Source organism: Channa argus, chromosome 13 (assembly GCF_033026475.1).
Source record: "Channa argus isolate prfri chromosome 13, Channa argus male v1.0, whole genome shotgun sequence".
NCBI lineage: Eukaryota > Metazoa > Chordata > Actinopteri > Anabantiformes > Channidae > Channa > Channa argus.
The window spans coordinates 23285065-23356222 of NC_090209.1; the positions used below are offsets into that span (position 1 = coordinate 23285065).

At 40.9% G+C, this 71158-nt stretch overlaps 5 protein-coding genes across 11 annotated transcripts; 2 read left to right on the forward strand and 3 right to left on the reverse strand.

Annotated features, from left to right (window-relative positions):
- Nucleotides 1–9761: 9761 nt before the first annotated feature.
- LOC137139887 (kelch-like protein 10) lies at nucleotides 9762–17548 on the reverse strand. The gene is made up of 5 exons (XM_067527748.1): nucleotides 16316–17548; nucleotides 15325–15811; nucleotides 14470–15087; nucleotides 13958–14107; nucleotides 9762–12667 (listed from the first exon to the last, which is right to left on the reverse strand). Exons 1-5 carry the CDS (start codon nucleotides 16444–16446, stop codon nucleotides 12320–12322), a joined length of 1734 nt encoding a protein of 577 aa, XP_067383849.1. The 5' UTR covers nucleotides 16447–17548; the 3' UTR covers nucleotides 9762–12319.
- On the reverse strand, nucleotides 14002–55502 carry slco4a1 (solute carrier organic anion transporter family, member 4A1). Of its 7 annotated transcripts, none has more exons than XM_067527744.1 (13): nucleotides 43606–43758; nucleotides 38812–39947; nucleotides 37239–37329; nucleotides 36621–36742; nucleotides 36311–36422; nucleotides 34999–35153; nucleotides 34132–34402; nucleotides 33646–33808; nucleotides 32019–32194; nucleotides 25158–25222; nucleotides 24909–25057; nucleotides 24553–24757; nucleotides 14002–14107 (listed from the first exon to the last, which is right to left on the reverse strand). In XM_067527744.1, the coding sequence occupies exons 2-12, from the start codon at nucleotides 39665–39667 to the stop codon at nucleotides 24587–24589; spliced, it is 2331 nt and encodes a 776-aa protein (XP_067383845.1). In that variant the 5' UTR covers nucleotides 39668–39947; nucleotides 43606–43758; the 3' UTR covers nucleotides 14002–14107; nucleotides 24553–24586. The 7 variants fall into 7 exon arrangements, 6 of the variants coding, with proteins under 6 accessions (XP_067383845.1, XP_067383844.1, XP_067383843.1 ...); XM_067527743.1 differs by lacking the exon at nucleotides 14002–14107 and adding an exon at nucleotides 18174–18302; XM_067527742.1 differs by lacking the exon at nucleotides 14002–14107 and adding an exon at nucleotides 42445–42529 and having other exon boundaries at nucleotides 22431–24757; nucleotides 43606–43753.
- On the reverse strand, nucleotides 17702–18937 carry LOC137139284 (kelch-like protein 10). Its single transcript, XM_067526309.1, has 2 exons — nucleotides 18807–18937; nucleotides 17702–18302 (listed from the first exon to the last, which is right to left on the reverse strand). The coding sequence occupies exons 1-2, from the start codon at nucleotides 18935–18937 to the stop codon at nucleotides 17741–17743; spliced, it is 693 nt and encodes a 230-aa protein (XP_067382410.1). The 3' UTR covers nucleotides 17702–17740.
- A 1906-nt stretch (nucleotides 55503–57408) lies between the features above and the next one.
- Nucleotides 57409–60228, forward strand: LOC137139847 (nuclear factor 7, ovary-like). The gene is made up of 2 exons (XM_067527664.1): nucleotides 57409–57714; nucleotides 57871–60228. The coding sequence occupies exons 1-2, from the start codon at nucleotides 57457–57459 to the stop codon at nucleotides 58984–58986; spliced, it is 1374 nt and encodes a 457-aa protein (XP_067383765.1). The 5' UTR covers nucleotides 57409–57456; the 3' UTR covers nucleotides 58987–60228.
- Nucleotides 60229–61241: 1013 nt separating this feature from the next.
- Nucleotides 61242–66951, forward strand: LOC137139846 (nuclear factor 7, ovary-like). The gene is made up of 2 exons (XM_067527663.1): nucleotides 61242–61567; nucleotides 63810–66951. Exons 1-2 carry the CDS (start codon nucleotides 61301–61303, stop codon nucleotides 65085–65087), a joined length of 1545 nt encoding a protein of 514 aa, XP_067383764.1. The 5' UTR covers nucleotides 61242–61300; the 3' UTR covers nucleotides 65088–66951.
- Nucleotides 66952–71158: the final 4207 nt, after the last annotated feature.

Below are 71158 nucleotides of genomic sequence, written 5' to 3' on the forward strand. Positions count from 1 at the left end.
CCTGAGAATCAGGAGCAACCTCTGTGCACGTGGCTGAATCTCAAAACTTGATGCCCGTGATCTTCTGGCCCTCAGGCGGCACTGCTACATATGAGGGATTCTCTACTGGACATCACTGCATGGCCTCAGAAACTCTTCCAGAAGTCGCTGTCTGTGAACACGATTCACTGTACGATCAACAAATGTAAGTTAAAGCTGTATCATGCAAAGAAGAAGCCACATGTGAACACGATCCAGAAACGCTGCCGTGTTCTTTGGGCCAAAGCTCATTTAAAATGGTCTGAGGCAAAATGGAAAACTGTTCTGTGATCAGATGAATCGAGATTTTAAATTGTTTCTGGAAACCATGGACACGAGCAGGACGATGATAAACCACATCCTGCATCCTTTACAAGAGCCTGGCTTTGCAGGAGAAGAGTCCAGACCTTTCACCAATAGAAAAAATTTGGCACATCATTAAACAAAAACTCTAACAACAGAGGCCCAGGACTGTTGAGCAGCTAGAATCCTGCATCGGACACGAACAGGACAACATTCCTTTTTCCTTTTTGTTTTACACATCTTCCCATTTTTGTAGATTTAGATTTAGATGTGTTATTTAGTCTCTGTATATTGGCCTACATACATACCTAACACACCGTTGTCTTTGGTAAACAGGTACTGATTACTAAAAATATATTTGAGAGTTTGCTTGCAGCAGGACCCGTTATCTTCACCCAGAAACACTGGTGCATCTATTTTCGTCCCAGCTGCATAGTTTTGACAATGACAAAGGGACAAAGGGGTTTATTTGATTTTCTAAAAGGTGCAATTGGCGGTACCCCAGCCCCCCCCCCCCGACAACACAGCACACAACATGACAAAGCCGCTGTTTCTCAGCAAGTGGGTGATTCAAGGCCAAATTGTTGTAGTTCAGTCCGAACGCTTAGCAAGATTTTTACCATTTGTTGCTGTGTGTGTGGATTCAGAGCAATGTAGATATGTGACACACTCTCATAAACCTCAGCGCTTTTTCTCAGCTCTAATGGACTAACATGATAAGTGGGAAGAGGCAGTTAGTGGTGCACTGACTGACCAGCGTGAGCAGTAGAACCTGGTTAAGTATATGAGTGTTAAGGGTTGTCTGTCTGTGTACAGTATGCGTCTCAGTTCTCTGAGCTAGACTGGAGACCTGTCCAGGATGGACCCTGCCTCTCGCCCCATGACAGCAGGGACTTGCTCGAGGCCTTCTGTCACTTTGAACAGGATTACGGATGGTTAAAAATAATGGATGGATGGATGATTAGTGGCCGTTCAGTGTGTAGAAGTAGGATTGTGCCTGTAAAATAAAATTAAAAACATATGACAGCTCTTGCCTGCAAGACCTACTGAAAGGCAAGGACTCCGACTTAAGGCAGAAAGTGGTTAAGGTACGAAGAAAAACAAAATTAAAATAACCAAATGGAGCCCAGCAGCTTTCCAGCTTTCATACACTCTGAAGGACAACGATTGGTGACAGGTGCCCAAGGAGAGACCACCGATGAGGGGGAGGGACCAGGTGCACAATCTAATACCATCAAATACTTTTCTTTTTAATATTATTTTCACAGTAGCATTGACAACGTTCAGGCTTTCTGGGTTTGAACAATATGGAAGAAAGGATAAAATATGATGCAATACGAAAAAAAAAACAAACATATATATACATTTTTTTTAAATTTATTTCATTATAGAAATGGTGTAATGTGTGTAAATTTACAAAAAAGCACAGTACAAATGCTGCAGCATACTGAGTGTCCACATTGGCCTCGTCTAGATGCTCACTGCAGGTTTTTCACGTCAAAGACAGTTGCTGCACACTGTTAGAATTAAATAAATCATTCTTAGACGATCTCTTTTTTTACAGCAATGTCAAAAAAGGATTTGGAGAGATCAGCAGGTTTGTCATCATTAGTAAAATCCCCATGAGCTATTGGGATATTGATAGATGCGTTTTGTATTTGGTTGTGGCTTGTGTAGTGACTGAAACGATGAATGCGTTTAACGTTTCAGCCTGTGCTTTAACGGTTTTGGAAGCGGGACTTCGGAGTGGACACAAGTGTCTAAGCAAATGAAAAACACTGTATTCCAGCTGATATTCACCTGTGGAGATTAATGCCAGGATCCATAGTGGAACGAACAATTACACTCTTGAGGGGAGATACATAAAGCTCGACTGGTAATATTAAAGGCCACTGTGCTTAATTGTGCACTTTTGTTACAGACATCTTCTTGCAACTGCAAATGAGACAATGACAAAATGTCCAATTCTCCTAATTTTAGGGCCATTTCGGTTTCTGCCTCTAAGCTCAAACTAAGAGTGATGAGCTTTGGCTTCGTGCTGCTCCCCCAACTGCAAACATGCTTTTATGTGTGCATTTCCCCTGAAGCAGGACTTATCAGAAAGATTTAAAATGCTTTTCCTTCCAAGCATTTGCCAACCTCCACAAGCAGAAAACTTTCCCACCCCGGCCCCTCTCACCTCTTCCCCACAGCTGACTTCAATTGGGAATAAGTGGATCTGTCAGGGCAAAATTAAGAGCATGGTGACCTAGACAATGTGAGAAACATCTCATTTACCGAGATGTTTACAGCCAATATGACCATTTGCTTGGCCAGAAACTGAAAATATGCTGCTAGACAAATTAAATCTCCCAAGAATTTAAGTCGTCCAAGGTAAGACTTTTAAATAAAAGAAAAAAACACCAGTTTCTGTGCTACCGCAATCCGCAAAATGTACCCAAACAGGTAAGAAACACTAAACAAAGAGTCCAGAATTTGCTAAGTGGTACTGGGAAGTTCGCTAGTTAAATAAGCCCCCAATCATGCTACGGCCCCAACCCTAATTGCTGTGCACAGAATAATGAGAGAGAAACCTATGGGTATCTTATAAAATACACATTCTGTCATCATATTAAACCTAAACCCTAAACTCCTCACAAGAGCAGGAATAATGTTCAATGCTAATCTGTGACGCATCAGTAGTGATAAAGTTAATATGAATAGTAAAACTATATTTCTTATGGTGCCTCTCATTTAGACCAGGTAAAGCACAGACCTGTTTTTCACACTTTTATCTCAGTTTATATAGAACTTGCTCTTGAATTCAACAAAGTGGGTTTATTTATTTTATTTTTTTCGTGAAATGCTCTGTGTTGTTGCCATGGACAAATCGAATTTTCTCTGGCAACCTTTCTGCAAATTCCACGTTTGACAGAAGTACATTATGTTTGCATAAAGAAAAAAAAAATACATAAATGTCTAAAAAAAGCCTGTTGATGAAAATTGTATGAATGCATGACAGTCACAGACGACAGCAAACTTAGCTTTTTTTTTTAATGGATTCAACTTAAGAATGGCATTAAACCCTTGACCCAAAGATGAGCTTTCATTTGCTCAGTGTGTGTGTGTGTGTGAGGGGTACTGTATGTTTTTGTGCTGGTAAGGCCCAGCATTAATGAAAGAAGCTGAAAATATGAATATTATTAGTCCTTTTAATTACGGGATGTTTCTGCACGATTGCATTAACTATTGTGTGGGAGGAGAGGAACGCCAGCAAAAAGCAGAGAATTATAAGATATAATTAAAACACAATTGAGTTGGACATGGATATTTATTATAGGTTTTCTTGGAGCAGCTGCCAAAAAAACAAGGACCTAATAGACATGAATGTAGCAGCTGAGGAGCAGACTTTCAGTTATTCTTCTGTAGATCTGTCATCATACGGGGATCTTTAACATAAATATTCCACATGATTGGATGCCAGTGTCAAAAATTGACATGGCATTGCCCTAAAATTGCAGGATTTATGTTCCAATTCAAATGACTAAATCATCTGATTAAGCTTAGAAATTAAAAGTATTAATATTAAGCAAACTTACTCAGTTAACTTCAGTTAACTCCTTGGTCCTCGGACACTATATTTACCTCTAATTTTAATACCTTTGGAAATGTAAACTGTTACTGACCATGAACAGGGAGAATTTACAGTGAACACCAAAATGAACCCACTCTAATAAATCCTAAGGATTTTGGGGAAAAAAGGTAAAAAAACATTTAAAAAAAGATTTTATAGAGATGTCCAGATACCTCTCTTTTCATCCTTACTCATCAACTCGTAACGTAAATCAGGAGCATTTGCTTTCTCTAGCTGCAGCTCTTTGATTCTTGAAAGGAGTTGAAACGGCTTTGATTCTGAGAGAGAAATAATTCACATTAAAACATGGGATGCAAATATCTCTTGCCAAAGATTAATTTTACCCTGATTAAATCAAATGACCTAACTAACACGGATACAAACCTAAAATTAAAAAAAAAAACGCTTGGTGTCGCTAAAAGATCACCACCCTCTGATTCTGCTTTCTCCTAGTACATCATCTTTCTTATGCTTCTTCCAAAGGTAGATACTTACCATATTCTTCTTTTAGGTGTACTACACAGGTGCTGTGAACAGGTGTTGGTTATTTGAACAGATTTGGAACATGAGAACATGAAACCATGGTGTGGGGGAAATAATAATCAGCTAACATGCAAACAAAATCTCATTTGTCATTGCTGCATTTTCTTTATTTCTCCGTTTTACTCTTTTACTTGTTTACATGACCTTGGTTGTGGATGCACACACTTTCAGAAAGGGCTGCAATACATCATAAACCACGTGGCGGCATCTCTCTGAGCTGATACTGCTGATCCTATACATTATAGATCCTATATATAATAGAGCTGAAATAGAGCCGTCACTCCTTCATGTTGAAAGGACCCAGATGGGGGGGCCATTTGATCAGGATGCCTCCTGGGCGTTAACCATTGGAGGTTTTCTAAAGACATCCTGCTACTAGGAAACACCCTGGACAGACCGTACTATTTATCTGGCTTTATAACACCTCGGGACTTGAGCAGACCACAGGAACCGTCCTGAACAAGATCCAGTAACCATCACAATCACAGACATCCAGGAGAGGGTCTCAAGTATGAAGGCCTGGACAGCACCAGGCCCTGAGATGATCCATGCCTACTGGTTAAAGAAGCTAACCTCACTTTATAAGCACCTGGTGGCACAAATGAACAAGCTACTAGTGGATGGAACCCCCGCTAAATAGTTCACCGAAGGCCGCAAATTCCTTTTCCTGAAGGACCGCTGGAAGGGTGCAGTCCCATCCAACTACCCTGGAGGCCAACTTAAAGCCAATTGCACAAGTCGACATCAAGTGTTGATGCTCTGCCCCCGCTGCTGTTCTGCATAGTCCTGAACCCCCTCAGCCAAATCATCACCAAGAGTGGTTACGGATTCATACTTCATTCATACTGGATAAGTGTGGTCGGATGCCAACATGGAGAGGAAAGGTAGCCAGAACTGAGGGGATTGTACCACCAGAAGGCAAGATAGCAGATGCAAAGGGTAGCTACAAGTACCTTGGGATCCAACAGGCAAATGGTAACTATAAAAAGGCCACAAGCAAAGCAGGTACTACCAAGTACCTACAAAAAGTAAGACAATTCCTGAGAAGTCAGCTAAAAGGGAACAACAAAGTCCAGGCGATTAACACCTACACCCTCCCAGTCACCAGGGACCCCACTGGCATAATAAGCAGGCCAAAAAAAGGAGATAGAAGCCACTGACATCAAGACAAGAAAGCTCCTTACAATGCCTGGAGGTTTTTCACCCCAAATCCAGCATCCTGAGACTGTACACTAACCGGAAAGGAGGAGGCCGAGGATTAGTGAGCGTCAGAGCCACTATCCAGAACGAAGCAACAAAGATCCATGAATACATCAGGAAGATGGCCCCATGTGACGACGTGCTTAGTGAATACCTCAGGCAGCAGAAACCAGAGGAGCAAGGAAGGACAAATGGAAGGACAAACCCCCTCATGGCATGTACCACCGTCACATAGAAGAAGTGTCTGATATCGAACAATCCTATCAGTAGCTGGACAAGGCTGGACTGAAAGACTGCACAGGGGCACTAATTTCAACAGCACAGGAGCTCGAAGTACAAGATCCACAGAGGCTGGGGTCTACCATACCAGGCAGGACTAAAGGTCCGGAGTGTGCAGAGACGCCCCTCAGGCAATCCAGCACACAGTAGTGGGGTGCGAGGTGCTAGCAGGTGGGGCACACATGGAACCCATAACCAAGATACTGTGCAAGACCCTCAAGCTCTCAGGTCTCTGATAGCCTGAGATAATACATAGGTATTTTATGAGAAAAAGAAGCGACTATAGACCAGGACTCAGTTCCCCTAATTGTTCGTTATTAACTGACTGTTGAACTTGGGTGTGAATAAAATGATATGAGTGCAGGAGATATGCATATATGAGTTTTATTACTACACAGCTCTTTCACATCCAGCCTGTGGTGGTCAGACAGAAATGTTAATAATACCCTTTTCCCATTAACTACAAACTGTGATTAACCCAAAAACCTCAGGGAAGACATTCATTTTGTCAGCCGCTGCAGTAATGGTGGTATAACTGGAGCAAATCGCACATAAATTGGCTGACAAAATGGAACCTGCCTGTATAGCTGGATATACTGTAGCTTGAGCCACGATTCACAAAAATAAGGACATTGAAAAAAAAATTAATAAATAAACCTTTAGAGGATGGAACAGGAAACAACCATGGAATGAGTGCTTTCATGGTCCATTAGTAATTCAAAGTCTACACATCTACATCTCTAATGCATGTGATTTTATATGTTCTCACAGGTGCTTCCCCTGTCCAGGATTAATATTACAGTAAAGCTGTAAAGACGAGTGAGACAGAGGAGAGACAGAGCTTCCACAATGGAAAGGCCCTATAAGCTGCTTAGGAATGCAATAAAGAGGTAAATAGAGATATTGGGCAAATGATTTATGCTAAAACGCTCACATGCAGCCACTTTAAAGTCCTGCTACAGATGTTCCCATGCTGATTTACATTTTTTATTAATATCCTAGTTTAATTTACCATAAGGTTAAATTACCACGGTAAGAGCAGTAACCAGCACACTGCATATAAATGTTATTCCGTGTTGCACAGGTCACTTTAATTGAGGCAGTTGGAAGGTGGAGTGGAAAAAAAAAAAAAAACAACTGTACATAAATTTAAAAGTGATGTTTTCCTGGATTTAAACAGTTTCCCGTGCGATATTTATTATTTTTTTCTCCAAAGTAAAAGAAAACCCATTTGGTAACATGAGGTCTGAGCAAATGCCGCAGTGGATGCTGAAACGGGAACTTGCACCACCTAGTGGTTATGAATGGTGAAAACAACTGGACTGCTGTGGACAAGGAGCAAGTTGTGTTACAACCTCAGCACTTGAAAACGTTCAGTATTGTCTTTACACTTTGAACTGGAATTTCTCACTTCGTTTTGGCCTTGTCCTTGGTTTCTAAGCCAATTCTGGCTTGTTCAGATTTTGCCTTGCATCTTCGGATCTTAACATTTATGACGAGATATCAGATGTTTTCATGTTGACCCTGTTTGGACATCATTGCTGCAGGAGGGAGTTGTGTGGCCCCTCTCTCCTGTGCAGCTCCTATACAGGGCTTTGCCTTGCATTTATTTTCTGTGTTCAATGTCTCAATGTTCCTATTTGCCTTAAAGTGACCTCTAAAATCAAAAAATCATTTCCATAGAATACATTTGAAGGAGTATTTGATTATTATTATTTGGCCCTGAGATGGGTCAATGATTAGCAGCAAAATTGTTTGGTTTTTTTCATTTTGCAGTGTCAGATTTAAATTCACACATTTGTCCCTAATGACAAAAAAGTCACCTTCCCAAAAATTGCTAAATATATTATATATTATATGTGTTTGTGTGTGTGTGTGTGTGTGTACACACGTATATGTTTTGGTGGAGGGATATCGCCATCTCCTGGACTGTTGAGTCTATCACTCAGTTCCTGGTAAACTGCATTGCTTTTGCATGATGAGTGGCTGATTTTGCATTTTATCATTTCAGAGTATCATTGGTCCTAATGACGGCCATAATTTGAAATTAATGAATAACGTGTCAGTAGACTCGGACCAACCTTTTCCGCCAGCAAGCCGTGACTCTTTATGCTGCGTGAGCCTTGTGGCTCTATTGCAGACGTGGTTGCACACAGTAGTTGTATCCTCCCTTCATTTACAAGAAGCAGATTAGAAACAACAATAGCACAGATTCAGGATACAGGATCATAACTCCACTTTATCTTCCTCCACCTCAGACACCTGAAGAGAGGGGCGAGGGGCTGCGTACTCTGCAGTGTTCAGGTCTTCATGCCAGGGACATAAGACCAGTGGTCAGCTCCGATATTGTAGCACTTGGTGCCGAAAACGGTCAAGCCGGCGCTGAAACCCCCAAACACAAAGAGCCGATCATCGAGCACAGCGATGCCAAACCTGCTGCGGCCTTTCACCATAGAGGGGATTTCACTCCGGGTGTCAGTGTCGGGGTCAGCAGTCCGCAGAAGAGTGGTTCCATCGAAACCGCCAACCTCCCCAAAAACAGATGAAATATGAAAGACAAAACGGTTTCCTGTCTAAACGTTTCTTTAGTGTTTCATTTTATACTTTTTTGAAGAGCTCCTGGCCTTATGGCACAGAATGAGTTAAATCGAAGGGATTATAGGAAAAGGTGCAGATACAGTGAGTAAAACTGCTGATTAGTGACTTGCTCCATATATATTTCCTGCCAAAGTAAAGTACAAAACATCTATTCATTAAGAATTGTATGCATCTTCTAGATGTAATCATCTAGATAAGATTTGTGTTTCTCAGTTCTTCACAGTTATATCTACTTATTTCAGTTATACAAAAACGAAATTACTTTAAATTAATAGATTAGTGCCGTCAGTGTAAATGAGTCTTAGCCCTATTTGGGATTTCAGCTAACAACATCTCTTCAAATGTCTGTGTTTCTGAGTGTCTCCGTCAGGGTCTACTCACTGCAAAGACATAACCTGCATACGCCACGACCCCACTGAACTCCGCCAGCTGTCCATGGGGGGGATCATCGTCCACTGGTTGGTCGCTGGGGTGTAACATTCGGCCGTTGCCAGGAACTCATTACCATTGAATCCCCCGCAAATGTAAATCCGGGGGAAAAGAATCATTTAAGTAATTTTCTGGAAGGTTACTATCGAAGACATGAGCTTATTTCCACATGTGACTAGTTACAGCTGAGACAATAGAATTAACTTAAGGTCAAAAAGTAAACAAGAAAAGTTCAGTGTGTGTGTTTTCTCCTGCCTTGACACAGAGCGGCTGATTGTCAGTTTCTCAGTCTATCGTTAATGCTGGAGGATTCACAGTAATGATGTCCAAATCGTTATCCTAATCTTTATTATTATTATTGTATTATCCCATTGGAGCCCGTTATAATGGAGGTCCCGGAAATTCTCCTCAAATCCCAAACGGGGGCCATTTTGAAATTGTCGCCATGTGAAGCCTTCTGCTTCACAGTTTCTACAGTTTTATAAATAGGACTAATACCTGTTTGATGCTTTTTTCAATTTTTTTGGCATTTAAACGGTAAAATTACTTTGTGGCGAAGTCTAACTACAGAGGACACACACCCACAACCCCACACACAGACAGGAAACACACTTTCAAAAATAAAGGCCTTTTTTCAAGTTTCAGCTTTTTTCGGCTTTGCTTCGAAAACACTTTCTGCACTGAAGCATTTTCTTTTGGAAAATGTTTTTTCTAGTTAATTTTCTGACTTCCATCTTCCGTACATTTTTCTACTTCGGCACACTTTCAGCTAGAAACACTGTTCAAACTTCAACATGCACAGCTTAGAAAGGACCTTATTGCTGGTATACAGCTTTTTGTTATCTTTTCTTCTTTTCCTTTGGGCTGTTCCCTTTCAGGCGTCTCTACAGCGAATCATGTGTCTCCATCTAACCCTGTCCTCTGCATCCTCTTCTCTCACACCAACTAACTTCATGTCCTCCCTCACTACATCCATAAATCTCCTCTTTGATCTTCCTCTAGACCTCCTGCCTGGCAGCTCCAACCTCAGCATCCTTCTACCGATATATTCACAGTTTCTCCTCTGAACTTGTCCAAACCACCTCAATCTGGCCTCTCTGACTTTATCTCCAAAACATCTAACATGAGCTGTCCCTCTGATGTCCTCATTCCTGATCCTGTCCATCCTCGTCACTCCCAAAGAGAACCTCAACATCTTAAGCTCTGCTACCTCCAGCTCTGCCTCCTGTCTTTTCTTCAGTGCCACTGTCTCTAAGCCGAACAACATCGCTGGTCTCACCACCGTCTTGAACGCACCAAACACTTTTCTCCACCCGTTCCAATCTGCCTGCACTCACCTCTTCACCTCTTTTCCGCCCTCTCCGTTGCTCTGAACCATTGAACCTATATACTTAAAGTCCTGCACCTTCTTCACCTCTGCTCCCTGTAACCTCACCGTTCCACCTGGGTCCCTCTCATTCATACACATTGCAATCTGTCTATCGTTTATATTTTCTAAGATTTTTATGCTTTTACACATTTCATGTAATAATGCATTTAAACTTTTTGCCTTTTAAGTTTTTCAGGCTAACTGCCTTTGAAATTTGCCAAACCAAGTATATAAAGGAAGTGACGTTTTGTTTCAGCTAAATCAGCAAAAACACTTCAGCTTTTTCACCTTTGCCTGGAAAAACCTTTCAGAGGTGAAGCAATTAACAGTGCAATTTTTTTTTTTGGGGAAAGGCTTTCTCCTGCCTTGACACAGAGCGGCTGTTTGTCAGTTATTTTCAGCTGCTTTTTGGCACTACCCACCTTGCCATGGAGTGTCGTACAACCAGCACCAGTCCTGTTAGCATTCATCGATGCAATTAAAGCGCTCGGCCGTTGATAGTCGACTACGTCCATCATAACCTCCCATGGCATATATGTACCCGTCCGGCACAGTCACGCAGACATAGCAGCGTCTTGAATGCATTTGCGCCACCTCCTGCCAGGTGTGTGTGCCCAGATCCAATCTCTGCACGGTGCTGAACTGTTGAACGTTGTCAGTGCCGCCGACACAGTAAACTGACCCGTCGAGAAAAACAGTGCGATGGTAGGCCCGTGGAGTCAGCTCCGTGCTAGTTATTTTGACCCAGCAGTTGGCGCACACATCGTACGAATCGATGCCATTAGTGGGGGTGTGATCAATTTTTCCAAAAAGAAAATGCACTGCGAATGCTTCAGCGCTGCAAGGATGTTCAAAGCAGAGCTGAACCGTTTTTGCTGAAATGGTTGAAAGTTTTGCTTTTGCGGAAATAGCTGAATGAAATGTTGCTTCCTTATATACTGGGTAGGCAAACGTCAAAGCCAGTTAGACTTAAGAAATTTCAAAGGCACTGAAGATGTAATTGATTAAAAATGATTGCACTGATTACATTATTGACAAACATATAAAAGTACAAAAATCTTAACAAGTATAAAATATATTTTAAAAGGTTTATACAAGCAATAATGTCCCATCAGGTGAACGTTTTGAAATTTGAACAATGTTTCAACGCAGGCCGAAGCAGTTAGATGCCAAAATACGTACAGAAGACGGAAGTCAAAATGATAATAAGAAAGATTAGGATATTGTTACTGTGAATGCTGCAGCCTTTCTTTATGTTAGGACGCGTCTCTGCCCTGGCGTCCACAGCCTGCGCACATGAGGTTTACAGAGTGGTCATCTGAACAACTATCCACCCAACTAACCTCAGTTAAACTGGTCTGACAAAAACATGTAGTTTTAATTCTTTGGTTTTATGAACCTAAAAATACAAACCGAAGACTGAAACTTGGTGTAATCGATAACTTCTCTCGGCTCTTACAACATTTCTTAAACTACTTGGTGTAGCGAACATTAATAATTTTCCCCATAGTCGTTAATACTGTATATTCAGTTCCTCAAACGTTAGTCAATTGTCCCCCAAACCCACTTTTCTGTTGTTTGGTTTTTAATTAGCACTGTCACTTTTTGCCGACCAAAAAAATAAATAAAATAAATAAATAAAAAAGAATCCAAGTGTAAGCGCAGAGATCCAAGAGCACAAGAAAGTAACCACCCAGCAGCACCTGAGTGCGAGGACGAGGGTTTGAGTTTGGAGTGCGAGCAGAGTAAATTTGAATGTGAGCAGAGTTAAATTGAATGTGAGTAGGGACATTTTGAGTGCGAGGGCATAAAAATCTGGAAGCCTGTAAGGTCTTACAAGTTGACAGGTTAAGTGACAAATCGCTGTGGATTAATCCATAAGATTAGCATAGACAATAGCGCTGCTGTCTTTTTATGCAAAGATACATTTATTTATAGAAAAATTAATTTAATAGTCAGATGGATGATCACACCACTTTATCTTCCTCCACCTCAGACACCTGAAGTGAGGGGCGAGGGGCTGCATACTCTGCAGTGTTGGTGAGTCCATACACCACACAGCAGCTCAGGGCGTAGCGGGAGGTCTTCATGTCAGGGACATAAGACCAGTGCTCGGCTCCGATATTGTAGCACTCGACGCCAACAGAGGTGGAGAAGCTGTTGTAACCCCCAACCACAAAGAGCCGGTCATCCATCACAGCGACGCCAAAGTTGCTCCGGCATTTCACCATAGAGGGCATTTCACTCCAGGTGTCGGTGTCGGGGTTATAGGCCTCAGCAGTCCGCAGACGAGTGGTTCCATCGAAACCGCCAACCTCCCCAAAAACAGATGAAATATGAAAGACAGGTTGGCTTTAACGGTTTCCTGTCTGTTTCTGTTATACCTTTTTGAAGACCACCTGACCTTATGGCACAGTATGAGTTATGTTGAAGGGATTAAATGTAAAAGTACAGATACAATGAGTAGACCACATGTATTCATTAACAAATGTATGTATGTGTATGTAAATATATAAGCTACTGGTCTCATTGAGATTAGTTTTTTGAAAAAGTGTTACGTTTAGAATAGTAAATAACACCCATCACAGTTTCCTGAAGCACAAGTTGACAAATTCTCAGTCCTGCACACCCAGATAGAATTCACCTGTGGGCCGAATCCGGCTGAGATGCGGCACATCTGGCTCACTGCTAAATTCGGCTAAAGATCATGGGCCTAAGCCCGGGCCGAGCACGGCAATCGATTCGGTCTGGCCTATGTAATTTGGGCCAGTTCTGGATGAACACAGTGGGGCTGCATGTCGGTCTATTGTATTTATTTTCTAAATAACCTGAATAGACCCCCTTTCATCGTGTGACCCTCTGGAAATGATAATGTCTTAAATAGATCCTTTGATCTTGCTATATGTGGAAAATGAAAAACTTCTTAGTATAATTAGTGTAATAATTACAGTAGTCTAACTATATTTCTTAATGTTAAGTTATTGTTTTATTTGTAGAACATATGTAAAACAGAACAAGAATAACAACAACGTAAAAATATAGATCTCAGTGAATATTGTTGGCACGTAATGTATATATGAAATTTAGGAAATAGCTTATGATAGTGTGATAGAGGTTTTATTTGAACAGTGCCTCACTGGCTATTTCGCAGTGCGTGTGTGCGCAACTACTATCTGAACATGAGTCTATCTGTGAGGGTGAAATCTGGCTGAGTTTGGAAAGGCTGTCCTTCTAAACCAGATGTGAGCCGTGAGGCAGGTGCATCTGGGCCGGACAAGGTTTGCCATCTAGTTGCTGCATGTGGGCCAGATAAGGACCGTCCATTCCAAACCAGATGTCAGCTGTATGATAGTGGCGAGTCTAGGCCAGATCTGGTCCGCAACAAGTTTGCTATCTGGGCAGTAGTATCTACTTATTTCAGGTATAAAAGATAATATTACTTTATATTAATACATTAGTGCCGTCAGTCTAAAGGCCAAGGTCTGCAACACTGATTTTCATTTGTAATGGATTAGTTAATGAGTCTTAGCCCTATTTGGGATTTCAGCTAACAACATCTCTTCAAATGTCTGTGTTTCTGAGCGTCTCCGTCAGGGTCTACTCACTGCAAAGACATAGCCTGCATACGCCACGACCCCGACTGAACTCCGCCTGCTGCCCATGGGGGTGATCATCGTCCACTGGTTGGTCTCTGGGGTGTAACATTCGGCCGTTGAAAGGAACTCATGCCCATTGAAGCCCCCGCAAATGTAAATCTGGGGAAAACAATACAAGTAATTTTTTTGGAAGCTTACTATTGAAGACATGAGCTTATTTCCACATGTGACTAGTTACAGCTGAGAGAAAAGGGGGCAGTGCTGCATAATGTGTTGCTAGAAGCTACAGGAGGTGAATAATGCAGCTCTGGCATTTGATTTGGCCTTTTTTTCCGGCCACTTATTGGTTGCACCCACATACTGTAACTGATCTCAATAAATAACCCAGTGGGGTTAGTTTAACTTAACTTCGGCCAAATGCTCAAAAAGTAAACAAGAAAAGTTCAGTGAGTGTTTTGTCCTGCCTGGACACAGAGCGACTGTTTGTCAGTTATTTTCAGCTGCTTTTTGGCACTACCCACCTTGCCATGGAGTGTCGTACAACCGGCACCACTCCTGTTAGCATTCATGGATGCAATTAAAGTCCACTGGTTGTTCCTAGGCTTATAGCGCTCGGCCGTGGACCGCCGACTATGTCCATCATAACCTCCCATGGCATATATGTACCCGTCCAGCACAGTCACGCAGACATAGCAGCGTCTTGAATGCATTGGCGCCACCTCCTGCCAGGTGTGTGTGCCCAGATCCAATCTCTGCACGGTGCTGAACTGTTGAACGTTGTCAGTGCCGCCGACACAGTAAACGGACCCGTCGAGAAAAACAGTGCCATGGTAGGCCCGTGGAGTCAGCTCCGTGCTAGTTATTTTGACCCAGCAGTTGGCGCACACATCGTACGACTCGATGCCATTGGTGGGGGTTTTGTCACTTTTGCCTCCAATGGCCAACAGCACAGCAGCAGGCAGGCGTGGATGAGCCAAAGGATAACAGACAACGGAGTTGGAGAGGTTCTTTGTTCTCATGTCAAGCATGTTCTCCATGGCCCTGCGGAAAAGGGTTCGACACTCTGCACTTGACCTTATGACTTCATTGTTATCCACACTCTTCATGATGTATTCTGGAGGCATCAAAGCCAGCCTGACCTGGAGGGGGGATATGAAGATACAGTGATGCTGCTGAATGTATGACATCATTAATTGGCATCAGGCTGGAATGCAGAAGTCTGCAGAATCAGAACCCAGCACATGCACCCGGTTCGCCCACTGCTCCCCCCAGGCAGATGGGTTAAATGGAAAGAAAGAATTTCATTGTAACACGCATTTGCAATATGTATATGTGCTCAGTGAAGACGATAAAGATCTTGGTCTTTTCTTACTTACCTTGGACAAAAGCAGAGAGATGTGTTCTCTGCGTTCCTCAGTTGAGTAGTTGACCCAGCGAAGGATGGCCTCAAACACGATTTTCTCCGTCTTCACAATGAGTTGGTCACTTTCAATGATTTCACCAAGTTTCTGCGCTGAGAGCAGCAGAAAGTCTTCTGAGGTGGACGCAACCTCCTCAAAGTGATTCAGAAGGAACTGGAAGGCCTTGTTTTTCATTTCTGGGTGGTAACAGTTGTCAGTCATCCTCCAGACGTCAATGCAATTAAGGGGCGTCAGCTGCTCCTCCAGGAAGTCACTGCAAACTTCGATGATGCCCGTCACTTTGAAACGGTCAGCCGTTACAAAAAGTTCATGTACGTTGTCCTGTGTCACAGGGACGAAGCTGGTGTAGGCAAACTCAATAATGAGCTTCATCACCTCGGCTGACACATTGGGAATCTCAAAGAGTTGATTGTCTGGGCTTGAGCGGCTGTTAAAGAGAGCTCTGCGGGCCAGGAGAACAGAGTGTTACCACATTTTTTATTTAGATTGATAGGACCTGGAAATTTAACGCTTCTCTTGCCTATGTGAAAACTGCTATGACATTTTTACACTGAATGCCCCACAGAAAAAGCGAATTACACCTCCATCCAATTACTGCACGGATTGGTATAAAGATTTTAATACTTTAAAAAAGTAGTGCTTTGATGCATTTGGTGACATCATCAATGACGTCACATAATTGCCTTTGAAGTTTTTGCCCGTGAAGGTTTTAAGGCTATCTGGCTTTGAAGTTTGCCTGACCAGTATTAGGAGCGCGACATTTCGTTTCAGCGATTTTAAGGAAAAACTGTTCTTTTTTTCAGCTTTGTTTGGAAAATCTTTCAGCATGGAAAATAAAGATGTAACGGCTGTAGGAAGAAAACCACAGAGTTATTGGCTTGTATAGGCTGCAGTTTTTTGCTTATAGAGGAACGTTCCCCCGGTTAATACCCAGTAACTAGCTCACCTGAAAAATGTGCTGCAGTTACACAGGATGACCTTGTGCACGTGAAACTCAGTGTTGTCCACTCTGATCACCGCGTCACAAAGCTGCTTCTCCACTCGGAGCTCGTTATACACCGAGCTGCTTCTACTCATCTTTGCTCTTCACCTCAAGTCCTTTTTCTCGTTGGAACTGTCTGGTGCAGGCGTCTGTCCCTCACTTGGCGCAAGTGTTTCTAGTTGAGTGAGCGTAGAAGTGTGCCAACCCACTCAGGTCACGATGACTCTTAGAACGGATTGCTACGAGGTCACAGCACCTGGTCGTTAGCAGCAACAGTAACAAGGCTCGTGCAATGAATTATGCCTTTTCCCGTAGAGGTTTACAGTGAAGCAGTTACAGTCTAGGTGTGGTTATGTTTTCTTTAGCGGCCAATCTATATGGTTTCATAGAATAGCAACCGCTGCAGCAAGAAGACATTAAGAAAATTTGCCTTTCTTCAAATGTTAGGACACGTCCCTCCACTGGCGTCCACAGGCTGTCCTACAGAGCGGTCATCTCAACAACTATCCACACCACTAACCTCGGATCAACTGGTCTGACAAAAACATGTAGTTTTAATTCTTTTATTTTAGGAACCTAAAAATACTATCTGAAGACTGATACTTGGTGTAATGGATAACTTCTCTGGGTTCATGCAACATTTCTTAAACCACTTGATGAGTCAAATATTAGTATTTCCACCCTCTTCGTCAATACTGAATATTCAGTTCATCAAACGTTGATCATTTGTCACCAACACACACTTTTGGTGATTCTGTCCGAAGACCGATCTTTTTAAAACTTCATTTTGGCCTTGGCCCTTGTTTCTAATCCGATTCGGGCTTGTTCAGATGTTAACATCAATAATGAGGTATCTGATATGCTTTCCTACTCATGATGTAGACCTTCAGAAATCTTTCAGACGAAGTTTGTGCAGTTTACTGTTTATGTTTACTGTGTCTGTGACATTTAGATGCTTTCACAAGGAAAAATGCTCCATTTTTTTCCCCTTTTAAAGTCTGAAAAATCTCTGTAGCCCAATCTGTGGATTAAATGGTCTGCACTTATATATAGACCCTTTCTACCTAATGGCTTTACACTGCTTCTCATTCACCAATTCACACTCACAATCACACACCAATGGGGCCAACGCTCACCAGGAGCAACTAAATTGGGGTTCAGAGTCTTGCTCCAGGACACTCTGATGTGTGACCAGAGGAGCTGGGGATTGAACCAACAACTGTGGAATTGTTGGGGGGATATGAAGATACAGTGATGCTGCTGAATGTATGACATCATTAATTGGCATCAGGCTGGAATGCAGAAGTCTGCAGAATCAGAACCCAGCACATGCACCCGGTTCGCCCACTGCTCCCCCCAGGCAGATGGGTTAAATGGAAAGAAAGAATTTCATTGTAACACGCATTTGCAATATGTATATGTGCTCAGTGAAGACGATAAAGATCTTGGTCTTTTCTTACTTACCTTGGACAAAAGCAGAGAGATGTGTTCTCTGCGTTCCTCAGTTGAGTAGTTGACCCAGCGAAGGATGGCCTCAAACACGATTTTCTCCGTCTTCACAATGAGTTGGTCACTTTCAATGATTTCACCAAGTTTCTGCGCTGAGAGCAGCAGAAAGTCTTCTGAGGTGGACGCAACCTCCTCAAAGTGATTCAGAAGGAACTGGAAGGCCTTGTTTTTCATTTCTGGGTGGTAACAGTTGTCAGTCATCCTCCAGACGTCAATGCAATTAAGGGGCGTCAGCTGCTCCTCCAGGAAGTCACTGCAAACTTCGATGATGCCCGTCACTTTGAAACGGTCAGCCGTTACAAAAAGTTCATGTACGTTGTCCTGTGTCACAGGGACGAAGCTGGTGTAGGCAAACTCAATAATGAGCTTCATCACCTCGGCTGACACATTGGGAATCTCAAAGAGTTGATTGTCTGGGCTTGAGCGGCTGTTAAAGAGAGCTCTGCGGGCCAGGAGAACAGAGTGTTACCACATTTTTTATTTAGATTGATAGGACCTGGAAATTTAACGCTTCTCTTGCCTATGTGAAAACTGCTATGACATTTTTACACTGAATGCCCCACAGAAAAAGCGAATTACACCTCCATCCAATTACTGCACGGATTGGTATAAAGATTTTAATACTTTAAAAAAGTAGTGCTTTGATGCATTTGGTGACATCATCAATGACGTCACATAATTGCCTTTGAAGTTTTTGCCCGTGAAGGTTTTAAGGCTATCTGGCTTTGAAGTTTGCCTGACCAGTATTAGGAGCGCGACATTTCGTTTCAGCGATTTTAAGGAAAAACTGTTCTTTTTTTCAGCTTTGTTTGGAAAATCTTTCAGCATGGAAAATAAAGATGTAACGGCTGTAGGAAGAAAACCACAGAGTTATTGGCTTGTATAGGCTGCAGTTTTTTGCTTATAGAGGAACGTTCCCCCGGTTAATACCCAGTAACTAGCTCACCTGAAAAATGTGCTGCAGTTACACAGGATGACCTTGTGCACGTGAAACTCAGTGTTGTCCACTCTGATCACCGCGTCACAAAGCTGCTTCTCCACTCGGAGCTCGTTATACACCGAGCTGCTTCTACTCATCTTTGCTCTTCACCTCAAGTCCTTTTTCTCGTTGGAACTGTCTGGTGCAGGCGTCTGTCCCTCACTTGGCGCAAGTGTTTCTAGTTGAGTGAGCGTAGAAGTGTGCCAACCCACTCAGGTCACGATGACTCTTAGAACGGATTGCTACGAGGTCACAGCACCTGGTCGTTAGCAGCAACAGTAACAAGGCTCGTGCAATGAATTATGCCTTTTCCCGTAGAGGTTTACAGTGAAGCAGTTACAGTCTAGGTGTGGTTATGTTTTCTTTAGCGGCCAATCTATATGGTTTCATAGAATAGCAACCGCTGCAGCAAGAAGACATTAAGAAAATTTGCCTTTCTTCAAATGTTAGGACACGTCCCTCCACTGGCGTCCACAGGCTGTCCTACAGAGCGGTCATCTCAACAACTATCCACACCACTAACCTCGGATCAACTGGTCTGACAAAAACATGTAGTTTTAATTCTTTTATTTTAGGAACCTAAAAATACTATCTGAAGACTGATACTTGGTGTAATGGATAACTTCTCTGGGTTCATGCAACATTTCTTAAACCACTTGATGAGTCAAATATTAGTATTTCCACCCTCTTCGTCAATACTGAATATTCAGTTCATCAAACGTTGATCATTTGTCACCAACACACACTTTTGGTGATTCTGTCCGAAGACCGATCTTTTTAAAACTTCATTTTGGCCTTGGCCCTTGTTTCTAATCCGATTCGGGCTTGTTCAGATGTTAACATCAATAATGAGGTATCTGATATGCTTTCCTACTCATGATGTAGACCTTCAGAAATCTTTCAGACGAAGTTTGTGCAGTTTACTGTTTATGTTTACTGTGTCTGTGACATTTAGATGCTTTCACAAGGAAAAATGCTCCATTTTTTTCCCCTTTTAAAGTCTGAAAAATCTCTGTAGCCCAATCTGTGGATTAAATGGTCTGCACTTATATATAGACCCTTTCTACCTAATGGCTTTACACTGCTTCTCATTCACCAATTCACACTCACAATCACACACCAATGGGGCCAACGCTCACCAGGAGCAACTAAATTGGGGTTCAGAGTCTTGCTCCAGGACACTCTGATGTGTGACCAGAGGAGCTGGGGATTGAACCAACAACTGTGGAATTGTTGCTCTACCTTCATGCAACACAGTCGCCTTGAATAGCAATAACAATAGCACTGTTGTCTTTTTATGCAAAGAGACATTTATATATAGAACAATAAATTTCACGGTCAAATGGATGATAACACCTCTTTATCTTCCTCCACCTCAGACACATGAAGAGAGGGGCGAGGGGCTGCGTCCTCTGCAGTGTTGGTGAGTCCATACACCACACAGCAGCTCAGGGCGTAGCGGGAGGTCTTCATGTCAGGGACATAAGACCAGTGCTCGGCTCCGATATTGTAGCACTCGACGCCAACAGAGGTGGAGAAGCTGTTGTAACCCCCAACCACAAAGAGCCGGTCATCCATCACAGCGACGCCAAAGCTGCTGCAGCATTTCACCATAGAGGGCATTTCACTCCAGGTGTCAGTGTTGGGGTTATAGGCCTCAGCAGTCCGCAGACGAGTGGTTCCATCGAAACCTCCCCAAAATCCTGTCTGTTTCACTTTTTTGAAGAGCACCTGGCCTTATGGCACAGTATGAGTTATGTTGAAGAGATTAAATGTAAAAGTATTAAAAGATTATTGACTTGCTCTCTATATATAAATTTCTTGCCAAAGTAAATTACAAAACATCTAATCACTAAGAATTGTATGTATATATCAGTTACTGGTCTCATCTAGATTAGTATTTTGAAAAACTGTTACATTTAAAAATCGTAAATAACCCTAATCACAATTTCCTGAAGCACAAGTTGACAAATCCTCAGTAGTTCCCAGTAATATCTACTTATTTCAGTTATACAAAAGTGATATTACTATAAATTAATAGATTAATGCTGTCAGTGTCAAGGCTTGTGGGGACAAACCCCCATGTCCGGGGTCTGCAACACCGATTCGATTTGTAATAGATTAATATGAGTCTTAGCTGAAATCCCAAATAGTGCTAACATCTCTTCAAATGTCTGTGTTTCTGAGCGTTTCCGTCAGGGTCTACTCACTGCAAAGACATAGCCTGCATACGCCACGACCCCACTGAGCTGCGCCTGTTGCCCATGGTTGCGATCATCGTCCAGATGTTTTCTCTATTCCTCAGTTGAGTAGGGCCCCTCTCTCTGTCACCACAGTTACTGGTGGTTTGGTTTGACGTAAAGAAGTAAAAAAGGTACAATCTACACAGATGCACCCCCCCCCCCCCAATATTATAATATCAAATATTCCCAAGCAGTAAAAGGTTCTATTTCAGTAGATTTGTGGACGTGAAAATTTCCAGTTATCAAATCAATATTGTGTTTATCATTGACTATGCTGAATGAAAAGCAATGACATATATGCACTCGAGTGGCAAGGGGCTGAATAAGGAGTATATATACCTTTTACCACACGGGTACAAAGTTGTACCTGGTGTGAAAGGTTTCAAAGGGCTGTTGTACAATAAGGCCAGTTGTTTTCCGACAGTGTAAGACAGGCAGAATAAAAGTTCAACGCACACATAAAAACAGTCTAACAAGTAATTTCACAGGGTAAAATTCTGATATTGGAATTAACAAAATGAGCCAAATGTTGTGTGTGTTCAGTGTTCAAACTCTGACTCCTTTTTTTTTTTCTACTTTTACATACTAAGTGTACTTATGTCCTTGTGTGATGCTCTTTCGCACTTAACACTGTGAACTACTTGTAATCCTTGATCCATTTAGTTTGCATACACAACATAGAAGTAGCAGAATTATTTTGCATCGCAGCCCTGCAAGCAAGTAATTATGAATTCAAGTACTTTAGATAATTAGAAAATGACATTGTCCCACAGTTTATGGCAAATGTGATAAAAAGTTGATTTTATTTATTTATTTTTCATTTCCTTTCGGTGAGTTCAGGGTATTTCATAAATTTCACTGGAAGCTTTTCATCGTTCCTCTGTCTATAAAAACAAGATTTCTAACGGGTTGAATTTCCCTTGTGTAGGTCAACCAGGCCTGCGCGCTTGTTGTGCAATGGCCTCTGGGCGAGTGTGTCGCAGGTGAAATAAAACTCGTCAGCAAGCCACCGGTGACACGAGCCAAGGTTTGACAGTAGTCATGGAAACAAGGCCTCCACATCCAGGTTTGTTCTGTGTGTAATATTGTGGGCGATTTTATTAGTCAATGATCCAGGAAACAGGATGATGCTGGGAGTAAGGAAATCGCTGACTATGTAAGTACACAATATTGCAGCCTTTGATTTTCCCTTTAAATTTCCCTCAAATAACAGTTATGAAAACCTTTTCCCCCCCAATATTGTATAACAATGTATTTTTTTGTATTTGCTTGTTAGAACACTTAATCTAAGGAAGAAGGAAGGAAATAACCCAAAAACCTTAAATAACTTTTGTGGGCTTCAACAATACTTGGCTGCCTGAAAGTTTATTTTTTCCTGCATCATGTTATGTCACGCCATATTTGTCCCTTTTTGTTCTCAGGAAGATCACAAACTCACGTACACACTTGAATAAACACACACACACGATAAAGGCGCAGAAATAATCTGCTGTTCAGCTTTTGTAATTAGAAAACATTTGACATATTTGAATCATTCCATAAAAAGATCAATCGTTTAAAGTCCTCTGCTTGCGTAAAAAAAACAAACAAAAAAAAACAACAGAAATATATAAAATACCAAACAGAACATAAAAAAGTAAAAAAGTAAATCAATTTACAGAGCAGTCTTTCAAAGCTGGAGGTGAGAGCTGAGTCAAAGCTGTAGAAAAGAGACCGAAACGCACAACTAAGAGGACTGAATTTACACTTTCAAACCGAGATCAAACCCTCCACCATCAGCTGAGGGGGGTTGATAACTTCAATACTTGTATGATCAGTACATGACAAGAACACAGGCAACACACAGTAGGTTTAAACAACAGATGAGAGGAAGGACGGCAGGGGGAGAGCGAATGCAGCATTAATGAGATTTGCATAAATAAGGTCAATTTAAAAAAAAAAACAAAATAAAAAAAGAGTTTTTGGGCAAAGCCGCTCTGGCACATAGATTTACAGTACTCTGATAATTAGGTCAGAATAATAGTGCTAATTTTTGTCACTGCATGTTGGGCCAGTTGAGCGTCTCACTTGGCAACTTCCCACTGCAAAAAAGTTCACTTCTTTCCGTCTCTTTTCATTGATTTTCTCTGTGGACATTGTGCAGAACTGACTGAAATGTTTTGGCACATGCTCCTGCGCTGGTCGCAGCTGCTGCATTCACGCAACGTGAGGGAAGTTCAGGATTAGTGTTCATTCAGTTCGAAAATCGGCAGAAAATTTCCATTGGTACCCGAAGTACGCATTCATTCTGGTTCCAGCAGATCAGGGGGAACAAAGGAAGGCCAAACCGACTTTTGGGGCGTCTGTGTCTGGACTTTAACACGTATATACTCCTGTGAAAGATGCTCAGTGTCTCCAACACTGAAAGAAAAACCTCATCCTTCTTTTCAGCCTATACAACATGCACATTAGCAACCTCCTCCACTTGAGGCTCTCAGCTGGCCACAAAAATGTTCCCTAAACAGTTTCCTAAATACCAAGCACTTATTTTTTTAAGTGCTGCTAAAAGATCAACAAATTTCGATCAAAACAATGTATATTTATAGGTCTTTTCATGTAGAGCATATTACTTTTAAACTTTTCACATCTTTTCAAATATTACACATGTGCTTCTCTAATTGACAACATATTTGTGCTGCTGTGTTGTGAACAAAACAAAAAAACAAAAACACATTATATTATTTTAAGTGCCTTTAGATAATCTTAACATAAAATATGAGTTATGATACAAAAATGATTTGGCATCTTAATTTACAGGCCAGGAGAATAGTACATCTTATAAGATTATGGCTTTTATCTGTGAGCAGGAAACAAAGCAGTGTCACTATCCTCCCGTAATCAGGAGAGAACAGAAAGAGAAGATGGATATGAATTCCCTTTTTTTCCCCCCCATGTCATAAATGCTTCACACACGGCACATGTGAATACACCGCATCGGTCTCAACGCTTCCATCATCTTTTATGGGTAAATACATAAACACGAAATATACAGTAAATGCCATAAGTCTCAAATTCAAAAACGTTACATTTGAATTGATTTAATATAGTTTCCAGATACTAAGCATTTCTATAGGTTTAGTACGGAAAAGATGCGTCACCATCCTGTCAATCACTCAGGTACACAAACATGCAGTCACAACAAGATGCGAGAAGCAGCATGTTGGAACTCATATACTATAGAGACAGGTGAGTGTGTGTGTGTGGCGTTGTGCATGAAGACGTACTGAGGCTATTTGTGGTTTGTCCGTACTCGTCTTGCTCAGCAGTATGGTTGCGTGTGTTCGCATGCATATTAGTGTGTGGTGGCATTATGGCTGAGATAAGGCTGTTGGTATAAAAGAAGCACCCCCCCACCCACCCACCCCAACATCACCACACGCATTCACATAACCTGCATAAAGCAACACACAAACACACACACACACACTCACACTCGGTGTTTCAGCAGTTACAGGGTCTCCGTCGTCATAGCCTGGCGTGCAGGTTTACGATGACGCCGTCTTCAGGCAGGTCTTTGACAGGCAGGTCGCTCAGGTCACTCGCGCCGTGGTCGGTACTCTCGCAGCTACTTTGAGGCGACTCAGGGGGAGGCTGGTACAGAACACTGGCTATCAGAAAAAAGATTGTCCCTAAAAGCTGAAAAAGAGTAAAGCACGTAATGGTAGTGAGCAGTGGCTGAAATTGAACGGCAACAACTTTTCTCACAATGGTAGAAAGATCATCATTATATTTTGCATTGAATTTACCAGAGACCACGTAACATAATTGTGTATTAGTATTACTGTACCTTATAAATGATGCCAGCTACTAGTGTATACTGGCTCATGGTTGAGTTCTGATAGAGGTAGCAAGAGCCCTGCTCACCGCACTGGTCCTGCCACAGCAAGCAGGAAATGTCAATCATAGAGCCAAATGCGATGGGTCCTGGAATACCACCTGCCAGGAAGTCGGCAACAGAGAAAAGTCAAGGTAACAGCATCTTTGTGGGGACAACACCAAACGATAAATGTGAATTGAATGGATGAAGTTGGCCTACCGAGTGTGCGCACCACAATCCACTGGATGCCAAGTGCAAATGATCTCTGGCTGTCTGGCACACACCTGTACGGCACAGGAGACTGATCAGACAGGATTTTTATCTTTTTTTAAATTTTTGTCCTGAGAGTTCAGGGTCGTCACAGCTTATCATTTGTCCGCATGTTGATTTGGCACAGTTTGTACACCGGATGCCCTTCCTGAAGAGACCCTCCCCAATTTCAGGATCAGTGGAAAGCTTCATTTTGCAAGATGCATTCTGAGAAATGGAAATGTGCACATTGGTGCCCTCTGGTGGACGAGCGTAAATGGTGACACCGTTCACTTGAACTCTCCACAGATCGAATGCATTTAGCAACTCTGTTCCTGCAGCTTCTTATTAGCCAAAATATACACAGTCACCAAGTGCAGTCACTTTTTCAAAAGTCAAATTAAAAAAAATAATAATTACAAAGCAACATGCAGATTGTAAATATCACATTTTACTAGCTAGTCAGTTTTATTTACTAACTAGAAAAGGCAATTTCCAAGGAAATTACGTGGGAGAGCTGTTAAGTCGCCCGGTAGAGTCCGACCGCTCAGAAGCTGCTGAGAGCAGAGGCGTTTGTACGTTCAAAGCCGCAAACACTGAAGAGAGATAAATACAAACAAAAAGAGAAAGAAGATGACAAGAAAAGGAAAAAATCCAAAATCCCAGGAAAAGTTGAATTCAGAAAAGAAAAAAAGTAGAAAGTAACAATGGAGGAAGTAAATAAGTAAAAAGTTGATATTTAAAGTGTAAAGAAACAGAAAAAGAAGCAAAGTAAAAAGTTCCTATTGAAAGTGTAAAGAAAAAAGTAAGAAGTGAAAAAGCAACAACTTGATTAACAAAAGTGGAAAGAAGTAGTAATAAACAAAGGAAAAGGTAAATATTCCCAAAGTTAAAAGAAACAAAAAAAGAAGCAAAGTAAAAAAGTTGCTATTAAAGTGTAAAGAAAAAAGCTAGAAGTAACTACTTAGAAATGAAGGAACCATTTTAATGCTGAAAAACTGTTAAAAAGTTGAAAAGAGCTTTTAATTTGAAAGTGTGTTTCCTGTCTGTGTCTGTGTGGTAGTTTGTGTGTCCACTGTAGGGAGACTTCAAAACAAACTTATTTTAGCATTTAAATGCTAAATAATTAAAATAAGAATGATAAAAGGCTTTTATTTTGAAAGTGTGTTTCCTGTCTGTGAGGGTGTGTGTGTAGGGAAACTTCACCACAAAGTCATTTTAGCATTTAAATGCTAAAAAGTGGATAAAATATTCTGAAAGGCTTTTATTTTGAAAGGGTATTTCCTGTCTGTGAGGGTGTGTGTCTGTGTGTGTCTCCACTGTGTATGTTGAGGGAGAAAAACTCAGGTAAAGTGTGTGGACACAGCTCTGAGGCTGATTACATGACGTCATGCAGCTGTGTCCGTTACCATGACAATGACTGCTGCCCGCTGCCTGCCTGCTGAGTCATGTGAGCCAAATGCAAAGGCAGGCTGGAAAAGTGCTGAGACTATGCCTCGCAAAATGCTCAAAATATGAAAAAGTATTAGTCCTATCGAAACAATTCAAAAACTGTGAGTGACAAAAGGCTTCAATGAACACACTGATGTACTTTATTTGAAGATACTCCATAAAATGAAGGCGTGGTGGCGATTTTAAAACAGCCCCCCGTTTGTGATTTGATTAGAATTTAAGAACCTCTGTTATAATGGGCTCCAATGGGAGTTTCAGCCGGCACTCTCTCTGCTTCTGGACACTTGGAGAAAGAACCGTCAGTCCTGTCACTATGAGAGTTACATTTACTGAAAGAAGACAAAAATACCTACATTCTGATGTATAGTTTGTTTATGTAAGATTAAAGTTGACTGAAGGAAAGAAGGAAAAGAAGGAAAAATGTTGCTAAAAGTGGAAGCTGAAAAGTTAGAGTGCGTGTGATGTCACCCACTCTAGCTGCTCCAACATTCCGCAATACACACTAATGGAAAAGTTGAAAAAGCTCCAAAAGTTGCCTAAAACTAAAACTGCGATTATTCAAAAAGTATAAAAGATAGAAAGAAGCTGATCCACCCAGAAAAAGTTGAAAGGGACTAGACCCGTATAAACTTTAAATGTAGTTTCTACTCCAAAGTATGACGACACAAGAGGCAGATGAAAAGTGGCAAGTTGAAGGGAAATTTTAAGTGCCTTCCATTCATTTTCTATGGGAAAAAAGTTCATAAAAAGTGAAATATAATAAAAAGTATAAAAGTTATTAATGAGAAAAGTAATACCACCCCTGTCCTAAAAGGGACCTACGTTTAGGAAGTGGAACGAAGTTTCTACGACAAACCGTCTAGGACTAGATAGCGACCGAAAAACGAGCTATAATAATAATAATAATAATAACTAGAAAAGGCAATTTCCAAGGAAATTACGTGGGAGAGCTGTTAAGTCGCCCGGTAGAGGCCGACCGCTCAGAAGCTGCTGAGAGCAGAGGCGTTTGTACGTTCAAAGCCGCAAACGCTAAAGAGAGATAAATACAAACAAAAAGAGAAAGAAGAAGATGACAAGAATAAGAAAAAATCCAAAATCCCAGGAAAAGTTGAATTCAGAAAAGAAAAAAAGTAGAAAGTAACAATGGAGGAAGTAAATAAGTAAAAAGTTGATATTTAAAGTGTAAAGAAACAGAAAAAGAAGCAAAGTAAAAAGTTCCTATTGAAAGTGTAAAGAAAAAAGTAAGAAGTGAAAAAGCAACAACTTGATTAACAAAAGTGGAAAGAAGTAGTAAGAAACAAAGGAAAAGGTAAATATTCCCAAAGTTAAAAGAAACAAAAAAAGAAGCTAAGTAAAAAAGTTGCTATTAAAGTGTAAAGAAAAAAGCTAGAAGTAACTACTTAGAAATGAAGGAACCATTTTAATGCTGAAAAACTGTTAAAAAGTTGAAAAGAGCTTTTAATTTGAAAGTGTGTTTCCTGTCTGTGTCTGTGTGGTAGTTTGTGTGTCCACTGTAGGGAGACTTCAAAACAAACTTATTTTAGCATTTAAATGCTAAATAATTAAAATAAGAATGATAAAAGGCTTTTATTTTGAAAGTGTTTCCTGTCTGTGAGGGTGTGTGTAGGGAAACTTAACCACAAAGTCATTTTAGCATTTAAATGCTAAAAAGTGGATAAAATATTATGAAAGGCTTTTATTTTGAAAGGGTATTTCCTGTCTGTGAGGGTGTGTGTCTGTGTGTGTCTCCACTGTGTATGTTGAGGGAGAAAAACTCAGGTAAAGTGTGTGGACACAGCTCTGAGGCTGATTACATGACGTCATGCAGCTGTGTCCGTTACCATGACAATGACTGCTGCCCGCTGCCTGCCTGCTGAGTCATGTGAGCCAAATGCAAAGGCAGGCTGGAAAAGTGCTGAGACTATGCCTCGCAAAATGCTCAAAATATGAAAAAGTATTAGTCCTATCGAAACAATTCAAAAACTGTGAGTGACAAAAGGCTTCAATGAACACACTGATGTACTTTATTTGAAGATACTCCATAAAATGAAGGCGTGGTGGCGATTTTAAAACAGCCCCCCGTTTGTGATTTGATTAGAATTTAAGAACCTCTGTTATAATGGGCTCCAATGGGAGTTTCAGCCGGCACTCTCTCTGCTTCTGGACACTTGGAGAAAGAACCGTCAGTCCTGTCACTATGAGAGTTACATTTACTGAAAGAACACACAAATACCTACATTCTGATGTATAGTTTGTTTATGTAAGATTAAAGTTGACTGAAGGAAAGAAGGAAAAGAAGGAAAAATGTTGCTAAAAGTGGAAGCTGAAAAGTTAGAGTGCGTGTGATGTCACCCACTCTAGCTGCTCCAACATTCCGCAATACACACTAATGGAAAAGTTGAAAAAGCTCCAAAAGTTGCCTAAAACTAAAACTGCGATTATTCAAAAAGTATAAAAGATAGAAAGAAGCTGATCCACCCAGAAAAAGTTGAAAGGGACTAGACCCGTATAAACTTTAAATGAAGTTTCTACTCCAAAGTATGACGACACAAGAGGCAGATGAAAAGTGGCAAGTTGAAGGGAAATTTTAAGTGCCTTCCATTCATTTTCTATGGGAAAAAAAGTTCATAAAAAGTGAAATATAATAAAAAGTATAAAAGTTATTAATAAGAAAAGTAATAGCATAGATCTCCTAAAAGAGACCTACGTTTAGGAAGTGGAACGAAGTTTCTACGACAAACCGTCTAGGAGGAGATAGTGACCGAAAAACGGCGAAATAATAATAATAACTAGAAAAGGCAATTTCCAAGGAAATTACGTGGGAGAGCTGTTAAGTCGCCCGGTAGAGGCCGACCGCTCAGAAGCTGCTGAGAGCAGAGGCGTTTGCACGTTCAAAGCCGCAAACGCTGAAGAGAGATAAATACAAACAAAAAGAGAAAGAAAGAAGATGACAATAAAAGAAAAAATCCAAAATACCAAGAAAAGTTGAATTAAGAAAAGAAAAAAAGTAGAAAGTAACAATGGAAGTAAATAGCTAAAAAGGTGATATTTAAAGTGTAAAGAAACAGAAAAAGAAGCAAAGTAAAAAGTTGCTATTGAAAGTGTAAAGAAAAAAGTAAGAAGTGAAAAAGCAACAACTTGATTAACAAAAGTGGAAAGAAGTAGTAAGAAACAAAGGAAAAGGTTAATATTCCCAAAGTTAAAAGAAACAAAGAAAGAAGCAAAGTAAAAAAGTTGCTATTAAAAAAGTGTAAAGGAAGAAGTGAAAAAGCAACAACTTGATTAACAAAAGTGGAAAGAAGTAGTAAGAAACAAAGGAAAAGGTTAATATTCCCAAAGTTAAAAGAAACAAAAAAAGAAGCAAAGTAAAAAAGTTGCTATTAAAGTGTAAAGAAAAAAGCTAGAAGTAACTACTTAGAAATGAAGGAACCATTTTAATGCTGAAAAACTGTTGAAAAAAAAAAGTTGAAAAGAGCTTTTAATTTGAAAGTGTGTTTCCTGTCTGTGTCTGTGTGGTAGTTTGTGTGTCCACTGTAGGGAGACTTCAAATCAAACTCATTTTAGCATTTAAATGCTAAATAATTAAAATAAGAATGATAAAAGGCTTTTATTTTGAAAGTGTGTTTCCTGTCTGTGAGGGTGTGTGTGTAGGGAAACTTCACCACAAAGTCATTTTAGCATTTAAATGCTAAAAAGTGGATAAAATATTCTGAAAGGCTTTTATTTTGAAAGTGTTTTTCCTATCTGTGAGGGTGTGTGTGTAGGGAAACTTCACCACAAAGTCATTTTAGCATTTAAATGCTAAAAAGTGGATAAAGTATTATGAAAGGCTTTTATTTTGAAAGGGTATTTCCTGTCTGTGAGGGTGTGTGTCTGTGTGTGTCTCCACTGTGTCTGTTGAGGGAGAAAAACTCAGGTAAAGTGTGTGGACACAGCTCTGAGGCTGATTACATGACGTCATGCAGCTGTGTCCGTTACCATGACAATGACTGCTGCCCGCTGCCCGCCTGCTGAGTCATGTGAGCCAAATGCAAAGGCAGGCTGGAAAAGTGCTGAGACTATGCCTCGCAAAATGCTCAAAATATGAAAAAGTATTAGTCCTATCGAAACAATTCAAAAACTGTGAGTGACAAAAGGCTTCAATGAACACACTGATGTACTTTATTTGAAGATACTCCATAAAATGAAGGCGTGGTGGCGATTTTAAAACAGCCCCCCGTTTGTGATTTGATTAGAATTTAAGAACCTCTGTTATAATGGGCTCCAATGGGAGTTTTGACGGCACTCTCTCTGCTTCTGGACACTTGGAGAAAGAACCGTCAGTCCTGTCACTATGAGAGTTACATTTACTGAAAGAAGACAAAAATACCTACATTCTGATGTATAGTTTGTTTATGTAAGATTAAAGTTGACTGAAGGAAAGAAGGAAAAGAAGGAAAAAAGTTGCTAAAAGTGGAAGCTGAAAAGTTAGAGTGCGGGTGATGTCACCCACTCTAGCTGCTCCAACATTCCGCAATACACACTAATGGAAAAGTTGAAAAAGCTCCAAAAGTTGCCTAAAACTAAAACTGCGATTATTCAAAAAGTATAAAAGATAGAAAGAAGCTGATCCACCCAGAAAAAGTTGAAAGGGACTAGACCCGTATAAAGTTTAAATGAAGTTTCTACTCCAAAGTATGACGACACAAGAGGCAGATGAAAAGTGGCAAGTTGAAGGGAAATTTTAAGTGCCTTCCATTCATTTTCTATGGGAAAAAAAGTTCATAAAAAGTGAAATATAATAAAAAGTATAAAAGTTATTAATGAGAAAAGTAATAGCATAGATCTCCTAAAAGAGACCTACGTTTAGGAAGTGGAACGAAGTTTCTACGACAAACCGTCTAGGAGGAGATAGTGACCGAAAAACGGCGAAATAATAATAATAATAAAGAAAAGGATCTCATAAGTGTGAGAGCTGTGCTTACAGCTCTCCCACTAATTAGCAGTGGGCCACAGTAAGTAAAGTAGAATCAACTGATTGTTTCCTTTATTTTTGTGTGTTTACCTCCATAAACCTACAGCTGAATGTGACCTTTGTGAGATGGAGAACCTTTGCTTTAAACCTCTGCTGCTATGTTTTTGAACAGATTTTGCTGACAACATTGCAAACCTCCCATTTGGCCAGAACCTCCAGCACTGGGTCAGCATCATTATGTTGTTGTAAATTTTTGTGCACACCCTGTTCCCGCCCAGATTGAGAGGGGAGTATTGTGTATTGGTATAATATGGTTTAATAAACAAAGTTAATACTGGCTCCAACCACCATTATTGTTATCTTTAAAAAAAAATATATATATTATTTATTAATTTTTCATTAACGGTTTCACTTTGGCCACCCACCTGAGCGTGGCGGTGAGGGCTGGGATGCTACAGAGGAAGGTGAAGCTAATGACGATGAAGAGGAAGAAGAGGAAGGCTGGCATGTGGTGGCAGGAGCTGCCACACTTTCCTGCCACAGCAGAGCCGCCGTCACTCCAGGATACATTATCCACCACACAGCTACATCCAGAGAATATCTAAGTACACACATACACATATATTAGTCATGGTGATGAGGTCATTAGTACAGATGATCAAAACTCAATGTATTTGTAAAGTTCTCAGAAATCCAAAGGTTAATGTTGTTTTCTACATTTTTACACGTCCTAAAGAACTAAGGAAGAGAGGACAAACGTATGCAGCGAGATCCTGCAAAACTGAAACCAGATTATTCACTTGTGGCATATGTCTATATGTAACATATGTGATCTGAGGACATGGATTGATCAAACACAACACCAAGGTTTCTGAGCTTGACTGAAGAGAGGAGCCCAAAGAACCAAGGTGCTGCCTGATCTGGGGCAATGATCCAAGTTTCCATCTTTTTTGGATTCAGCTGAAGGCCGTTATTGCCCGACCACTCCTTCATACAAACATACAATGTAACTGAATATCAAAAAGGCATATAAGTGATAAGACACATGCTTAAAACGCAGAATAATCCCAACAAGAGGTGTCATATAGAATAAAAACAGCAGGGGACCTAAAACTGATCCCTGTGGTACTCCACATGACAGAGGTGTTGAGTCAGACATGATCTGGTTTATCGCGACAGAAAAAGTTCTATCAGTAAGATACGAAGCAAATCAGTGGTGGATTACGAAGTACTCAAAAACTGTACTTAAGTAAAAGTACAAATACACAAACAGAAATGTACTCTAGTTAAAGTATAAGCACCCACTGACATTTGCTTGCTACCTCTATCAGAAACTTGTACTTAAGTACCACGATGTCTGGGCCCGATTATTTAAACCTCTTTTACACATTGTGCCAGAGGGAACAAATGCTATTAGATTCCTGGGTCAGGCAGCATGTGTACACATTTGTTTTTGCCTCACACAATGTTTAGAGTGTGGGAGTTTGACGTCATGAGAAAAGCTATTAAAAGTTACATAAACACCACATAACAGGCTGCAGAAATAACATCAATAAGCACTGTCATGAAAGTGGGGGCTCCTACTTATTAAAGAAGCATTTGCCAGAAAAGCTTCTTGTTGGGAAGTGAAGTTGTTTCTGTGATGTTCGGATTATTAATATGTGCTGGTGCTTAAATTACATAAAGTGAAGGCATCCGTTGATAGTGCTGGCAAACTGCGGCTGCTGAAACATGGCTATGCCATTGCAAAAAGCAAATTGGTGATTCAAATCTGAAATTCTTTAAGTAGAGCTATGCAGCTGTCAGTCACATTTAAGCTGCTGTACAAATTTTAGGTCCGATTACTAGATGATGACAGAGTCTTGTGTTTGACAGTCGATAGAAAATTACAAAATTGTAACAGTTAAATTAAATAACAATGTAATTTGTGATATTTTTCCTAGCTGGCCTACAGTTGTCCTCAGTGCTTTTGCTCTGAATTACTTGTAAGCAGCCACACTACCTTGATAAATCGACAAGCTAAAAAGGACACAAGCACCATCTGTGCTGTACCTGTTGGCCAGTGGAGGGCTCGGTATGGTTGACGGAGGTGCACCCAGCGTGGCAGGGGGAGTAATACATGACGCCGTCCGCCCCGCACACTGGGTTATACAGCTCTCTGAGGCAGCTGCAGTCGGCGTTGCAACCGACTGTCAAGTTCAGCTCCGATGAGGAGCTGCGTGGTGAAGACAAAGAGGAAGGGGAAACAGAACAAAGCAGACAGGGTTATACTAAGGTGCGAGACGACAATGACGGAAGCCGTTAGTCACCATTACTTCTCATACTCTGTTCTTGGCCTGAGCAACCAGGACAGTAACTGTGTCAAGTTACTTCAGGGTGGACTGACATGAACACTGCGTTACTGAAATGTTGTAATGCCTTGTATTTACAGAACAATTCTAGTACATTATCATTAGAAAATGTTGTTTTTCCACCACGTTACACTAAAAAGTAAATCAAAACAGTATCAAGACAAGTGCCAGAATTAAGCCCATGTACCTGTTTGTAAGGCGTAGCTTGGCTGGCTTTTCGTACAGTTGTGTGTATTGGTCCAGTTGCCGTTGCTCCATTACCCCAGACTGGTACGGTGCTGTGACACCAGCCATGGGCACGTTAGGGCAGTGGATGAGGAAGATGAATATTGCCAGAAAACTGACCACGGCACACACCATGCAAAAACGGATGATGCCTCTGCAGCGCAGGTTCAGTCTCTTTACGATGTAGCCGCCCAGGAAGGTGCCTCCACCTCCTGCTGGCACTACCATGTATCCTGGGAGGTGGAGACGAACAGCATGAGTTCACATGCAGCCGGACTGCATTAACAACCTGTGAAAAAAAGGCTTGAAGTGGCCACCGTTCAAAGGTTAAGTCGTTTTTTGGTGACCCCTGACTTTCTCTAAACACCAGCATCAACTTCAAGAGTGTGTATGAAGATCTAACAGCTAAATACTTCTCCTGCTCTACAGGATGAACATTTTGGCACTAGGTCTCCTCTAACATACTGCAGCACATGTATAATTACCATAGCTGGGTGAGTTTACAGCTTGATTCACTGAAATGCAAATTATTAAAACAAGAAGTCATGGATGAGAGATACAGGCACAATATTCTGTGACACTACAATTTACACAAAAATATAAAACTTACAACTGAATACAACGTGTTTTTTTTAATATACATTTATTGGTGAAAAGCATTCTGGGAAGGCTTTGGTTGAGTAGTTAAATGCAGCCTCACAGAAAAGCACTTCCTTCTTCAGAGACATATGAAGTCTACAATAACCCTGTACAATTACAGCCATGAGATGGATTTGAAATCTCATTTACACAATGCATTTTGTGTTGTCTCAATACTCGGGTCACTCACCAAACAATGTGGCAGCCTCTGATGCACTAAGATTGAACTGTGACTCCAAGAACTTTGGACCAAAGGTGGACATGGCCGCAATGAGAGTGGCCTCAGTAGCTCCAGCCAAGCACAGGAAGAGGAAAGTGGGATTCTTTAACAGGAGCAGCACAGATCTGCAAAGAAAGAGAGCAAGAGGAAGAGATGTAATAATCTTTTTTTTTTTTTTTAATTTAAACAAGGCCTTTCTAACCTCCAATGTCCTCAGATGTTGCTACAACACACAAACAGTGCACTACACCCAAAGATGTATCATCACTTTATATAATGTGGCGTCATTATCGCATTACTCAGTGTAATCCCCGGTGTCACAGGGATAACGTGGAGCTGTGGTTTCTGAGTGCATAGTAAACATAGTTGTAAATTGAAGAGGCAGAGCTGTTACGCATCTGCAACACTCTACAAACACAACCCGTGTGTCTGAGTGGACCGTTTGTGGGAATGGGACATTTATTCCTTTTCTATTCAAATCTGTTAATGGAGAGATGGTTATTGTTATCAGAAAGGATCAGTGTGTGTGTCTGTGTGTGTGTGTGTGTTTGTGTGTGTGGTGTGTGGTGTCCGTCTGTAAAAAAAAAAAAAGCCTGTAAAGTCCCCCAGTCCAGAGACATGCGTGCTAGGACTATGCACGTGACTCTACACGAAGTGAGTGTGAGTGCTCCTCTGTCTGCGTATGTGTCCCTGTGTTGGCGCCGAGTTAGACTGGTGGCCTGTCGAGAGCGTGCTCCAATGACAGCTGGGACGGCCTCCATACCCCCACCCCCACCCCCACCCTCGGGTGACCCTGAACAGGGTGAGCAGTTAAGATCATGGATGGAGAGATGCTGAGGAGTCATTATGGGTTAACCACACACAGGGCAGGTTGAGGGCTCTGGCTGAGCCATTTTGTCCGTCACATGTGGCAAAGCTGTGCCGCTTTTTACTGTCAGCACATCCAACACACCTCCAAGTGTCTGATTTTACTGCAAACGTGTCTGTGATTGGTTTTCTGTGCTACTACAAGCCTAGTGTTCCTATGCACTTCATCTGATTCAGCTGTCACAAAGTCATAAGCTAGAACTAAATAACCACCAAACTCATGACCCCAACACTGGTCACACTCTGATGACAGCCAGCCATTAACAATGCAACAAAAGGGTACGTTTTGTGTAATTTCCATATCGACTATCCACCGCCTTAAAAAGTGGTACGCTGCTCTACTTCTGGCTCGTTCTCGAACCAGGATGTGGTTTCAAATCCACCGGTGCTGCTGTTATAAAGGTAAGCTCTTTACCTTGGCATGTCTTTGACTGATTTGCCAAACTGAGGGTCTGAGGCTGTAGTCTGGCTTCCGTCCTTAAGCTGGTGGGCCTCAGACACTCGCATGGACACGAACTCCTGAGAGCCTGCGGACAGAGGCAGAGGAAGAGGAATTGAGAGCGATGATCGAAACGAAACTGGACATCGCGACCAATTTCCACATCAATTTAAAATAAAGAATGAAGTGCGACGGCTTGTTGTTGTGAGAGGGAACGCGAGAGGGTGTGTGTGTGTGTGTGTGTGTGTGTGTGTGTGTGTTGATGCAGTGCAGAGTTGTACCGTACCTGGTAGCTCTCGTGGGTACCCAAGGATGGGAAATGCTACCAACAAAGCTGCTAATCCCCCCGCTAGGAAGCCAATCCACCAAGCTCCAACCCACAGAGGGTTCTCTGGAGTCATCTCTGTGCTGTAAAAAACACACACACATTTATACACTTGAACTCCATTAAAGGCTGCGTCCAAAATCTTTTCTTAGTTATATGTTGCAGTGTATGAACAATGTCATTTCCATTCTAAAATTCTAGTTGCAAGTCTCTACAGCTGCCAGGAATCATTATTATACTGCTCACTTAAAGTAAATTCAATCTCCAAATGATGGTTTGTGCAAAATCCCAATTCATCACCAACTGTACATTCATACGATGAATACAAAATTACTTCTTGCTCAAGAATTCACTGCTTCCTACAGTATAACAAAGGACAACAGTTCACTCCATAGTGAGCCTGAAATTTATTATTCAGACATCGTTTTGCACCACTACTGACAGTTGTGGAGATGTTATTTACACACACTCAGAAAGTGGATGTCAACGATGGACAATGAACTGATCTGTCCTGTCAAGTACACTAAAGCAGTCTGTTCTATGTTTCATGCCCATTCATTCCATCCAAGCCAGACTCACTTCAGGTGGATTTCAGTGTACATGTTGAGGAAGTATCCTCCCAGCAGGTAGCCTGCGGCCGGGCCCAAGACGGCTGCAGTGTAGAAGATCCCTGGAGGGAAGGGAGAGAGTCCAAAGAGCCACAGGTTAGTCAGTATGTGCCTTTCCACTTCCTGTTTTCTACTTACCTCTTCCTGTTCTGGAGGTTGAAAAGGGTCCAATTGTTCTTTGGAGGGTTGATGTTTCATGAGAAAGAAGATTGAAGTGAGAAAGTGTGCAAATTACACTGTTTACTTTTTTTTTTTTTATGCCAGAGACCTGAATAGTGCTGACACTGGAATATAACTGGTGATAGCAGCCTTAGAAATCAAAATTACACGGTAAGCACTTAATCATAAGTTTATGACAACCTAATAATAGATATCATAGATGATACATGTAATTTGACAGCTGGAGATTCAGATGACTGTATGCATGTGTTTACTAGAACACACAAGACACATTTTATTGCTTTTACCCAATAAGCTCTTCCATCTGTATCCTGGCCTCAGCATTTGAGGTAATAGCAGTTCGGTGATTTCCCTCATTATGTTGTGTTGTTAGACGGGGTCTAAATGACTTTCTGAGGCTACAGGGAAAGTAGCTGCACGCACTCAAACAAATCACACCCCAAAACACCTCAATTACCGTACAGAAGGGGGAATGAGGGGGATGCATCTGATGAGAAAAATCAGTACTGTAGCAGCTGGATTATGGAAATTTTATCAACTCGTACTTTATGTTGTGTTAAGTATGTTTGTATGCTGACATTCAAACCGAAGTTTACGTTCACATTTATACAAACGACAGACATATTGGAGCCCGTGTCAAAATTACGCAAACGCGAATTTTAAATTATTTTCTCAATTTAAAACTCAGTGCCTCCTATACACTACCCTGCTCTGCTGAACAGAACCTGCTACTCACACACTCATAAATCGACTCTCCTCGCAGTCAGCTTTTCCACTATGACCCAAGCCAGTTGTTTCCGAATCAGTCACTTACTGACGTTTGTTTCAACTCTCACGCAACAAGTCTTTGAGTCGGTTTGTTTTCCAAAGCTAATATAAGCTCAACATTTAATAGTTTTTATTGTCAATGGATCAGATGATCAACAGAAAGTGAATCAGCAATTATACTGATAGCCAAGTATTATCGGTCGGTTTGAGGGTTATCATAGATCAGCCCACATGGTTTCATAGGTCGCCTACTGTCAACTGACGTGATTATAAAGCGTGTTGCACATGGAAAACTGGTGACATCTAGTGGTCATAGTAAAGGTAACTTGTGCCAGAGTTGCATTTGCTGGTTTTATTTAAGCTGATACAGGCTTTGCAGGGTCGAGGTCAGGAGAGCTCCCCACGTGACATCACAAGAAAACTGTCTAACAAGTAAGTAACACACTGAGTAACTTTGGGTTCCGAGATTCCAGTTTACTTTAAAACTGTTCCCCGAAAATTTCTATTAAGTTCTCGTATTATAAATGAAAAAAAGGGGTGCATAATGAAATGTAACAGAGGCATGCTGTACTGAATGAAATATTAGTGAGACTCACCTATATAAACAGGTGCATAGTTGGATTTTACATTCTCATCCAGATACGTAACCCCTAACGTGTAGAGAGGTGTAGCACCCACGCCATGTAGAAACTGGCCCAGCATAAACACAAAACGATAGCTGGACATTGCTCCTGCCTCCTTGTCCTGGCACGGACTCGTACGGTTGCCGGAGCATATTTCTGTTCGTTCAGGCAGGCTAACTTGGTAGGGGGGTGTGATGAAGTGAGGCAGTGCAAACACCAGAGAACCCAATGCCATGATTAGCACCCCCCATCCTAGCCAGCGAGGTTTGTGCCCTGTCCCGCCGAAGTAACTGACGAAGAGCAGGCAGACACAGGCGGCAATGTCATAGGAGCTAGCGATAAGCCCGGCTTGGTAGCTACGCAGGTCAAAACGCCTCTCAATGGAAGTGATCACTGTGTTAATGAAGCCGTTGATTATCATCCCCTGGAGGAAAGAAGCCACACAAAGGAAGAACAGCACCCATCGAGGGGTGTTAAAAACTTGGATGGCATTGGGCGTCAGAGCCCCCCAACCACATAGCTGATCGGAGTTGGTTGAGGTCAGGTTTAACCCCATAGCAGTCTCTGCGCTGGATCTTGTTTCCATCCCATAGAGCTGGCCAGGCAGTGTGGAAGCCCCAGTGAAAATGCGGGACCCAACTTGGCCATAGCTTCCAGGGCTGCCAGGGCTGCCAGGACTTCCGGGACCCGACCCTATTGGGCTGCCTGTCTGAGAGTCCACGGGGCTGGGGGTATCCAGAGAGGGACCCCCACTGACGGGGCAATCTTGCAGGTCCAGGAGCTCCTGCTTGGAGCTGAAGGAGGCATCGGCATTAAGCAAGACTGGCATTGCCCCTCTGAGGGGCAATGTGATATGATATCCTGTGGCACGGAGTGAAGGTAGATGTATGAACAGGTGACAGGTAATGTGAATCAGCTGAGGCTCGAGGTGAATTTGCTGTAGTCAGAACGTTGTCAGTTATGTCTCTGAAATGATCAATATTTGGCTTATATGGTGAACCCCAAGTGTCCACAGTCCTGAATGTGTGATAAGGCTCTTCGGGTGCTGCTATTTACAATATGGTACAGGTTGGAAAGACTGCTTCATACTGGCGCTGGGTAATGATGTCCTGTGGAGAGCAAAGAGATCATAAGTGCATCAAGTTTTAATGAGGCACCATAGCTTCAGTTACAGTGGGGTGCAATACTTTACAAGCCCTTACTCTCAAACAGCACAAGACAAACAAAGATTTCATTTTTTTTTTCAATAAAAAAAATAAAAAACAACATAATATTTAATACACAGCAAGTAGAATTTTTGTTTCATCGGAAACAAAGTTAATTTTTGATTAGTTTATGAAGTGGGGGGGGGGCTCAAGCTGAAATGTCATATAAGGGGGATGCGAATGTAACCCCTAAACCTAACATAATAACAACGCACAGTCGGCTAGTACATATGATCTTCATCATCGTCATCAAAAGTAACAAAATGGTCAGAGTGTATTTAAAAGTTATAGTAAAATAAGTAAAATTACATCAGTAAAAAAGTTCCTCTGATAAAGTTATTTCAAATTAACTCATTCATTTCTGATTAAAAGAATACTTGTACTGGCTAATTGTGTATTAAATATAACGTTGATAAAAAAAACAAATCTCTTTTTGATATTTCAAAATAAGGGGATGAAAACTTTTCCCCCCAGACTATAAATTCCAATAGCTCATTCAAACAATGTCCTGATTTACATTGGTTAATATTACTCAGTTGACAATTTGCACGTCTTACTAGTTTCTATCAAGTTTGAGATAACTGCAAGGCAAACAAATTAATTTACTTTTTTTTTTTTTTGAGTGCAGCTAATGTAAAACAATCAAATACGGTAGCAAACAAATGAGCCAATGACACTACTCCACCAGTAGGAGGCAGCAATTCACAAAAAGGTAGGAACCTTTTTGTGAATGAAATCTTGTGGTCAAACAGTAACGAGGTGAAGGTGTCCTGGTGCAATTCATTAACCCAGTGCAGTTGACCACCCTTGAAGCATCCTGTTCTGGCACTTGGCAAGGAAGGAGGGAGGGTGACACTTTTGTAATCACTGCTGCAAGTGCAACTATCTATCACAGTCACAAAATACAGTGTGAAGTACATTACACCCCGTTATGGGACTAATGTGAGCGCTGGATGCTCACTTGTGCACAGCTGGGAAAGAGAGAGATGGGGAAGATGGGACGTGTAGTTGAGGGGGATTGGTTGCATGTTTTTTAACAAGTAAATCAGATTGTCGTTCAAGTAGGTGCAACACAGACATTCAACTGCAGGACATGTTACATAGCTAAACCAAACTTAAATAATTTTGTTATATAGAACACAGTACAGCATACGTTTACCTCGAATCTATTTTGTTTGAACTGTACTAAAAAGTTAAATGGGTTAAATGACAACTAATTTCATTGTATTGTGTACGTATAAAGCATCTTCTTCTTCTGAATTGTAAGAGTGTTACGCTTATTAAGCATTTGTAAGAACAAAATACATCGCAGTTAATTGGATTTTTCAGGGCAGCTGGTTCGCGTGCTTTTATAAGGAAGGTTAACTAATTCGACTTTACAATGCACCTGTAAAGGCTGATAGGACACTAGCTGCGTGATGGAGCGATACATAAAACTGAGTTAATGAGTCGCTTCCTAGAATGTGTTGGGACTGAACTGACGTTAGTCACTGACAAAAATTTACCAAGACATTGGACTGGACACAAAACCAATAAAACCTCAGTACTCACACACACGCACACGCGCGCGCGCACACACACAGACACAGGTAATAAGGCGTTAAAAGCACGGTTTGTTCCAGCAAACATAACAGATCCCCGCTTTCTTTAACACAGTCATATAAACACTGGGCAGATGTGGACGCTCTATAATGAGATTTCATTTGACTAATTAGGGCAGTTAGGGGCACGATGTCCACATTTCAACCTCGCTACACATAGTTATGATCCCACAAGTACCGCTTGATAAAAGCATATTTGACTCATCGTGACAGTTTTACCACTAATTTAGTGAAACTTTCACTGGTCAACGCTGATTTTAGGGACAGCGGTCCATCTACCATAAAACACTGGATAATCTAACTTTCATTACCACGTGACCTCTACACAGCAGCAAGCTCTCTATGAGTGACATAATGTGCTGCCACGCAAACTTTCATCTTTATCCACAGGTGAAAATAGAAATTCTCACCAATGTGCGCAACTATCCCGTTAAAAGGACTCTGTCAATGTTTGAACCAGAAGTAAATGATTGAATAAAGAAATAAAGTACTTTATCAGTGTCCTCGTAACATCAAGTACAAGTAAACACATTATCTTCTAAACACACTAAACAGCAGAGCAGCGTGTCCCTCGACGCTGTTTCTGATCTGCGTTGCCCTGGTAACCGTCCTGTCCTCCTGCTCTGCCTAATCAACTCTTCTCACGCGTGTCGCTCCTCTAACGGCTCAGTTTTGCCAGATATTCGATAGTTTTACGGCCTGTACGCTAAACACCATACATTTTGAAATGGCCCCATATATTACAGTTTTGGCAAAGAAACGTCGTTTGGATTTCCGTGAACACTCACACCTGCTCATACCTGGTCCGCTCCTCCTCGCTGCCCGTCACCCCAGTAGCGCTCAGCTCGTGCCTCGTTTGCGCAGCTGCACTGGCACCGCAACAAACTTAAGAAACAACAATAAAAAAAAAGAAAGAAAAAAAAAGTCGAACACCGGTAAGAGAACAAAGCCCGGCCAGACACAAAGCACGGCTTCAACCTCTCGCTGCTGCGGCTTTCAATTGGTGTCGGACATTACAGTGTCACTGAAACGGCCGAGCCTCTGTTTTTTTTTTTTTTTTTAATTCCACAGGTTATTGCAGTTTCATGCACACAAAATAGCTTTGTTTTTTTTAATACACTCTCCTGGCGTTTTTAACTTGTTTTAGTACATATGATAGTTTGGGTCAAAATTAGATCATTTTAAAGCATCGGTACAATATTTCTTCATTTCCCATTGGGCAACATATCTGCAGTCTCCTCTCACTTGCTTCTGATCTGCCAGATAGTCTTCCTGTTCTTCCGTGAGCCTTGCCATCTGTTTGAGCTCCGTGTCCTGCTTTTTATCTCCTGAGTTCTCAAGAGGTCTTACTCAATTGTCCTTTTGGCTTAACGCAGCCTAAACCCTAAAGCGTTTAGTTATTACTTTCAGTTTCTTTGTTACTATGCCTGTTAAGTTTTTCCTCTCTTACCACTTCTTCCCACCTCCTACTCATCATTCCCTCATCGGAAGATCCAAGTCATTGTTAGTTATTTTCAGTTTTTTATTTTCCAGTTTGAGATATTCTCTCATCATTCCAGTCTCCTTAGAAGTTTGTTTTTCTCTTGTTGCCCTGTCTACCTCACCACTACATACCATCATAACTCAGTGAACATCTATTCCCATGTATATGCATGAGTCATTTTCGGGGTCCTCCGCTAAAACTGATACCTTGTTTTGAGACTTCTTTTTCAAACATAACATAAATGTAAAAAATAATATGCAACCGCTGAAAGTCGCAGGCATAAGAAAGGCTACTGAACAAAAATGCCCAATTTACTTCCTTAAATATTATGGAAGTAAAATTGCTGACAGCTTTTCTCTACAAACATTCAATTTTTAATTGTGTTCAGCTATAGTTAGATCTAGAGTAGCAAACCCTTTTAGTTTTGGAAATATGAAATTAGTAACACTTAATATGTCATAATCAAAAGGCTTCCTACCTTTATTTCCACTTGCGGAAAAACCGGAACATGTTGTCTGATGACAACTTGAAACAATGTTGACGAATCAAAAGATAACACAGAGATGAAGTCGAAGCGACAGCGTAAAACAGAGACTAGGTCCTAAGCCCATCTCTCAAAGCTTCTTATAGTCCAGCACTGAGGCAGCAAATAAGCACTTTCACATGCTCTCAGCCCACATAATTCACCTGTGATATAACTGCTCACTGATGCTGGAGCTTTGCTGCCTCCCACAGGATGGACACTGTTTTTCTATGACCTGAGCTTATGTCCTTCCTCACCTCTTACACACTACAGAGATGGTAAGTTAAAAGCATTACTCTTTATTGAAACCGACATTTAAAAGGTCGAAAGACAAATAATATTAAAACTTGTGTCAGTCTGAATTGCATTTCCTGTTGCCTCATCAATATATAAGGCAACTGTTCAAAATAGATACTTATAGACAATTTGGAGATTTGAGAAAAATATTACAAAAGTAAGACTTTTTGGTAATTTTGTACAATTTTTATAAATTACTATTTTTCTCTTGTGGCCCCAAAGTTACTACTCAGACCACAAAAGACACCAGACTGGCCAACATCAGCATTAAAGAATCAACTGTTGGTGTCAGACATTTGTCAGAAAACAACTCTGGTAAACTGTTTGACATACCCAGTGCCAAAAAACAGAAAAAAACAGATGGCAACTGGACATCCAGTAGGCAACTAACCAAGAAGTCCTCTAACCTTAGTGCACTTATAGGCGATCTGTAAATACCCCCTCACACAATTAACAGGACAGTTTGTCGACTGGAAGGCAGGCGTCTGTTGAAACTTCACCCCTTTCGGTGCAACAAAAGCAGATAGCAGTTAGTGTTGGGTACTACAACAAGCTGGTTCGGCTCTTGCTTGAATTCACCCATTACAACGAAGCAACAGACAGTAGTTTCTCACTAGACTCAAACTGTGGTCTCCAGCGGGAAAGTCCTCTGCTATGAACCAAACCATCCACCCGCCCCATAAATCTACCTAGTCATATTTACAGGAGGACGGTCTCCGTTAATTGGTGATACACACAAAGTGAGGATTTATCTTTGCGGAGGGGTGGATAAAGAACTTCTAATGAATTAATGAATGATGATTCATTTGATTATATCAGCTGTAAATAACTAACCACAGCTAACATATACATTTCCTAGGTGGTCAGTTTGTTTTGATGCTTTCCTGCCCCCTGGTGGCCAAAAGGTCACCTATTCAGCTTTAAGAAAGGGACAATCATACCGTACTACATATACTGTATATTACAATTTGTTAATTTGAGCATAAAGAAATGCCGTCTCACTGCTAGCGTTCTTTTCATTTAACTTATAACTGCAGTTTTAACTGAAGCTTTCCCCGCTCATTATTGCATGTGCATGACCTCCACCGAGTACAGAATACCAGAAGGTCCTGACTACACAAAATGAATAGGACTGTCCAACCGTGCTGCTGTGAGCTGTTGTCTATTCAGCTGATCACTCATGTTAAGCAGGCACAACAAAGTTTGGCATAAAATCCAATTAAAATCTTATGTTTAATTGAAAGGTTGATGGATAGACAAATTAGGTCGGACCTCGTTTCCTGTCCGCGGTGGAGAATTCTTTAGTGTACACTTTGAGGAATTTTTGAGGGAATACATTGTGAGTAGCATTTTGTTTGTATGTAAAATGACGGGCAGAGCAGGGGACAATGAGTGGATCATGATCAGGCGATGATCACATGACCAGAGGTGGGTGTGCCTTCGAAGTTTAACCAGGCCACAATAACAATGTACTATGGTGAGGTAATACCCTCCTGTTTGTTTTTCTATCCCTAACTACTTGTGAATCAAACAAAGGCAGAAATTGAGAAGTTCTCACTGGCTTATTTGTCTCTTATTTCATTCCTGTTTAATTCTCCATCTCCCCTTTTAATTTCTGCTTTCAAGAGGGAGATCACAGCGAGGTAACTGCAATATTAATAAGCAATGGGCTCTGTTCTGTCTACCAGGTCCTTTATGTTCACAGCAGAAATATATTTGCTTTGGACTGGGGAGTCTTTCCACTCTGTGGCACACAAAGGCTTCTGAAGTATTGACAGGAAACCTCTCATGTGAGTATTACACATCTAGGAAACAACACACTTGGATTAATTTTTACCTCGGAGACAATGGTTATAAGATGCCACTACAATAAAATGTCACCCTTTTTTTTTTTTTTTTTTACTGGGAAGATAACAGTATTAACTGTCACAGATTATGCCTATGATAACACTCTAGTGCAGGACAAACCATGAGTGATATACATTACTAAATTAAGCTACAATGACATTGTGCATTTGGCCTCGTTGACCCTGTGCATGCTGGGAGTCTAATGCAACATACATCTAACCAGAACAGAGTGGGGGAAAAAAAAAAAAAAAAAAAACAGCCTTGATACCAGTCTGAGAGCTTTCAGTCCCTTTCTGCAATGACTCACCCTCAGTTCATTTCAGTCTGGTTCTGCAAAATTGGATTTGTGACTTGTTTTGTTCCATATTCTTTATTCATAAGCCTGAGGAGCACAAGCTGATGAATGAATGATGCTTGTTACCAGTTGTGGGGACACAGAGGAGATGCACTTAGAGAGAATGGAAGTTTGAGATCTTTGCAACTATGTGACAATACTGATCAACGTTAAAAAGATTTGGAGTTTGGGGGGAGCTATGGAATCAATTACTGAATCTTGACACCTCCTGGCTTTCATAAAGACGCGATCTCTGTGCACCACCGATAATGTATAACTAGATAAAACAATTGTAAATTTGCAAACAATGGGCCTAATGCAAGGTTACTGTTTCAGTTCCCTGTTAACTGGAGTAACTGTTTTGTGGTTGTACGCCTCCATTAACCAATCAAGTTCCCGTCTACATCCATCTCTGTCCAGTCTTCTAATTACATTCGTTCATCCATAGGCAACAGTTCTCCACTGATTATCGATGGATCCTCAGTGGAGATCGTCCAGAGCACCCAATTCCTTGGTGTACGTCTGGCGGACAAACCTCACCTCAGCAGTCAACACCAGCTCCATCACCAAGACAGCCCAGCAGCGTCTCTACTTCCTGAGAAGGCTGAGGAAATCGCATCTCCCTCCCCCGAGCCCACACACCCGTCACACAAACTCTTCACATTCCTGCAATCAGGAAAGAGGTTCCGAAGCATTTGGGCCGCCACATCCAGAGTGTGCAACAGTTTTTTCCCTTAAGCCATCAGGCTCCTCAATACACAGAACTGAAATGGAACTCACACACACATCACTCATCTCAATTCATTCCACCATCATTTATTCATTATTATTTTACACTTAACACTGCTGGATTTGTACAGGTTGGCCAGACAAAGAGATAGAGATAGAAAGGATGTGCAGCAGGTTAGGGTGATTAAAGATAAGGATGGAAATGTATTGACAGGTGCCAGGAGTGTGATGGGAAGATGGAAGGAGTACTTTGAAGAGTTGATGAACGAAGAAAATGAAAGGGAACGAAGAGTAGAAGAGGTGACTGGTGTGGAGCAGGAAGTAGCAAAGATTAGTAAGAGTGAAGTGAGGAGGACATTAAAGAGGATGAAGAGCGGAAAAGCAGTTGGTCCTGATGACATACCTGTGGAGGTATGGAAGTGTCTAGGAGAGGTGGCAGTAGAGTTTTTGACTAGTTTGTTTAACAAGATCTTGGAGAGTGAGAGGATGCCAGAGGACTGGAGGAAAAGTGTACTGGTACCAATTTTTAAGAACAAGGGAGATGTGCAGAGCTGTGGCAACTACAGAGGAATAAAGCTGATGAGTCACACAATGAAGTTGTGGGAAAGAGTAGTGGAAGCTCGGCTAAGGGCAGAGGTGAGCATTTGTGAGCAGCAATATGGTTTCATGCCTAGAAAGAGTACAACAGATGCAGTATTTGCTTTGAGGACGCTGATGGAGAAGTACAGAGAGGGTCATAGGGAGTTGCATTGTGTCTTCGTAGATTTAGAAAAAGCGTATGACAGGGTGCCGAGAGAGGAGCTGTGGTATTGTATGAGGACGTCTGGAGTGGCAGAGAAGTATGTTAGAGTGGTGCAGGACATGTATGAGAGCTGTAAGACAGTGGTGAGGTGCTGTAGGTGTGACAGAGGAGTTTAAGGTGGAGGTGGGTCTGCATCAAGGATCGGCTTTGAGCCCCTTCTTGTTTGCTCTGGTGATGGACAGACTGACAGATGAGGTTAGACAAGAATCTCCCTGGACTATGATGTTTGCAGATGACATTGTTATTTGTAGTGAGAGCAGGGAGCAGGTGGAGGAAAATCTAGAGAGGTGGAGGTCTGCTCTGGAAAACAGAGGAATGAAGCTTAGCCGCAGCAAGACAGAATACATGTGTGTCAATGAGAGGGACCCAGGTGGAATGGTGAGGTTACAGGGAGCAGAGGTGAAGAAGGTGCAGGACTTTAAGTACTTAGGGTCAACGGTTCAGAGCAACGGTGAATGTGGAAAAGAGGTGAAGAGGCGAGTGCAGGCAGGTTGGAACGGGTGGAGAAAAGTGTCAGGTGTGTTGTGTGATAAAAGAGTATCAGCGAGAATGAAAGGAAAGGTGTTCAAGACGGTGGTGAGACCAGCAATGTTGTTCGGCTTAGAGACAGTGGCACTGAAGAAAAGACAGGAGGCAGAGCTGGAGGTAGCAGAGCTTAAGATGTTGAGGTTCTCTTTGGGAGTGACGAGGATGGACAGGATCAGGAATGAGGACATCAGAGGGACAGCTCATGTTAGATGTTTTGGAGATAAAGTCAGAGAGGCCAGATTGAGGTGGTTTGGACATGTTCAGAGGAGAAACTGTGAATATATCGGTAGAAGGATGCTGAGGTTGGAGCTGCCAGGCAGGAGGTCTAGAGGAAGACCAAAGAGGAGATTTATGGATGTAGTGAGGGAGGACATGAAGTTAGTTGGTGTGAGTGAAGAGGATGCAGAGGATAGAGTTAGATGGAGGCACATGATTCGCTGTGGCGACCCCTGAAAGGGAGCAGCCGAAAGGAAAAGAAGAAGATTCTACACTTAACACTGCACTACACCGTTTACCTGCTGTGCACATTCCACTGCATTGCACTATAAACATGCTGCACATTTAACTGCACTATACTGTTTACATGCTGCTTTTTGCACCTTTAGCACACTTGACTATACTGTACTGTACTGTATAATCGAAGTATACAATAGGTTTACTGGTCGGCACTGTCTCAGGTTTTGTGTCCTGTCCTGTGTTATCGTGTGTCGTCTGTGTGTACTGTTTTTCGTCTGCAGTGTTTGCACTAGGTTGCACTCGATGCACTTTACATGTCTTGTTTTGTAGCACCATGGTTCTGGAGGAACTTTATCTCGTTTCCATTGTGTACTGTGTATAGTAGAAATGACAATAAAAAGCCACTTGACTTAACTTGAAGTTAATGTTTGCACCAGGTGGTTCTCATCCCTGCAAAATTGAAATTGGATGTAAGGCCACAGTGAGCATCAAAATGTAATCAGTATATTCTTGAGTCCAATTGTAGTCACGGTTTTATCGATCTTTGGCCACTAAAGGCTAATTAGATCATCATTGGAGCTATGTGTACAGCTGTGTTAATTCTGAAGCAATTCCTTGGAAGTAATTTGTTTTCACAAGAAAGGAGTGGATGGACTGCGAAAGTCAATACTTTCATTTACTTACAATGCATTTACTGTTTTTGCACTTTTTCAAACCCCTGAAAATTACACATCCAACAAACCAAACTCATGAGCAGCATTGTGAATTTACTTTTTCTGCTTCAGGACTTTCATTCCTGAAGGCACTGTGAATGCTGGAATAGGCCCGAGTGTTTCTACAAAGCAGATTTCTGCAAACCTTGAGACGGTTGCAGGAAGTACACGATACTGCCCATATTTCTGCGAGTATTCGCTCATAAACTACAGAACTGGATCATGAGCATTACATTATCATCACAAACAAAATTTATGGCTCTGTAATAGTTGGTGAGTCATTAAACGCCCAAAGTTTTCTTTTCCTTCAGTATCATCTGCATAAAAACAAACAGTTTTTGCACATAATGTGTTGGGCAACCGATGACTTTTTGTCGCAGACAAAGCGCACACACACACACACACACACACACACCATATTTTGCCTTGGAATGGATTTTATAGTAATATGGAAACTGTCTGAATTGTCCAATTATTTATCCTCCTGGCAGCCAGTGGACCTCATCCAATACTATTTTCATATATAATTCTAAATCTTTATCACATTTGTCTGTTTCTTTTGGCTGCGATCACACAAGTATTTTCAGTCAGATTAATCAAACTCTCTTACATAGACAGATTTGTCGTTAATCCCTTATTTCAAGCCAGCAATTGCCAGGTCTTCATAACGTGTTTGTGAGACCTAATCATTATCAAAAAGAATATAAACTTCATACAGACCACTAACACAAAATGCTTCATATGACAAAGATGAATGTTAAGTTTGCAGTGTTTGTTTTATTTCTACATTTTAATTAAATTCAACATAACATGTAATGTAAGGTATGTATTCAGGTTAAATTAGCTTAGTTGCAAAGTCAAATGTTTATCTCAGCAAGACAACGTTTGTTTGTGGTTAAAATTGTGGCATTGTCCTCGCATTTGAATGTTAAAACGTGGCCCTTACGTAATAAGGTCTGAAAACTTTCCATTTCCACTATCACGCATCATGTGCTAACTGAAATGTTGAAATGGCATCAAACGATCGCTCTTTCCCTGAGCTGCTCCCATGATATTCTGATGCATCAATATGCACATGAGAACTTGCCGCTCTGCAGCACCAAGGCACGTCCTCATTTCACATCAGTCAGCTCCAGTTCTCCCAGTACAGTAGTTGCCTACTGTACAGTGGGTTTTATAACCCTCTGGGGGCCCAATGTCAATGTGTGGAATTATTGGGATGGGACCAACTAGGCACTCACATAACTTGGCTACAGCATAGAGAGCAAACGCCAACTAGTCCCACGGGCACCAGACAACACATTTAACCATTAGGGATCTTCATTGTGTTCTGCTGCAAAATTACAGGAACACAAGTGGATAGGAAGGACAGAGATTCTGGTTGAACTCTGCTGTACTTCCCCTTGAACCACAGCTGAAAAGACATTTGCATAAAATGCAAATAATTCTGTTGTTTTCTGTTTATAAATACAATTTCCTGGTTTTGATAGGAAGTAAGGAGATGCCGTTCCAGATGGTATGCATGTTAAACAACTTGTCAAATAAAAAGGAACCTGATTATACATGCAAATCATCAAAAGCACTGTCACAGTTTGTATATGTGATTATGGGACGGGGTATCCCCAACCTTTCTTCCATTACAACTATGATAAAATGTCTCAACATCTGCTGGGTGCCCCTTGTGATGATATGACTTGTAATCATCCCGGTTGTAATTATCTTCTGGAGTTTTCCCTAGTGCCCCCTTCAGAGCATCATTTTAATTAAAAAATGTTGCCATGTTATCATGTTAAACTAAGAATATTTTAGGTAAGAATAAAGACTAAAGGAACAACACTAAAATATTTTATCTATAAAGTGTCCTCATACTATGCAGTGGAGTAGTACTAGGAATCAATGTTCGCAGAGTGGGAAGAAAAAGAGGCTTAGAGGCCCATCTCATTTTCGTCCCTGGACCTCTGAGCAAATCTGATTGTGTGTAGTCTCATTTTTTATTTCAGTGTATTAAATTTTGTTCAGACATAACTGTTTAATGAGTTAGCAAATCTTTTGCCACCGTTAAAACGAAATAATTAGAGCCACTATTACAATGGTGCATGGTGAATGTGTTTGCAAGAAAAAAGCCCAATGTTCACATTCAGAACAAAGTTTAAAAATAATTACAACTAACAACAGCACAGAGAGACACATCCAAAACAAAGTGTTGCAGGCGTCTGACTGCCGAAACAAGCAGACTATGTCAGACATGCATCAGCCTTCTCTGCCCTACATGTCACAGACATGCCACCACATGTGATCTTGCTGCCTCCTGTTGGCAGTGAAATCAACTGGAAGAAATGACCTAGAGGAGCAGCCAATGGGAGGCCACGAGTTGAGATGTGGTAGCACAGTGTAAAAGGCGACTTGTGCAAGAAGAAACATTGTCAGTGTCTCGGCCGTTCAAAGAATGGCTGGGAAAAGAAGAAGATGCAGAAGGGAAATGACTGAATGGAAATGTGTGATGACAAAAATACTCGTGGAACAAATCAAATATGATCACAAAAAAATGGGTGGTAACACCCTCAATGTAAGAAATAATTCTTAACTAGGCTTAATAAGTGACATTATGACGCATTATTGGAAAAAGGATGCGGCAGTTTTCTCCTTAGTCGAGAAGTGAGAACAGAATAAAAACACCGGGGAGGGTCTTGCTTTTTTAAGAAAATTCGATATAATATGGAGCCCAGCTCATCATCCTCAAACCATCCTCAACAATTTTCACTGCATTTTGTGTCAACAAACAAAATCAGCAGCCCTGAATTATGTCAATGACAGGGTGTAAAAACCCACCTACGTGTGGTTGTACTGCAAAAAGCACACACAGGTCACTTGGCAGACTGAAGTCTTACGGCTCAAAAGATGAATTAAACTCAGTTGGCAGTTTAGTGCAGAAAACGGCATGTGGGGCACGAGGCACATTGAGAGTCTTTTTATCCTGCCCTGGTCCCATCTGTTTCTTTGTGCTGGGTCAGACAATCTCTTCAAATGAAACTGCATTTATTCTGCACCAAGCTCATCACCACAGCAACACGGGTCCCCTATGAAATTACTGTATTGTCTCGTTAAAATCTCTGTTGTTCTACCTTCGCTTGACCTCGTGACTTTTACTGCCATCATCACATAGCAGGGACCATCCTGTCGCAGCTGCGTTAAGGCGCACGAGGCCGCAAAGTAACGAGAAACTTCAAACCGTTGATGAGAGGACTGACGGCTGTGTAATGAGCTGACAAATGCTGAGTCATCGTTCCGACTGCCGTCTTGTGCAGGGGCCTGGAACACAACGTGCACACAGCCAAGTGAGAACAATGCCACGGTTGGGATGGAGACCGCTGAGCTTCAAAATGAAAATGAAGAAATGCGGGTATTAAGTGAACTACGAGGACAGCGGCTGCCAGGACTCACTGGGGAGCAACTTGGGGTACGTTGCCTGAAGGGACCAGGAGCCTGTGGTCAATGGAAGACCTGCTTCACCAACTGAGCCACAGCCGTCCTTATAACTGACAGGAAGTCACGCACACATAGCCTTATGAATCATTTTCGACACGCTTACACCTACACACAGCAGCTAGATGACAGGAACCACTGGCCGCCTCTGTTACCAATAACCACCACTCGTTCCTGCCAGCTGGATTTCACTATGGTAATATCCGCAAAAGGGACAGAGTCTTTATCTCTTAATCGGAACCACACTGCCTCTGTGACCTCTTGAAAAATATACTGAGTATGATTTTGGATGGAATGGACAGATATTTGCCGGTTCTTTCTCTTTCTAGCCCAGAGGGAGATGAGAACGGTGACGCCATCATTGCTTCTGCTCATCAAACGTTAGGACGATGCCATGAAGCAGTTGTGTCTTTGCAAAAAGACTTGTAGCAGCAGAAAACTCTCTAATTAACATCTTCCCTCTTTAATCGCTTCTTCCAATCATTGGGCTACGAAACATCTCCTCATTGTAAAGCAGCTCAACCGTGGAATTCATCCCTCAAGCATCAGTCTATTGCTTTCTCTTACTTTTTGTATGGGTGCATCAGCTGTTTTATCACCTATACCACTGTACATCTGGTGGATATGCACAATTATAGAGCTGTAGTTACATATTTACTGCCCGTTAATAGTTCACCGGGCCCTTTTTAAAATGTGGCCAACATGTAACGCAGCGAAGTGTCTACACAGAGTTTCCATTTTGTGGTTTAGAGGGGTTTGAACTGCTGTGAAGTCAAGACATCTACAGAAGAGGAAACACAATGACAAAACTAAAAATATGAATGAGTGGTGGAGGATGGAAATTTGCACACACACACAAAAATAAACTATCAATATCATAAGCTGCTTACTAGTTGTATTAATACTGTAGTTGTAATATTAGCAGTATTATTATGTGGCATTGGTGACACCAGTGTGACATTGTGCAATCTGCAAGATGCATTAAGGCCATGAGTAGAATTAGTTTGCATGTATAATTATTTTGAAAATGCATGTCAGCATCAGAAGGAAATGATCAGTCGAGAATTGTTGTAAAGATAAACATAAAGATAAGTGAGTAGACTCAGAAACAGAACAAATGCTGACTGGGTGCCATTGAAAGGGGGTTTGATTTGACACCAAGTTTGCAGGAGCCCTCCCCTCAACGTGGGTCCTTCTACGAGTCTGTCTGACCTTCTGTGTAGAGAAGGTCTTCGCCTACTGTTTTTCCACTGACTTTGACAAATGTCTGCTGAAGATGCAAAGCTTGCTCAGTCTCCCAGGTGGATGTGCAAGCACAATTTGGTTTGAAGCGGACACTTGATGCCTCCAGTGCGTATTAATACGATAGCTAATTTAACAAATGACATCAGTAACACATGCATAATCATATAATCAACATCTTGAACAAAGATATAATTATCACTATGACAGCGATAATGTCACTATGACACATCATGTAAAATACCATATAGCTTACGGTCTGATATTTCGGATAAACAACCTTGAGCCCCTTGTATACACTCCGGTTATTTAACCAAGTTTGGGAAATCCCCGATGAACTCTGCGCACTGTGGAGCCCATGAAGCTGCAGCTCCCGGAGGTTTGACGTAGGTGTCGGGCCACAGCAGCGCAAATTTTTTTTAGGCTGCGTGTGCGCGTTTATGGGAAAAGAAAGCATGCGACGGTGCAGACGACACGTAGGATGCCCTGCCACAAATGTTGGGTCTTGCAGACAGCAGCAGTTTACACACAGCCTAGCTGAACACTAAAGCACACACACACACACACGGCAAACCAGTCTGACATACTGTAGAAATAGCAGACTAGACAATGCAACGGTTTACTGTATGAGCGCACAGTCGAGGCCCGGTTACATCTTGGATTTCATCAAGGTATCCCCTTCCCTTTGGGGTTCCTCCCTGTGCCGGAATCCCCCTCCCACCTGGGCTTGTCTACAGAGAGAAATGATGTTCGCTACAGTGGTTATTAAAACATTTTGGTTTGAGCGTTTCATGCTGATCCAGTGTCCAAAGCACGTGGGGGAAAAAATATATATATATGGCACTATGTTTTTTTTTTTGGAAACTATGATTAATTAGAATACGAACAAACACATTACAGGTCAGATGACAAAATCTATATTCAGCTATCGAATAATATTTAATGTGGAGCATTGTTTAGAAATACAGGCTGCTGACTGGATGCAGCTCTAAAGATATTTGCTACAGCGCAACACACCATGTCCAAGCTCCATGTGAAGGATCAATGCGCCCAGATGCTTCATGTATAAATGATAAAGAGGAGCAGTGCCTCCGGGATCCGACACCGACTCCTGATGATTCAAGATGCTGCAGATTCCACACTAAACGCATTTCAGCTCTGCACATGTGGATACGTGGTTATGCCCACGCAGCCGACGCACCAAGGAGCGCATCCTTCAAAACCAGCGCCCGTGTCACAGTAGGCATGAAAGGAATGAGCTTACCTGGAAATGTGCGTTTATTAATCCGCTTCTTCTCACATAACATTCTGTTTTTCATGTCGCATCTCCTGGGAGAGAGGCTGCAAATGCGGTGCGTTCATTGTAACAGCTGGTGGTTTGCGTCCCTGCTAGAGTCGCGCTGTTGAGCACTGGGGTATGGAGGATGAGTGGTGCCATGCCAGCAGCAATTCCTTCTCCTAAAAAAAAAAAAAAAAATTTTTTAATACAAATATATATTTTTTACTAATTAAACTGCAACTACAAAAATGAACTGTAGTAACCACTATTGCAACATGATTGTATTGTTTTTTAAATTAAATTAATAGGGTTGTTTTTCCCTTTTTCATAAATGGCTCCAATGTTGATACTGAACACATCAACAAAAATAAAGAGTCTTGCGACTTAACTTAACGTCCAGTTTTTGCAAATTCACCAACTAACTTTTGTATGGTCTTGTTCAGATATAGGTCTGTATAAATAAACTAATTTTTAAAGATTTTTTTTTTGTCCTTTCGGCTTATCCCGTGAGTTCAGCATCGCCACAGCAGATCATTGTCTGCATTTTGATTTGGCACCGTTTTTACACCGGATGGCCTTCCTGACGCAAACCTCCCCAATTTCTACCGGGCTTTGACCGGCACTGCACAGCTGGGGTGGTGAATGGGCTGTAGGGGGTTCAGTATCTTTTCCAGAGACACTTTGACATACAGCCAGGACCAGGGATCGAACCACTGACCCTGTGGTCCGTGGATGTCTGCCTTACCAACTGATTTGAATAGTGCTTATTGTAAACAAAAGCACACGTTTGTGGGCTAAAATGGTAAATGGTCAGAACTTCTATACTTCTTTTCTACCTATTGGTAGAACTAACCTTATAAGGGCCACACTCAAGCCTCTAATGTGAAATGTGTGCTTATGATCACCAACCAACCTAACCACCTCTGTGTCACATCATTTCTATTATTAATACAAACACTTTATTAATTCAGAAACTATGTTGCATGGAAACAGTGATTACAGAACCTACAGAAATGTATCGCAGCTGCAGCTTAGTGGCATAAAAACATAATTCTTAATGAGAGTTTAACATTATGACTCTGAAGGGAACCGTCACCCTGTTGGCATCTCCCTTTCATGTAGACCTAGTTCAACTATTTTATGGATTCCCGTGAAGTTTGGTACAAGTATTCAGGGTCCCAAGAGCATGAGCCCTACTGCATTTTGTGATCCTTTGACAACAGCTGATTGAACCACTTGGCCTTTGTGAACCCCCCCTCCCCTTCTTTTCTTTTCATAAAAAATGTACTATGCTGAGCACTATGGACCTACTTTAACAATCCACAGGAGGTGTAATCTCATTTAAGATACGTGTTAAATCCTTATTGTTTTTCTTCGGCTGCTGCTCGTGTTTGGCGCTAATAACCTCCCATACTGAGGATTCACTTCTCATCTTCATCCTCATCTTCTTGACCAATGGTGTTCAGCTTCTGTGGCGCTATCAGATCTGGACCAATTGCTGTGCTCTAGTGAGGAGCTAAACCAGCAGTCAACAGATATGTTTCCACAATGACTGATGGGTAGATTTATAGCTTGGCAATAACCTCAGGATTAGCATATTTATGTCATTGACTGTAGCATTTAATGGAATAAAAATCGTTAGAGGGGAAGCTTAATAACAAAACAAAACAAAAAAAAATACTGCATAAAAAAAAACAACTTTCAATTGAATTTTGCATTTCGAGTTCTCCATTACATACAGCTTTGTTAATCTGCAATATCACAGCCTCCTTCAACTGGTATTTCCGAGCTTTTACCACTAGAGTGTGACATTATACTTTTGCTTTGGTCATTTTAATGACAAAGACACTGTCGATTTTTTTTCCCCCTTATTCCCCCCCCGAGTTTCTCTCGGTGAGCAACATAATTATTCTAAGTGTCACTGAATTATGTACAGGACATTACAGTATCCACCCATAAAAACCTGTAATGAAACCTGGTAGAGATTAAAGTGACATAACATAAAGACAGATGGGGTGGGGCTTACTGGGAAACCGAAAGTGGTCTTTTGACATGTGAACTCAGTCTGACAGAACAAGGAAGAACGTTGGAAGACATGGCTGCATACTCAGAAGATTTGACCTGTTCCATCTGTCTCACTATCTTCACTGATCCTGTGATCCTCGTCTGTGGACACTCTTTCTGCAGAGAATGTATTACGCTTGCTCTGAGTTCCCAGCACCAGTGTCCACAGTGCCGAGCAACTGTACCAACAGAAGGGAAATGTCTTCTTACCAATCACATTTTGAAAAGTCTTGCGGAAAAGGCGAAAGAAGCAGACAAACTAAGGAGAGAGCGTGGAAATGACAAAGATGTAAGTTTGTGATTTAAAAAAAAAAATCATTTTAGACACTGTTGTCTGTAGCATGTTAGTGGTATTAGTAATAATCATAGTGCTGTTCGTTTCTCTATTTTCTAAGGTTTTTATTTAGCAACTGTTGATTATTTAATTGCTTTATTTGTCTTAAAGGCAGCTGAGTTATGCCCTGAACATGAAGAAAAGCTGAAACTGTTCTGTATCACAGATCAGCAGTTAGCTTGTATCATATGTCGAGATGCGGAGAAGCATGAAGGACACAAGTTTAAACCTGTCAAAGAAGCCGCTGCATCTCTGAGGAAGGAGCTGGAGACATTTGTGCAACATGTTTCTAATGATATCCAGGCCATAGAGGGAAAAGCCAACGCACAGAAGGAAGAAATAACTAAAACCAAAGGAAAGTCTGAGCAAATCAGCTCCCAGTTTGAGGAGATGCACCAGTTTCTGAGACAGAGAGAAGAGGAGATAAAGAAAGAGCTGAAAAAGAAGGAGACAGAGCCTGTTAGGAAAATGAATGAGGTGTTAAATGGGATAGAAACAGCTTTGTCTGAGAGCAAGGAGCTAAAGGAAAAGGTAACATCAGTCCTGGCAATCTCAGACTCAGAAACGTTCTTAAAGAGCTGGTCTGAGGATAAGAAAATGAAGGCTGCAAAGTGCTCATTTAAGCACAGAGGAGGAAGTCTCCAAGTGGTGAACACCTCTCTGTCTTTGGGGCCTTATGAAAGTCACCTGCAGTTCTTCGTGTGGAAGGAGATGATTCAGGTGATCCAGCCCCGAGCAGAGCTGTTGTCAATCCAAACAAACAACACATATATAACAGTATCTGCATCCCAAAACGAACCAGTCAGGTGTCAAAATTGCCAAGTCTTTAAGGGATTAAAGAGTTATGACAGGCAGACGAGCTCAGTGACGAGCTCATTCAGCAACGACTTCAGCTCAGGGCAGCATTACTGGGAGGTAGATGTTGGAAAAAGGACATATTGGGAATTAGGGGTAAGAAACAATTTCCTGAAATACAATGGCCAAAGTTATGTTGTCTGTGGACAACATACTTTTAAATTGCAATTGAACGCCACACCTCGGAAAATTGGGATTTACATAAACTGCTCCTCTAAGGAGCTCTCTTTCTATGACGCAGACACAATGAAACATATCAACACTTGCAGTAACGTGCCAGTTCCGGCCTCAGCACATTTTAACATTAAATACACCCCATCAGATCAAAACCCTATGACAGTGTGCTGGTACTGGCCGAGGGATGATGGGTAAACAGGACATTTTCCAGCCGTGTAATAATCAAAGAAAGACACACCAGCGCTAACAATTCCACCACCGTGCTGCCCAGTCTTTAACATGTTTAGTGCTACTGTGGGCAACATTACATGATTATGCATTTCATAATTATTGCATCTTAAAAGATTAAATAATTTGTTCAAAAAATAACTAATTCTAATCAAAATAGTATTTTAATCAAACATACAGATGGTGCAGAGAAATCAATTGTGTTTCATCAATTGTGTTTCATCAATTGTGTTTCATCAATTGTGTTTCATCAATTGTGTTAATTATACAGAAATCACAATTAGATATTAGAGTAGGGATGATTTAATTTTTCTTTTTTTTTTCTTAAATGATGCTGCATTGCAAATGTAGATAGGTAAAAGTCTGATGTCACTCCGCTGTACGTAAAACCTACATACACATGAAACAAGTTAATGAACATAGTTCTATTTTACTGTGACTTTGTTTCTACTCAAACAAACATCAAAAATTACAGCTGATTTGATAAAAATGATTGTTATCCGCTTATGCCTTAGTTTGGAAATTATTAGAGTCGCTGATGTAACAGGGCTGTAGCAGTGCTGCAGAGTAACGGTACTGAAACAGGCATTGGTTCAGTGTGCTAATCTGAGGTTGCAGCAGTCTGTGGAATGTGCATGATTTATTAAAAAAACAAAACAAAAAAAAAACCAACAACAAAATATTTAGTTTAGTTTTAGTGCATATTAAATTTAACAATTTAGTAAGGTAGTTTGTTGCTGGAATCATCTTCACTATTAACGTGTGTGGGTGTATAGTATTTTGTTTGCTCTGTTTAAATTTACATAATTTTGTTAATCTCCTGCATAGATATTGTATATCTTACACTAAAGGGCATCGTGAAGATGCTGGTAGGTGTAATGTAAGTGCTCTGCTTATAAAGCTCTTTTATCCAAAGCGCTTTACAATGTTGCTTCTCATTCACACATTCACACACACACACACACACACACACACACGCTCACACACTGATGGCGATGGCTGGCTTGCAAGGGGCTCACCTGACTCCCAAGGACACTTCCACACGTACCCAGGAGGGACTGGGAGTTGACAACTGCTTTACCAACGGAGCTACAGCCGCCTTCTGTACAATTAGTATAAGAATGTACAAGTGATATTTTGTTACTGCTTGTTACACATATTCATGTAATGTAAATCACAAATACTGTAAATAAAGTCACTGTCAAATGATGCAGTCAGACATGTGGTTATTACCTCCCATGATTATACACACAACACTAACAACTCAGTGTATTTTTTTCATTAGTATTGTAAAATATTAAAATACGCAGAGTGATACTTACAGTACTACTTTATTCTTTTCTGACTTTGCATTGCAGTGAATTCAACATTCAGACAAGGTAAAGTAATGATCTGCTCTGAGCTGCTGAAGTTGAAATTTTCAGTTGTAATTCAGTTTAATTTAAGGAAACAAAACATGTATTCACGAGTACTTATTTGTTCACAACTATAAATTTGATCACTTGTAAGTTAATGGCCTTTGCAGATTCTGTGAGCTTTATAGCATTATAATGATTTTATTGCAAAACACCCGGGCTGGTAGGAGGTTAAAAAAAATAAATAAAATGATGTGATGGGAACTCAGGCAGACTTGTTACAGACGGAAGCAGTCCAAGAAGAAGCAGGGCACAGTAAGCAATAGGTATAGCCCACAGAGAACAAACAAGGTGGAGCTAGAGAATCCAGGTTGGTCAACAGGTATAACAGGTGGGCGTGGCTAAAATCTATGACTGAATCAACACAACAAATTACAATAAATAACACTAATGAACCCACAGCCGGTTTCAATTAGCTGGGGTTGGGCAATAGATTGTTAACAGGTCAGTGAACAAGCAACGACCAGTGACTGAGAAATAAAGACCAGGGGGGAGGTGATGGGGACATCTAGTGGCTGGAAAGGAGATGCAGAGACCAAGGAAACGGACCAATACTGTACATAATGTACAAGGACACCTGATGGTCAAACTTCCCACATCCATGAGGGACATATTTCCTCTAAATGTATTTAAGTAATACCACTATAACTGCTACTAATATTAATTATATTAATACTTTTGAGTGTCATCCAACCGGCAGTGCTCACAGCTGACCACTAGAGTGTGATATTACACTGATCTTTGGATGTGTTTTAATGGCTCCATGAAATGAAACTTAAGTAGTCAGAAATGTACTGGACACATGGGGTGTGTCTTTTCCAGGAAAGTGAAAGTGACGCACGACAGAAAAACAAAATAATTTAGCCATGGCGTCTGCGTTTTACTCTGAAGACTTGACTTGCTCCGTTTGTCTGACCATCTTCACTGATCCAGTGACTCTTCCTTGTGGACACGCTTTCTGCAGACAGTGTATTACAGATGTTCTGAATACAGAGGCCCAGTGTCCACAGTGTCACACAGCAGTCCCAGCAGAGGGGAAATGTCTTCCAACGAGTCACATCTTGAAAAGTCTCGCTGAAAAAGCCAAAGAAGCAGAAAAGATTCAGAAAAAACACGGACATGACAATGCAGAGGTACGTGATGGTTTTTCTAAAGTAGTTAAGTGCAGTATAGTCTTTGCTGATGTTAATATTGGGACTCGTGCTCTTGTTCTGTAGCCGTGTGTAATCTGTCAGATTAGATTATAATGTCTCCCTGCTGTTTTTTTGTATTTTACTGCAAAGCAACTGCAAATAATGCAGTGCCAGAAGCTCAGTATCAACTGTCCAAAGTGAGTCATTATTTGCTCCCTGTAGTGTCCACAGCTGAGTGACACAGAGGGGGGGGCTTTAGTCCCCTTTTATATCCAGCAGACTGGACCACTAAACCAGGTACAGTTGATTCAGAACTCTGCTTCTCGAGTCCTGATCAGAACCAGAAGGAGAGAACACATTACACCAGTTGCCTGTTGATTAAAAAAAAAATATGCATTTTATTAAACTTGTACTTCGTGGTCGTGCACCAGATTCTCACATGCTTCCAGAGCTTAAAGCAGTCCGTGCTCTCAGATCCTCTGGCGTTTAGTTTTTTTTAGTTGTTCCAAAGTGCAGGACAAAAATGTTGGAACAGTCTGAGCCTGAGAACAACAGAAAGTGTGGATGTTTTAAAAGCAAACTTAAAACCCACCTTTGTAGCCTGACGTTTGATAAAATAATGTGTGTTTTATGCATTTATTTACATATTGTTTAATTAATCTTTTACCTTCTTTTATTCTCGTTTTTCTCATGTTATATTTGTCAGTTTTTATCAATTTAACTTCTTTAAATGTAATTACTTTTATTGTGTTCTTATAATTGTTTATTTATTCCAAATTTAATTTTTAACTAATCTTTTATTTGTTTGCAGTGGTCTCACTGTCCTATAGTCTTATACTTTAAGGTCTTATTGCCCTCTGGCTTGTTTTTTTTAATACTCTTGTTATACTGAATACTATTGAATACTGTGATCCAAGAGGCAGTAAATTTAATCTTTAACTGGCCTGAGTTTGTTGGGGTGGTATGAGTTTGAGATGGGGCCTAAATGTGGGAAAGGTGGTAACATACACTGACTTGAAACCAAAGATTTATTAAGGAGATCTAGAGACTACAGCACAGAGCTCGGTTTATTGAGAAGAAAGTTATTCTGGTTCATACGCAAAAATGTTTCATGCACAAAGATTGCAAATGATACTGGACTGAATGGGTTGCAATTTTGCAGGGCTTGTGATGCTCAGGATAAAAAAAATCTTAAGATTTATAGCCACATCTATATCAATAATTTCACTGTGCGTCACATAAGTTTTAAGAAGAGGTTGTGTGTTGAATAAGTACAAGAAAGCAGTATAATATGAGGCATCTAGAAGCAACAAGTGAGAACTGCTAGACATCCGTAGGGGTAGGGTTCTGCTTCAGCCTGCTCCCTTTTAGTCTCACTGAGAGGATATTAGGTATCATATAGTATAACACTGATTGTAATTTGTACAAAGATGCAATTATGTGAACGGGGAATGTTTATTTAAATGTCAACAAATGAATCCTAATGAAAACACATCGATTGACATTTTTAAATACTGTTTAAGGACACAGACTAGCTGGGGAGTCCAGAGGGAGAAAAGGACATCAATGGTATGACAAGTGGTCTAATCATGTATTTAAGTAATAGTACAAATTACAAGTAACTTTAAATTAATTGATTGGTTAATTAAAAGTATGAAAGTATAAGTTAAAAAAAAAAAAACATTAAGTAAAAATATGATTCATGCAGACTCACTTCCCATCAGTGAATATGATACTATAAGATTATAATGAATGATGTAAAAATATGTTCATCTCTTTGATAATTAAACCTAATTCAACAACCTTATGTGCCGTTTTGGTATGTATGCGTTTTATATGCAGTAATTATGATGCGACTTACTCTCTGAAGTGTTAGTTTGCTTGTGAAGTACAGAGTGGGGATAATATGAAGCTGAAAGTATTTGCTGACTGTATGGTGGAGTAAAAGTGTGGTTTTTGCCTCTAAAAGTAGGTAAATGTACTTAGTTACTTTACACTAATGGTATAAGATAACATAAGACTAAACTGGTGACAGGATCAACACTACACCTACTGTATGTGAGCATGGTGATATGGTTCCTGTATTATTTAGCACCTCTTTTAACCTCACAGAGCTGTGTCCCAACTCTCTAATATCTCTAACATTTTTCTGCTTACTGTCACTGATTTGTAGCTGAACAATGTCACATCCTGCCCCCCCCAAATCACCTTTTATTAACCAAAACACTTGTTTTATTTACAGGTGGCTGAGTTATGCCCTGAGCATGAAGAAAAGCTGAAACTGTTCTGCATCACAGATCAGCAGTTAGCTTGTATCATATGTCGAGATGGGGAGAATCATGAAGGACACAAGTTTAAACCTGTCAAAGAAGCAGCAGCATCTCTGAGGAAGGAGCTGGAGACAGGGATGGAGAACCTTGGTGATGAGATTCTTGCTGCAGAGGGTCTGGCCAACACACAGAGGGATCAAATAACAAAAACCAAAAAGAAGTCTCAGCAGCTGATGAGTCAAATCCACAGACAGTTTGAGGAGATGCACCAGTTTCTGAGAAAGAGAGAAGATGAGATAAAGGAGGAGCTAAAACACAAAGAGCAAGATGCTGTTGAGCAAATGAGCGAGGCCTTAAAAGCTATGGAAACAGCTTTGTCTGAGATCAGAGAGCTGGATGTCAAAGTGAAATCAGTCCTGGAAGTTAAAGACCCTGAGAAGTTTTTAAAAAGCTGGACTGAAGGTAACAAAATGATGACTGCAGAGCATTTGTTCAGACCCCGAGCACGGGAGCTCCAAGTCGTGGACACCCCTCTGTCTATGGAGCCCTATGAAAGTCACCTGCAGTTCTTCACATGGAAGGAGATGCTTCAGGTGATCCAGCCCCGAGCAGAACTGTTGACGCTCAAAAGCAACAGCCTTGATATAACTGTATCTGATGATGGACGTAGCTTGATTTGTACTCCTGCAACATTAAAACCTCCAACAAATCCTGGAATTGTTGGAGGTGGTTTTAGCTTCGGTTCTGCAGCAACTTTTGGCCAAGCCCCACCCCCCCCATTTTTCAGCTCCAACCAACCAGGCGTAAAAAACATATTTGGCCGACCATCGAGTGGAAGCGTTTTTGGATATGCTCAAATGCAGGAGGACACCTCTTGCTCATCTTCCTCAAACAGAAATGAAGCATTCAGTGTGAATGAGTTCTCTTCTGGGCAGCACTACTGGGAGATAGATGTTGGACACAGACAGGACTGGGAACTAGGGATCAAAGATCACGTCCTGACATATGATGGCAAGAAATACTGCACCCGTGGTCTAAAACTAACCACAGAGTTAGCACTGACAGACCCACCTCGAAAGATTGGGACTTACCTAAACTGCTTATCCCAGCAACTCTCATTCTATGAAGCAGACAACATGACACATATTCACACCATGAGCTTGGATGTTAAAAAGCTGCCGGTGACGGCTTATTTTAATGTCGGTTACTCAGCTTCAGATTCCAATCCTATGACAGTGTGTTGGTACTGAACAGATGAACCAACAAGAAATACTTAAAAGATTTTAAATAAAAGACCTTTGGATGTTATATTTTAGGTTTTTTTTTTAAGCAGCAGAATTATGCAACAGTCTGGCCACAGATTAAATGGTAATGACCGCTGAAAGTGAGCAAAACAAAAGCAAAGCATAGAGCGGGAAAGACCAGTCCAAAGGTTCTGAGGACTATGGAGCCAGATAAACTAATCAGAGGAAATAAACAACAAAGCAAAATTTAAAAAGTTGAAAAAAGGAAAAACTAAAAGTAGATCAAACAATGTAAAAACTATGAACAACTAATATTAAAACCTAATAAGACAAACAACCATCGTAATCAGTGTTTGTCACGTCTCATTTTACTCACTACTACCACCACAAAACGTAGTAGGCAAAAAAAATGCAATTTACATTCTTAAACACTAATTTTAAGTATATGGTACAGAATATGTGTGAACAATATGCCTCAAAAGTGTCTAACTGAACTAAATATGATTAGATCCAAAATGACAAAGCTCCCAAACATTTTTATGCTAAAATGTTTGAATTATATTCATTGATAACATGGCTAAAAACATGGCAGATATATCGTAGCAAAAACGTCACCAAACAGTGATTTTGAATAGATTTCCCCATTATTCAGTGCACTTATTTAAAAATCAATAAGATATTTTCACATAACAGAAAACTGAAATTGACCTTGCAGAAAGTAAAATTGTTTATGATCATTATGATAAACTTGTAGTTCTAACAAACATACCATGAATAGAACATCAAATTACAAATTGTGGAGAGTTTTACTTATTCAGATTTTTTTAGAGTTGCATTGCTTATGTGTAGTTATGGCTGTTTTTTTAATTTACTGTGTGATTTTGAATGTTGGTTGGGATTTTGTTGGTTGCTTTTTCAGTTTTACTTGCTTTTTTTTTTTTTTTTTTTTTTTTTTTTAAATGGACATGTTCCCCGTCTCCCTGTAACCACTGTTATTCTGAGTGAGTTGTCATGTGTCACTTGCTGCGTGGGGTTGATATAAAGCACTCAATCATAGGCTTGAGTCCAGTCTGCAGGAAAAAAAAAGAAAAAAAAATATGGCTGCTCGCTCAATAAAACTTTACTGGCTCTATTAAACTGTCAAATGATTTGTCATAGATTTTTGAATTACATAAAATTCACTTAATGCTGATAGAAAAATCTCTAATGCTCAATAGTTAAGTAGGATTTTTAAGACCCGTCTAACGTATACTTAACATAATCAAACATTATCTTTTCCTGACTCAGTTATTCTGTAGATCTACTCATTTTTGACTTAATAAACTATGGGGCTTCTTGCTTTTAATACAGTTCTTCATAATTCTTGTGTTTATGATTGATGGCTGTCGAATATTTATTCAGTGACACACTGACTGTTTTATTCCTCCGCTTCTGGTAGATGGGTAAGAACAACTCAGTTTTGTGCAGTTCACTCGTAAGTCACCAGGGGGCAGTAGGTTACAGTGTCTGCACAACACTCAATCGGAGCAGGAATGGAAAAGTCAAACTGTGTGCACCTCCTGAGCTGTTCAGTGTATTATAAACTTATTAAGATGTGGTGCTTCCTCTATCTTCTTAAATGTGAGAATTAGATTTTTGAGTCTTCTCAAAATCCTATTTCATTTTGCACCATCTAGGAAAACCTGCATCCAGGATACATTTTTTAAACTATTAATGCAACTGAAGGCAGAGTTGGAAGGCAGGCTGAATACCAGCTAACGCATTTCCCTCTAATTGCTAATGGCCAATGCAAACATACCATCATGTCTCTCATTTCGCTTTGCTTTTGCAGCCCTGGATCTGACCATTCAATAAAAAAATAAATGAATAAAACGTGACTTTGCATTTGCACATTAATTTACTGTATATTGTCTCACTAGTTTAGTAAATGCTAAACTCTTTATGAGTGCCAGTTAATACAGACTAAAGGGCTGTAAATACACTTTGAGAAAGTAATTTTCTAATAATTTGTTTGTATACGTTTACTACACCACATTTTTGGTATGTGTCCATGTCCATCTTGTTACTATTGATCTAGCATATTGGTTTGCACATTTTACAACTTTGAACAAGCTTATAAAACCATTTAGAAAATAGTCTACATTAGCAATGCATCTTAATGATATCAATACACTTTTGAAAATTGCTGTGTGAGCCATCTGTCCAACTGTAGTAGCATCAGGTTTACACTAAACAGTTCTGGACTAAAGATAATGGAACAAATGAGGCTGAGAAAGCTGTTAGGTATGAGTGCACAATAATCTAATGAACAGAAGTACAACCCCAATTCCAAAGAAGGTGGGAACATTTATAAAACCTAAATAAAAACAGAATGCAATGATTTTTAACCCAAATCCATCAACCCATATTTTATTCACAACATAAAAAAAAAAAAAAAAAAACTTATCAGATGTTGGAACCGAGACCTTTTACTATTTCATGGAAATGGTAAAGGCCGAAGGTCAAAGCTAGATACGTGTGATCTTCGGGCCCTCAGGTTGCAATGCATTAAAAACATATGATTCTCTACTGGACATCACTGCATGGGCTCAGAAACTCTTCCAGAAATCACTGTCTTTGAACACGGTTCACTGTACAATCCACAAATGTAAGTTAAAGCTGTATCATGCAAAGAAGAAGCCATATGTGAACACGATCCAGAAACGCTGCAGTGTTTCTCTGGGCCAAAGCTCATTTAAAATGGTCTGAGGCAAAATGCAAAACTGTTCTGTGGTCAGATGAATAAAAATGGTTTCTGGAAACCATGGACACCGTGTCCTGTGGACTAAGGAGGAGAGGGACCATCCAGCTTGTTATTAGCAGACAGTTCTAAAGCCTGCATCTCTGGTGGTGTGGAGGAGCATTAGTGCCTATGGTGTGAGCAGCTCACACATCTGGAAAGACACCATCAATGCTGAAAAGTAAAGGAGTAAAGTAAAGGACTGTTGAGAAGCTAGAATCCTGCATCAGACAAGAATGGGACAACATTCCTCTCGTTTGTTTGTTCGTTCCATTGAGATGTGTTGCCGACATCAAATTCAAATTGAGCTAATATTTTCCATCTCATTTTCAACATCTAATATGCTGTTGATGATGTTCTATTGTGAATAAAATATGGGTTGATGAGCTTTGCAAATCATTAGTTTTTAATTTATGTTTTACACATCGCCCCAACTTTTTGGGAATTGGGTTTGTAGAAATATGTTAAAGGGGGATTTATCATATAAATTTTTCTGATCATTTATTAGGCCATTATCATTGTATTTTATGTTCTTCACTGAAGGGCCAGTTCACAATGAAAGGATTTCTTTTAGGGCATTACAAACATCCTGCAGAACTCAAGGATGAACTGATTAGATTTTAAAGGTCAAGGTGACAGTTTCCTCAGATTTACCCATTCTTGTGAACACAGTATCACAAAATCCCCTTAAGGGAAATATTCTTAAGTTTGGAACAAACAATGAACATGGCTGGAGGATTACCTGATTTGATTTGGAGGGTCAAAGGTCAAGTTGACTGTGAACTCACATCCATTCATTCGTGTGAATGGAATTTCTCTGGAACGGCTTGAAGCATCTTCTTTAAACGTGGTACCAGTGTCCACATTGACTCTGGGATAATTTTGGTGGCCAAAGGTCCAGGGTCAAGGTCCCTGACCTCATGTCCCCACATCCATCCTATTCCCATCAACACTTTCTCAGAAACACCTGGAGGTATTTCATTGCATCTGGCAGAACCATTCACTTGAACTCATGCATGAGCTTATTAGAATAGGACTCAGACGTGCATTGAACGTGCATTGCAACTTGACTGGTTTACTGTGCTCTCGTTATTTTCTTTCAGAAAGCCAAACAGCCATGAAAATATGGAAGCAATAAATATGACCAATATGTTTTGAATGGGGCTGCAAAGTCAGGAGGAAGATCCAACAAAGGAATTACCGAGCTAGTAACTGTCCAACAAAGGGAGCACAGGCTGTTTGCTTTCTGTTTTGTGCAGAGAGCATCGGATTTGGTTTAACATGCAATTAAACCAGCTTCAAAAGCTCACCTTGTGCATTATGTGATCGCTCCTGTGTGTGAATGCGCAGTATTTTGGAATGCAGGATGGGGATTTGTGTTTGCATTTGTAGGTGGTCTCATTGTATCTCCAAGTCCATAGTAAGCTACTTCATTTGTCCTGTGAGAAACTGCTGCCTGGTTAACCATGATTAATACTCACTGAATAGTTATCTGTGGTTTCAGCTGTGAGGCGCCAGGTCTACTGTTGTGAACCAGCACAGTATCTTCATTAATCAAAGCAAGAGCCGCTGTCTAGTTAGCATTAATCATGGGTTGTATTATGATATTCAGATGATTCAGTGTGCAGGAGTGTGTGTGCTGAGCTGGCCTGGGCAGAAAGGGGAAGGCGAGGGGGGCTGAGCTGGCCAGAGAAATCAATGCATGTGGGGAAAGGCTGTCCTCAGCAGTAAGGGGTCCGAGCTGAGTAATCGAGTCTTTCTCTGCAGAATTAATGAGAGGTCTTTTCATGCCGTACAGGCCACGGAGATCTGTTGACTTCCACCCCAACACTGGTCTAACAACGGGGAGATGGTGATGTAGGGCCAGATATTTAAAAGGGATGAAAAAGGCCAAATAAAAGAAGCAGAGGGGCTGTAGCCTCATCGCACATAAGCACACACACACACACACACACACACACACACACACACACACACACACACACACCTGACTGAAAAACACAAAACAGCAAGCACAAGTCAAAAACTCACAATAGACCTTTTTAAAGTTCCGCATTTCTCAACCGGAAGCAGCTGAAAGCAGACTGCTTAACTTCCGTTGCAAGTGACTACATAGGAATAATCGGAATTGAAAAACAGCAGAATCTAAAAGCTTGAGCTTTTGTAGAATACACAAATGTTTAGGTCCGATGCAAAAACAGACAAACCTGTTTTTTGGCTTGTTTCCAAATGATCGAAAATGTAAACAAAAAAAAAAAAAGAAAAGAAAAAAAGGATGGGTGCAGGCGATTAGGGGAGATGAACAACAAAATTTTAAGGTGCACGTACTTTGGAGTCGGTACTTCACTCTAGATCATATCGAAGCAGGCAGCGCTTGGCTCATAAACGGAGTTGTCCCAAGCCGCTTGTTGTGGAACAACTTTGTGGCACCACCGGAAGGAGAGAATTCTATGAAAAGGGAAAGAAAACATTGTAAAGACCTTTGTAAAGGTCATTGAATTGGGCATAATTACGTTTATCAAGTACGTCACATGAAAATATTTTGACATGTTGAAATACAGCAACCTGGCTAAATGTTCAGCTTAGGAATGTTTAAGTTCAAATATACAAATACAGTAATTTCCTTCGTTGACGGAGAGTGTAAAGTGGAAATAGGGTCCCTGTTAAAACCATGAAGACCAGCAGCTCTCAACAACCTGCAACTTTGAGAAATCAAGCTACTGCGGCTGTAGCATTCAAAATCAGTCCACCCAGGGTATCAACTACTAATGCTTTGTCACGTGCTCGTGTCCTCTCATTGATGCACGCAGGGTACCGTTTTGCATCAGCATGTGATGCACAGGGTTGGGCCTGCTCCAATTGGTTAGAAGGGTGAGCCTCGCTTAAAAAAAATTGAGGGGAATATCGCTGCATTGCTGCCAGTGTTGTTCTGCGAGTTTGTAGCTCCTGTCACACGTGCACTGGAATCCTGAAATGCTCTGGACTTTATCTGGAGGCAGTGTATGTGAGAACTCCAATGTCCGAGTTTGATGCTCCTGAGCTTTCCTGCAGCTCATGTTTATATCATGTTGTGCCTCCCATACAATCTCCCACTGTGTGATACATGAGTGAAATGCAGCTCATATTAATCCATAATTGAAAGAAGCTTGTGTTAATGGAGGCGTTAACAGGTCAGACTCCACTACACATACTCACAGAATTCTACTTTAAAAAAAAAACATTCAAAATATTCCTGTAGTTGCAACTAAAAACAAGAATCTCACACTAAGAAAATACATTTAAAACCAAGTAACATCAC

Bases quoted from the DNA above. Each gene is read 5' to 3' on its own strand.
- LOC137139284 (XM_067526309.1), bottom strand. From the start codon at position 18,937: ATGAGTAGAAGCAGCTCGGTGTATAACGAGCTCCGAGTGGAGAAGCAG. The intron at 18,303-18,806 runs GTGAGCTAGTTA...CCTGGCCCGCAG, and splicing joins AACTGCAGCACATTTTTCAG to AGCTCTCTTTAACAGCCGCT.
- LOC137139847 (XM_067527664.1), top strand. From the start codon at position 57,457: ATGGCTGCATACTCAGAAGATTTGACCTGTTCCATCTGTCTCACTATC. The intron at 57,715-57,870 runs GTAAGTTTGTGA...TTTGTCTTAAAG, and splicing joins AGCGTGGAAATGACAAAGAT to GCAGCTGAGTTATGCCCTGA.
- slco4a1 (XM_067527744.1), bottom strand. From the start codon at position 39,667: ATGCCAGTCTTGCTTAATGCCGATGCCTCCTTCAGCTCCAAGCAGGAG. The intron at 35,154-36,310 runs GTAAAGAGCTTA...CTTTCTTTGCAG, and splicing joins TCAGTCAAAGACATGCCAAG to ATCTGTGCTGCTCCTGTTAA. The intron at 25,223-32,018 runs GTGGGTGGCCAA...TGTGCCGTACAG, and splicing joins GCCCTCACCGCCACGCTCAG to GTGTGTGCCAGACAGCCAGA.
- LOC137139887 (XM_067527748.1), bottom strand. From the start codon at position 16,446: ATGAGTAGAAGCAGCTCGGTGTATAACGAGCTCCGAGTGGAGAAGCAG. The intron at 15,812-16,315 runs GTGAGCTAGTTA...CCTGGCCCGCAG, and splicing joins AACTGCAGCACATTTTTCAG to AGCTCTCTTTAACAGCCGCT. The intron at 15,088-15,324 runs GTAAGTAAGAAA...TCCCCCCTCCAG, and splicing joins TCTCTCTGCTTTTGTCCAAG to GTCAGGCTGGCTTTGATGCC.
- LOC137139846 (XM_067527663.1), top strand. From the start codon at position 61,301: ATGGCGTCTGCGTTTTACTCTGAAGACTTGACTTGCTCCGTTTGTCTG. The intron at 61,568-63,809 runs GTACGTGATGGT...TTTTATTTACAG, and splicing joins ACGGACATGACAATGCAGAG to GTGGCTGAGTTATGCCCTGA.